This window comes from Lathyrus oleraceus, chromosome 3, assembly GCF_024323335.1.
Source record: "Lathyrus oleraceus cultivar Zhongwan6 chromosome 3, CAAS_Psat_ZW6_1.0, whole genome shotgun sequence".
Lineage (NCBI taxonomy): Eukaryota > Viridiplantae > Streptophyta > Magnoliopsida > Fabales > Fabaceae > Lathyrus > Lathyrus oleraceus.
Genome location: NC_066581.1, coordinates 162,086,689 through 162,158,777, shown reverse-complemented (window position 1 = coordinate 162,158,777; position 72,089 = coordinate 162,086,689). Strand labels below are relative to the sequence as shown.

Sequence of the window (72,089 nt, the reverse complement as noted above, 5' to 3'; positions counted from 1 at the left end):
CGGGGAGCACAACCTTCATGCCATAAACAAGAGAGAAAGGGGTTGCCCCTGTTGAAGTGCGGACAAATGTACGATATCCATGTAAAGCAAATGGTAGAATCTCATGCCAATCTTTATACGTGACAACCATCTTCTGTATAATTTTCTTGATATTCTTATTAGCAGCTTCAACAGCCCCATTCATCTTGGGTCTGTAAGGAGAAGAATTATGATGTGCAATCTTGAACTCACTACACAGATCTTTCATCATCTTGTTGTTCAGGTTAGATCCATTATCAGTAATGATCTTATCTGGCACACCATATCGGCATATGAGTTGATTCTTGATAAACTTCACAACCACCTGCCTGGTCACATTTGCATATGATGCCGCTTCAACCCACTTAGTGAAGTAATCAAAAACTACGAGAATAAATCTGTGTCCATTGGACGCTTTCGGCTCTATCATTCCAATCATGTCGATTCCCCACATGGAGAAGGGCCATGGTGACGAAATCACATTCAGAAGTGTCAGAGGAATATGAATCTTATCTGCATAAATCTGACACTTATAGCATTTCTTCACATATTTGCAGCAGTCAGACTCCATTGTCAGCCAATAGTAGCCTGCTCTCAACATCTTTCTAGCTATGGCATGTCCATTGGAATGAGTACCAAATGAACCCTCATGGACCTCAGTCATCAACAGGTCTGCTTCGTGTCTATCCACACATCTGAGCAACACCATGTCAAAATTTCTCTTATAAAGCACATCAACATTGAGGTAGAAACTTCCTGATAATCTCCTCAGAGTCTTTCTATCTTTCACAGATGCCCCAGGTGGGTAAATTTGGTTCTGAAGGAAACACTTGATGTCATAATACCATGGCTTATTATCTTTTACTTCTTCTACTGCAAATACATGAGCTGGTCTGTCCAATCGCATCACACTGATATTGGGAACTTCATTCCAAAATCTTACCACAATCATTGAAGCAAGTGTAGCAAGAGCATCTGCCATCCGATTCTCATCTCGAGGAATATGATGGAAATCAACCTCATTAAAGAATGTTGAAATCCTCCTCGCATAATCCCTATATGGAATGAGGCCAGGCTGATTCGTTTCCCATTCACCCTTAATCTGATTAACAACGAGGGTCGAATCACCATAAACATCGAGATGTTTGATCCTAAGATAAATACACTCCTCCAATCCCATAATACAAGCTTCATACTCAGCCATATTGACTCATCAACCCATAATATTCTCAAGAGAAACTCGTCTATGTGCAGTATCGTGTAATAACTGTTATCAAGTCTACACTTTAACAGTCTTCGTACTACATCCTAAATAGGCCAAGTTGGGTTAAATGTTCTACGGTCCTCAACTTCTCAGACCCGAAATCAGAGAAAGTAATGGGTCTCAAGCCAACTTGTTAAGGACTACTCCACACAAGTCGAACATGACTATACCATATTACTATCTTAATTTCACTCAAGTTTGGGTTAGAACTTATCTTGCGACTCAGAGACACCAAGCACAACAAGCCGATTATATCACACATACAAATATACAAACATCAAATATACAATTATATACACATAAAAAAGTAGGCTAAACCCACTGAGGACTACTCCCCAGCAGAGTCACCACCTAATTTCTGTAGTGGTAAATTCATGACCATTAAGTTATGGATAAACTTAACGTCAATAAAACCAGAGTCGCCACCGCGCTTTTATTGCTTCCAAAGGAAAAGGGAAAAGTACGAACAAAACCCAAAGATAAGAAGTTTTCAAATCAAAACTAATAAAAAGCCAGAGATTACAAGTAAGGGGGTTGGTTACACAGAGGGAAGATGTTAGCACCCAAAGTGTCCTAGGTACTCCTAGGGAGCCCTTTTTTATGTGTCTATGTGTCTTTGGTATAAAAGATGTTTGTAATGAATAGAGTGTGGGGTTGAGAATTGAATTCATTAATTATATTTTTGTGTTTGACAAGACCTTCAGACTTGTGCCTACGTACCAACATAAAAATGAGGGATCAAAACCTCGTAGTTCGTGGTATCAATTTCCAAATAAGTGGATCGCTTTTAATAAAGTTTAAATTTAAAAAAGGCACAAATGGCCTAAAAGAGTTTGAATGAGTGTTAGTTCTTTTTGTCTTTTGAAATTTTAAGTCAATATGATTATATTCATTTACAAGTTTGATTTATGAAAAAGTTTAAAAAATGCAATGGCATAAGGCGAAACTTTCAAATTTGCGATAAAGTCTAAGTTTTGAAATTACAAGCAAAGAAGATTTTGAAAAGGGGGAGAGATTTTGAGATTTAAGAGAATGGGAGGAGATGAAGAGACTAATCCTAAGCAAAATTTTTAAAAGTTAAGAGTTGAAAAGATCTGACCAATGGGATGCAATCCAATAGACTAGAATGTCATATAAAAACCCACTTTTCCTTTGGACTTTAAATTAAGAAATATCAATAAGCAAGTAGCAATATGAAGAGCAAGGCATCAAATAAAGATAGCCACGTCCAAGTAATCAACTTCACAGTCTTCTTCTTAATCTTCCCATGTATTAGATGCAATACTCCTTGATTGGCTCAGAATAAGGCATTAGACACAGGTTCAAAATAACATTTGCATCAAGACCGTATAGCATATGAATTCATGTGGATCCCAATACTTGCATCAGATGGAAGCTCAAATCACAATAACTTGGTCTCATAAATGTTGGCATTGGCCATGTCCCTTTTTGCATAGGGAATGCTGTCTAATTCTAAGTCCAAAGTTCATATCAAATCCAACAGTCCACACAAACATTTTTAGGTTTTTTGTTGTTTATTAAGTATTTTTAAGGTCCTAAGACCACAAACACAAACAAAATGTACAAACAAATATATACAATTACAATATATGACTCAAGTGAGCAAAGTGAAAACGGTAATAAACATAAACAAATTACATGATATGTAAATGGCAAATGAAATGGTAAATGACTTGAATTTAAATGACATAAGGTAAATGACTTGAAATTAAAAGCAATAATAATACAAGTTAGTCAAATGTTAGTTGATTAGATGTTAGTGATGTCTTGCTTTTCAATTGATTAAGTCATTCTTTGGAGAACACTCAACCCTTTATTCACAAGCATGGATCCTTGAACAAAGACATCTTCCAAAGGAAGGAAAAGAAGCCAAATTTCCACACAATACCATGAAAGGAGGGAGACTTACAGTCTCACTTACAGTCTCACTTACTAGAATGTTATGCCTTTGGGTCAAAATTTAGCGTTGTGTTAAACAATCGTAATTGGACTTATGTAGAAGTCACAACTATCTAAGGTTGGGAAATAGAAATTTTGGTGTTAATGCATGTTAGAGATATGGTATAATGAACCATACTCCTAAAACATACCACACTCAAAAAGAAAAAAGGATCAAAGAATGGACCTAATCTCATCCATGCTTGTATTGGTTCATCTAACACAAAGTTATTGATGAACCAATTAGCCTTAGGATATTGAGACTTTATTGGTCAATGAAAGAATTGGGATAGAATGGGATTGAATATGAAGAGGGTGGGGAGATGAGAGAAACACAAATTGGTCATGGAAGGAATTTTATCAAATTAAAATCATTCATTCATTTTGGGAGATGAAACATACATTTCATCAATCCCCTAAATCCAATGATTTTAATCCAACAAAAGTAAAATCAACCTTGACCAAGGCCCAAACACATAGTCAAACTTCACAAGTCAATAAAAATGGCTCAACATAATTTCTACACAATTAGTCAATTAAAAATAAAATAAAAATGCATTTAAATTAAATAATGTTTGATCAAAAACCTAAAACCTCTTCAAAACACCAAATAAATGGCCAAGAGATTCATCCTAGGTTAAACAAAGTCAAATGACCTTAGACAAAAAAATTCATAATTTTTGAAAAGTCAGAAGTATTTTTAAACAATTAAAAATATGCACAAAAACAATTAAATTATGAAAAATATCAAAATTAATCCAAAAATAATTTTAATTCAGAAAATGAAAGAGGAAAATATTTGAAATTTTTTGGATTAAAAATGAAATTAATATGAATTAATCAAAATAAAAGGATTAAATGGAAAATCGGGAAAATCAAAAAAACAAGGGCCATATGATCTCCCTCATTAATTGAGGTGGCAAATCAGATGGCCAGAATAGTGCACTCCACATGTACATGAGTCAACTGCGCTGCATGCATGGCAATCATAATGGACGCGTGAGATTAGAACCTGAGACTCAGATCAGATGGTCCTGGACCTTCTAGCACACCACCGGAGCCCTAACTCCGGTCATCTTCTCTGGTGAGCACCATCGGTCTGGTCCAAGCTCAACTGAATGGAAAATAAAAAGTGAATACACTAATTTGAAGGAAAAATGCTCAGGAGCACGAATCCGACCTCAATTTTCTCAAATTCCAAGTATATAAAAAGATACATGCATTTGAATTTTGAGGATCATGAACTGAGTTGCTTCGATTTGACCTCAAAGCAACTCAATCTTCTTGCCTACATTGAAAGGACTTCATACAACCAAAAATCACAAATAATAGTGAAGAATTGAGGGAGAATCGAAGAGATGAAAATTCTAAAAATTCACCTTCAATGGAGCTTCAGATTGGCACGATCTTGCTTTCAATTATGCTTGGCCTTGCTTCAGATACTTGCTGGAAGTGATTAGGATCAATGAAAGGTATGGACTCTTGGAGTTTCAATCTCAAAACAATTGGAGAATTGAAACTTGATTTTCAAAGAATATCTTCAAGCTTATCCTTCAATGGTGACGGTTTGGGCTTGCAGGTTCAAAGCTTGGGCATGAGGTCCTCAATTATGAGTAATGAGGGTCTTATTTATAAGCCATGAGATAGGCCCATCAAAGCTTGGCAAAAATTGAAAATTCTCTTTGCATGCTTGCGTGGCGTGTGATAGGCCCATCAAGTGATGAAATTAGGTCCATAATTGAATGTGAATGATGTTGAAACCATGTTACAAATCCATGCAATCGTGTATGAAAACTGGAAGTGGAAATCATCCAAATGGTTTTTCAATTTGCACCCATGCACAAGTCCTTCAATATTTATCCAAATGAGATGATTTTGGACTTTTTGGAAAGGTGAGATCAAGGGGAACAACTTTCATGTTGAAAACTTTTCCATTTAAATCTTGGATCATGATGAATTTTGAGGTGGAAGTTTGGGAAATCAAACATATTTGAAAATTTTCTAATTCCTAAAACAAATGTTCACTTCTTCCACCTTAAATAACTTTTGCTATGGACTTCAAATGAGAAACGTTTCTTCATCAAAGTTGTAGCTATTTAAAACCTCTTAAATTTGGTCATAAATGTGACTTCATTTGCATTTGGCATGAAGGAGTTATGCATTTTAGAAGTTGAGGAAAATCACTTGTTCAATGGTAATGGCCCAAAATGACCTGTAATGTTTCCTCTTGGCACATGCACTTGAAAATTGAATTTGAACTTCCTCCAAAAACAAAAGTTGAAGTAGACATCTTGAATTTTAAAATTCAATTTGAATGGCTTTCATCTCATAAAAAATGAGCAAGTTATGGTCTTGGGAAGTTGACCTCCAAACTAGGGTTCAGAGAAAATGACCTATAATCTTTCACCATAAAAAATGACTTTCCAAGAAAAACTAGCTTTTGACTTCAACATGAAATTTATTTTTAATGTCATTTTGACTAACGTTTCTCTTGGAATCATTTTGATATGACAAACATTGTAGGAGATAGGGTCTAGGGAACCCCAGTTTTGACCAGTTGACTTTCTCTGGTCAACCACCATGAACCATCTTTCTAGCTTGACATTCTCTTGACTTTTGGGACTCATGGATGATCTTATACGTGTAGGATGATATAATTGAAGTATCCCTTGGAATATTTGATCAATTGTTAAAGAAACTTATTGAATAAGTCACACAAGATACCTAGATGAATTAGGGTTTCCAAGGCAAACAAACTCCAAAATCTTGATGATTTCTTGATCAAAATAACATGTGAAGATCATGGGGGTCCATATATGATTATTAGAGCCAATTTGAACCATTTATTGATTGTGCTCCTTGCGTTAAGGGTCTTAAACCCTAGATATCAGCTTGACAGAGCATAGGTGAGCATGCACACTACCTACAAAAGCAACAAACTATACATTGACATATTTTTGGTATTTTGGTTAGTGAATAATAATAATAAAAAGTGAAGTATGATACAATCAAATGTACTTGGTGATCTCTCCCAATGCAAACCCAATGAATGAGGGGTAAGGAGGATGCCAATGTGTGATCCCAATGCTAATGCATATAATGAGATAACATGAGGGATCTTAGGGTCAAAATTGGGGTCTTACACATACTTGTATTGGTTCCTCTAACGCAAAGTCATTGGTGAACCAATTAGCCTTGGGATATTGAGATTTCATTGGTCAATGAAAGGGATGGGAAATAATGGGAATGAAGATGAAGAGAGAGGGGAGATGAGAGAAACACAAATTAGTCATGGAAGGAATTTTATCAAATTAAAATTATTCATTCATTTTGGGAGATGAAATGTACATTTTATCTTTCCCCTAAATCCAATGATTTTAATCTAACAAAAGTCAAATCAACATTTACCAAGGCCCAAATGAATAGTCAAACATCACAAGTCAATAAAAAATGGCTCAACATATTTTTTACATAATTAATCAATTAAAAATCAAATTAAAAATGCATTTAAATTCAATTTAGTTTGGTCAAAATCTAAAACATCTTCAAAACACCAAATAAATGGGCAAGAGATTTATCCTAGATCAAACAAGGTCAAATGACTTAGACAAAAAATTTCAGGATTTTTGAAAAGTCAGAAGTATTTTTAAACAATTAAAAATATGCATTAAAACAATTAATTCGTGAAAAATATCAAAGTTAATCCAAAAAATAATTTTAATTTAGAAAATGAAAGAGAAAAATATTTAAAGATTTTTGGTGAAAGTCTCATGTTTTTTGGATTAAAAATGAAATTATTATGAATTAAACAAAAGAAAGTAATTAAATGAAAAATTAGAAAATAGAAAAAAAAAAGAGTCATCAGATCTCCCTCATTAATTGAGGTGGCAGATCTGATGGACAACATGCGTGCTCCATCATGTTCCCAAGTCAATGTGTGTACACACATGATAATCAGAAGCGAAGGTCAGGATTAAAACACTTTAAACAGATCTGGTGGTTGAGAGGCGTGACTACACACCACCGGAGCTAGGACTCCGGTCTTCTTCTCCGGTGGACCTCACCGGACTGGTCCACCATCAACCATCACCAAAATAAAAAACAAAGGCATGGATTCAAATAAAAAATGCCCGGGAGCACAAATTTGGCCTCAATTTTCTCCAATTCCATGTAAATAAAAATATACAAGGATTTAAATTTTGAGGATCATGAACTGAGTTGCTTCGATTTAACCTCAAAATAACTCAATCTTGTTGCCTATATTGGTAGGACTTCATCCAACCAAAAATCACCAAGAATGGTGAAGAATTGAGAGAGAATCGAAGTGATGAAGTTTCTGAAAAATCACCTTCGAGTTGCTTCAAATTCATTTGATCTTGATCTAGATTTGCTTGCTTTCTCTTCCTCTTGCTTGCAGAAACCAATTCGGGTGAAAAGGACAATGACTTCTTGAAGTTTGAACTTCCAAACAGAAGATGAAGTTCAAGCTCGATTTCAAATGAAATCTTCAAGAATTCTATGAAATGGAGGGTTTGGATTGTTCTGGAAAAGCTTGGGCAAGGTGTTGATGAAGTTCTGATCACATTGCTCCTCTATTTATAGCCAATGCATATGCTTTTCACACCCTTCCATTTGAATGTCCAAAATTAGCACCATTCTTCATGAGCTAGCATGGGCGTGTGCAATGCCCAAATAATCATTTGAAAAGGTCCAAAATTGTGCATAGGTCATACTGAAAGAATTTCGTTAAGCCACGCAATGTTGAAATGAGTTTGATCATGAAATCCTTCCAAATGGTATCATGCATTGCACCCATGCATAAGTCCTTCAATATTTATCCAAATGAGATGATTTTGGACTTTTTTGGAAAGGTGTAATCAAAGGGAACAACTTTCATGTTGAAAACGTTTCAATTTAAATCTTGGATCATGGTGAATTTTGAGGTGGAAGTTTGGGAAATCAAACATGTTTGATAATTTTCTAAGTACCAAGTTAAATGTTCACTTCTTCCACCTTAAATAACTTTTGCTATGGACTTCAAATGGAAAATGTTCCTTCATCAAAATTGTATCTCTTTCAAACCTCTTCAATTTTTTAACCAATTTGACCTCATTTGAATTTGTCATGAAAGAGTTAACCATTTTAGAAGTTGAGGAAAATCACTTGTTCAATGGTAATGGCCCAAAATGACCTATAATGTTTCCTCTCGACACATGCATTTGCAGGTTGAGTTTGAACTTCCTCCAAACATAAAAGTTGAATTAGACATTTTGAATTTGATCATGTAATTTTAATGGCTTTAATATCATAAAAATTGAGTAAGTTATGGTCTTGGGAAGTTGGCCTCCTAACTAGGGTTCAAACAAAATGACTTAGAATCTTTCACCATAAAAATGACTTTAAAAGCAAAACTAGCTCTTGACTTCAACATGAAAGTTGTTTGGAATGTCATGAGAAGTAAAGTTTATATTGGAATCATTTTCATATGACAAAAATTGTAGGATATAGGGTCTAGGGAACCCCGGTTTTGACTAGTTGACTTTCTCTGGTCAACCACCATGAACCATCTTGCTAGCTTGATATTCTCTTGACTTTTAGGACTCATGGATGATCATATATGTGTAAAATGATGAAATATTAAGTATCCCTTTAAATATTTGATCAATTGGTGAAGAACCTTGTTTAGGAAGTCACAAAAGATACCTAGATGAATTAGGGTTTCCAAGGCAAACAATCTTCAAACTCTTGATGAATTCTTGATCAAAATGATATGTGAAGACCATGGGAATCAATATATGATGTATATAGCTAATATGAACCGTTTCTTGATTGGTCTCCTTGCATTGAGGTTCTCAAACCCTAGATATGATCTTGGTGGAGCATAGGTGAGCACACACACACTACCTACAAAAGAGTTAAATTGTACATTGACACATTTTTGGTATTTTGGTTAGTAAAATAATGAAAAACAAAGTATGATACAATAAAAATTACTTGGTGATCTCTCCCAATGCAAATCCAATGAATGAGGGGTAAGGAGGATGCCAATGTGTGATCCCAAAGCCAATGCATATGATGAGATAGAATGAAGGATCTTAGGGTCAAAATTGTGGTCTTACAGTTGGCACATGACCTTTTCAGGTCGACACATACTGCAATTTTTTGTCTAAAAAATAGTTTTTAATCATCCATGAACTACCTCATGTGTCAAAAACTTATGTTACGAAAGCCTATCAATATAGGTCTAATTTCTTATTGTTATAACTTCCTAAATCATTATTTACTCCATGGGTTTATGAATCAACATCATATCGCAACAACATCATCTTGTTCATCATCTCTAAAGCACCATAACACAATCAAGGTCAAAACTTCCAATCATCAATCAATGGTATAATATCATAAACAACATCAACACAAAATATATGCATACATAGGGTACACGAATTTCACACTAATTTTACCATACAATCACAATTATAACACAAACATCATAATTGAGATTTAAAACCCTCAATCCTAAAAAGGTTAAGGATTCCTCCATTCTACCCTACCATCACACCTTATTATTGAAACAATTTCCCACCCTTACCTGATTTCCAAAAAAGCACTTTGATCCTTAGAGTTCTTCTTCAAGCTAAAGCCTTTACTCTCCCTCTTTGCCTATTTTTACCTAACTCTCCAAAATACGTATTGACACTTTCAGGTTCTCCACCCTATTTTATTCCAAGACCTATTTCCTTCCAAATAGATTATTCCTCTTTTCCCCTCAAACTTGTCCTTTTATCCCTTTTGTATCCTCCATATTTTCCTTAATTCCAACACTATCCTCAATTCCTCTACACATCTTATTTCCTTATTATAATTAAATAAATCAAAAGAACTATTATTATTTAAATATTGAAAATACTAATATTTTAGATTTAATCTAGTTTTCTCCCTACACTCCATGATATTAACCATACACCGTCCATCACATATTTATTTAGTTAAACCATAATAACTAAATAAATGTCCAAAATTATACTTAAATAAAACACCCAAAATCATCATAAATCATGACTAATTGGAAATAAAACAATTAATAAAATTTGGTTGTTGCAATATACACCCAAGTCTTGAGAAAAAATATAAGATATGATGATGATTATTGTATAGTGTTGGCCTGTGCGACGTATGTCTCGTGAGGTTATAAGGAAAACCTAACTTAGAGTAGATCCTCTTGAGGGTATTATTTTTTGGAAAACTTTGTGAACTTAGAAACTTTCCAACATTTGGTAAGTTCAATCTGCAGCTGATAACAGTCTGTCATTGCATGAATTCGGACGAAGAAACAAATCAAAACAACTTAAAGAGGAGCAAAAAAAAAGAAGAAAGACCGAAGAATGAGGAAAAATAGATAAGTGTGAAGATATATAACTTAGTAAAAAATAAGGTGTAAAAAGGGATCAAAAGCGTGCAGCTACAAGAATAACCATACACAACATTGTGTGTGCAATAGAGATGTTCAGCTGCATCGCGCATGCGGTGCAAGCCATCACACGCAAGATGACCCCTTTTTTGGGGCTTTGCTGATGTGTTCTGGTCTATTCTGAAGGCTTTTTAAGGGGATGTTGTGCACTTTTTCAAGGGGACGAAATTTGGCATAGTAAGTATAATTTTTACAGCATCAACAGTGATTTTGAGAGCATTTTGAAGCCATTGGAGGTCAATCCTTCAAGGGGTCTCATATGAAATTCTTCTTAATTACTTTTGGATTTGTATTTTGAATTATGAGTAGCTAAACTCCTCTAACTTATGTTGTGTTTGATGAACCTATTTCAATATTGTTGGGAAATATGTTGATTTGACTTTACATTAATTCTTTGATCTATTATTATATTTAATTGCTTCTTGTTCCAAATGTTTTTCATGTGAGATACATTTTTAATACAATTTTGGGCACATAGGTAATACTGACCATTAGTATTTATGTTGGACCTATGGCAATTGTCATGCTTACGCTAGTTGACTAGGGATAGAAAACCCCGAGTAGTGGCTAATGAATTAACGATCTGTTGCATCGCCTAATTCCACTTACGCTAATGGACTAGGAATAGGAAACTCCGAGTAGTGATTAGTGTGCTATATCGTAAGGGATTGGTTATATCGATTTTGTTAATTTGTCATGGGATTATAGTAATAAGATTATTCATGTAAGGCATCAAACATCAACAATATAGAAATAAGGGATTTTATACATAACCTGACAACTTTCATAATTCTTTCTGAACACTTTATTTTATTTTCACATATGAACTTTCCCCCTCCCCCTACATTACTACTTTCTACGCATTGCACACTTTTTGTCTTGTTAAAAATTAGTCCACATGGATTCAATATTTTATTACTGCAACACTATCGGTATAGTTACCGAGAAGTCATCAAGTTTTTGGTGTTGTTGCCAAGGATTGTTGATATTTCAACAAGGTAACGTTTGTGCAACATTTTATTTTAATTTTTTTTTCTTGCTAATCATAGTGCTTTTGAGGGATTTTCTCTTTGTGTATGCGCAGCTCAGGATCACGTTGACACTATTTGATCCAAAAATCAAAAGAAACACATGTGATATCAAGAGAGCAGTTAGAGGGGAATCAAAAGGATCTTAGTAGAAGATCAAACACAAATTTCTTCGGACACGGAAGAGGAGATTATTATGCCAGTCATGCCACCACCCCCTATGGGGGATTACTGCAAAAGAACCGATGAAGGACAAGTTTCTAGGGTGTTTGTACCGACAAACCCATATAAGTTTGATATTAAGAATTTTGTGCTTTCAGGTTTAGCAGACAATCTGTTTGACAGGAACACGATTAAATACACTTGGGTACATCTTGCACGCTTCTACGAAACAACTTTGATGTGCAGACCAGTTGACGTCACGGAAGACCAAGTCAAGCTAAGGTTGTTTGGGTTCTTGCTGATTGGAAGGGCTAAAGATTGGTTACTTTGTATTCCAAATGGAACTATTCAAACATGAAAAGAGATGGAAGACAAGTTCTTAGAGAGATTTTCCACCACCACTCAGTTTTCTGAGCGAAGAGCAGAAATAACAAATTTCGAGCAACATGGAACTAAATCGATGTATGACTCATGGGAAAGGTTCAAACTTTTATTACACAGGTGCCCCAATCATAATATGAATAATATGGATCAAATGATATTTTTTATCAAAGGTCTCAAGAGTTAGGCACACATGATGTTAGATGCCTCAGTGGGAGGCACGTTCAGATAAATGACCGAACCACAAGTGAAAAACCTTATTGAAAAGATATGCATGAATGAATATCGTTCAAAGAGCGAAAGATCGGTAGAAATTGAAACTTTTTACATACCCAAAGTTATGTTAGTTGTTGATACTCATATTGTATTTTTTTTCAAATTGAATTATTAAACAAAAATCTTGTTGAAAGCAACTTGGGTAAGGCTGACATGAATTAGGTACAAGCACTTAGGTGTGATTTCTGTGGTGAGGGACATGAAAATGGGAGATGCTTTTTGAAAGGATCCGGTGAAAAGGATAAATTTTCTAATTTCTAGAGAAATAACCCTTATTTCAACATCGAAAATCCCAGATTGAACGATCATCCAAATTTCAGATGGAGTAATAACCCGAACTCGGGTGCAACTCAAGGGATTCAGCAAAGTCAGCAAGCTCATATCCAAAGGAAACTGTCTCAACTGGAAGAGACCCTACAAAACTTCATCAAGCAACTCAAACTAGCTTTGCTCAGGTAAACAAACAGCATGAAACAATGAGCAAGAACCGTGATGCATCCATAAAAAATTTGTAGGTGCAAATTGGTTAGTTATCCAGACAAATAGCTACCCTACATGGCTCAAGTGGAGGATTTACAAGTAATAAGGTAGTTAATCCTAATAATAAGTCTTGTAAAGCTGTAGAGACAGGTTTTTAGGCGAACACTGACAAGGGTGAAAATGGAATAATGGGAGAAGATTTGATGGAAAAGGAAGAAGTGAGGTTTGAAAGAGAAGAGACTAAAAATAAGGGTGGCCAGCTAAAAGAGGATTCATCATTGAACAATTAATAGATAAAAACTCCTCTTGGAGAAGGATGAAGAAGCATATCCTAAATGATCGAAATCCAAAACTACCTGATTACATCAAACCACCGTATCCAATAATTAAGAAGAAACCAATACATGAGGATGAGGAATGAATGTTTGCAAAGTTTAAAGAAATGTGGATGACACTTCAGGTAAGTATTTCATTCCATGAGGGTTTAAAACTAATTCCCAAGTTTTCTAAATTTATGAAGGCATTATTAAAAGAGACGAAGTAGAAAGTGGTCAAGGAGAAAGTACACATGACTAAGAAGGATGAGAGAGCAGTGCCTCAAACATTTCCACCCAAGCTAAAGGACCCAAGTAAGTTTTCTATATCTTGTAATATTGGTGGAGTAAAGATCCCACATGCTTTATGTGATTTAGGATCTAGTATAAATGTTATGCCGTTGAATAAAGTTAAAGAATTTAACTTAGAAGAGATCATACCGAGTAATATGATTGTTACTTTAGCTAATTCAGTTGTTACTCATATGCTTGGTATCTTACAAGATGTGTTAGTACATGTCGATGGTTTAGTGTTTCCTGCAAATTTTGTGGTACTTGATAGAAAGGAGATTCAGGAGTGTCGGTTATTCTCGGATTCCAATTCTTGGCAACCGAAAAGGCTTCAATAGATGTGTAAACTAGTTAACTTGTCTTAAAGTTTAACAAAGAAAAAGTGGTTTTCAATGTGTATGACTAGACACCGTATGTGGAGGACTTGGATACTTGCTCCCTTATGGAGGAAAAAGGTAGCAAGGTTGAAAAGGGAATGAAAGAAAGTGAATTGACTCGCGTGAGAGTATCCCTTGCGCCTGACGTGCCTTAGGCATGGAACGTCAAGCTAATGACAAAAAAGAAGCATCGGTTACATTATGTTATTTGAGACCTTCAATAAGAAGAATTAGCCACTCGACCATGCCCTTCCATTATTATCTATGTTTTATGTAATGAACAAGTTTGTAGCTGTGTTTTTTTATTCAAATTTATAAGTTTATCACTTTAGCATTGAACAAATGAACAAAGAGGAACTTGATCATCAAGAAAGAAAATTACAACTTAAAGGAAAAGGATGAGAAAAGAATCAAAGGACTTATACTCAACCTTCAGATACCTCAACTAGTAAGGTTTGAGCAAAATAAATTCTATCGTTCATTATTCTCTCTTATTGAGTGTATCCATGCATTATTATTTTATCTAGTTTAAACTATTTCTGATTAAATTGGTCTTGATTGATTAACACACACTGAGGCAGTTGTTTATTTATAACTTTGAGCCTTTTAGCCACTCTATCGTAATAGGTGTATCCATTTCTAACCACTTTGACCTTAGCCTTTCTTTTGGTGACTTAGCCTTAATTTTTAGCCGTGTGACTTAAAAGATCTTATCTTTCCACCCTGTCTTTGGAGTTAGGTAGAATTGTAGTTCTTAAGTTGTATGAAAATTATTAAGTTTGGGCCTACTCTTGGAAGTGAGCAAAGTTTTAAGTTTGGGGTTGGGGTACTAGAGAAAATTGGTTAAAAATTCAAATATTGTGAGAAAATAAGAAGTGGAAACAAACACTTATTCAAAAAAATGGTAAAAGAATGCCAAGCATAATAAGTACCAAAATAGAAAAAATCTTTAGTACCATCAAGAAGTAACAAAAGGGGTATGATAATAGAAGGAGAACTAGGCACCTAACTCCAAAGGTTTAAATCTACTTTCCCAAAATATCCTACCTGAACATAAGACAAGATACAACCTAAAAAATCCTCAAATGTATGTGTTTTGATTTCTTTGATGAATTATATTAGAACATGATCAAGCTAAGGATAACCGATTTGGCATGTTTATTGAGAGATTACCTTATTCATTGAGTGAGTCAAGGAGAGATGAGAGACAGGTTGAGTACTCGTCAAAGTTTGAGGATATTTTACGAATTTTTCGGATGGAAGTTGGAAGCTAGAACGATGTTCAGGTAAAGAAAAATATTATATGGTGATGTCCAATTGTTATTGTGCAACTTGTTTCTGTTGAAATATGTAGTTGCAGGCGATTTACTTGAGGACAAGCAAGAATTCAGTTTGGGTTTGTGATAACAGTTTGTCATTGCATGAATTTGGCCGAAGAAACGGATCAAACAAGTTAAAAAGGAGCAAAAATGGAGAAGAAAGACCAAAGAATGAGGAAAAAATAGCTAAGTGTGAAGAAATAGGACTTAGTGAAAAATCAGGTGAAATAGGGAGCAAAAGGGTGCAGCTACTGGAATAATCATGTGCAGCATCACGCGTGCGATAGAGATGTATCAGTTGCATCGCGGATGTGATGCAAGTTATCATGCGTATGATGCCCCCTTTTCTGGGCTTTTCTGATGCGTTCTGGTCCATTCTGAAAGCTTTTTAAGGGGATGTTTTATACTTTTTCAAGGGGACGAAATTTGGCATAACAAGCATGATTTTTACAGTATCATAGGTGATTTTGAGGGCATTTTGAAGCCATTATAGGCCAATCCTTCAAGGGATCTCATATGAAATTATTAATTGTTTTTGGTATTGTATTTTGAATTATGAGTAGCTAAACTTCTCTAGGTTAGGTTGTGTTTGATGAACATGTTTTAATATTGTTGGTAATATGTTGATTTGAATTTGCATGAATTCTTTGATCTATAATTCTATTCAATTGCTTTTTGTTCATAATGGTTTTTATGTGAGATATTCTTTTAATCTAATTTTGGGCAGATAGGGAATACTGACCATTAGTCTATGTGTTGTACCTAGGGCAATTGTCATGCTTACACTAGTTGACTAAGAATAGAAATCCCCGAGTAGTGGCTAGTGAATTAGCGCTATGTTGTATCGCATAATTTTGCTTACGCTAGTTGACTAGGGATAGGAAAATTCGAGTAATGATTAGTGAACTATATCGCAAGGGATTGGTTATAGAGGTTTTGTTAATTCACCCTAGGATTATAGTGATAAGATTATTCATGTAAGGCATCAAACATCAACAATAGAAAAATAATGGATTTTATACACAACCTGACCGCCTTCATAATTTTGTCTTAACACTTTGTTTTTATTTTCACATTTGAGCTTGACACGCCCCCCCCCCCCCCCCCACACACACACACACACACACCATTTACTATTTTCTACCCATTGCGCACTTTTTATCTTGTTAAAAAGCAGTCCCTGTGGATTCAATCTTTTATTACTATAACACTATAGGTACACTTTTCGAGAAGTCATCAGCAACACATACTCCGACAATGGAGAGACGTAATTTGGGCTATATAGGCGAAAGTTAAATCCATTTTGGGACAAAATTTGTTCGACCATATTAGTTATATTATTTTACCCCCAAATTTTATTTTTGTTGGACAATCCTAACTACTTGGTTTGCATCCTGGTTTCTAAGAATCAACACTACCTTAGGGCCATTTTGGCATGCATTGCCTTCGATTAGCCTGAGTATGGGTGGTTTGAATGGTATCGCCTACTTTGGTATTTGGTTATTAGGCACCCAATGAATAAGTGCTTGAGGAGAACCAAAGAAGTTATAAATTAGACCCATTTAGTGTGCCAATTACTGGTAACTATGATCAGTGTTCTGAATCAGAGGATTAAACATTGTTCATATTTGTTGTATGAGCATCTTAACCATTTCATGATTACTCTCATCCATTTATTGCCTCACCAACTAGAGAGAACCAGTGGTTAAGGATGGCATACCTGGAGGAATATATCCTAACCCATATTGTGGTTGTGCTATTCGACCAGGATTGCTAATAGCGGGTCCTTATGCCATGTATGGATTAATAGGGGATGCAACAACCATTGTATTATCAACATACTAGTTCGCAGGCTTGTCATCATTACAGTCGGCATGTCATAAGGATGTCCTCTACTACTTGGAGATAACATAAAGTTTAAAGGAAAAAGAGGAATTTGGTCTCTTATATTTTGTGTAACCCTGAGGATAGTCAAAACACTAGACACTTGTGATGGTGAAACCACCACTTCTGGTGATATAGTTGAAGTTTCCACTTGATTTATGACAATAGGATTTCCTCCAACAGAAGTTGAAGTTCCTGCATTACAAACCATCGATCCGATTAGTTTTTCTTTAAGGTTTAGAGCATGATTCTGGGGAGGTTTTTTTGTAGGGCGAGTCATTTCAGGAAGAGATTTACCACTCCTCATACGCACATACACTCGACAAATGAAGACATATCATACATAAAGTAGAAAAATGGACTGTAAAACACAATAATGTTCCTGCAAAGTTTAAAACTTTTTTACATAAAAGGGTCCTCATGGGCATGCCAATTTGTTTATTAATAAATTTAGTAAACAATCACGAGTTTGGTTCATTTAAGAGATTAAACTCGAAAAATCTCGAGGACAATTTTTGTAGAAAGAATTACAAATAAAAAGTGTAATTGAAATTTTAATGCGTGAATGCTAACGAACTAAAAATAGATGCTAATTTCAATAGGCGTTGGATAAAGAAAATAAACAAAAACACAAGAAATATTATGAAATAATTGTTGTAATTGAAAATACTTAAAAAAGATGCTACGCATATTCATACATATTTCTCTCAAACTCTTTTCTCTTTGTAACTCAGGTACTTTAAGTTCTATCGGAATTTCTGATAAGAATTGTGGACCCATAATTCTACACTTAGTCTGTTTATATAATAATACATTGGTAACCGATGACAGCGGTCACTGCTTCAACGCTCGACACGTACCCTAATATGTGTGTTCCAATCTTCTGGTGTGTTTCCACGTGTCTTGGTCTTCAAAGATAAAAACTGCTGAAAGCCAAACATAAGTTTAATAATTGTGTTGATAACTACTTTGAACCTCTTAAATGCCTTTGTCGAGAGTCTTTGATCGACCCCTATGGTGTTGTTCAAACATATTCACATCATATAGTGTTTAGACATAAGAATACCTTAAGTCTCTAACATCTAGTAAACGTATCGACCTCGACACTTGTCTAAGAGCTAATTTGTGAAACCCTTTTTGAGATTTTGAACATGTTTTGAAGAGTGAGTGATCCTAATCTTGTGGATCTGTTCCTGAGACTCCTTTAATCCATTCTTTGTCTCGACTCATATAACAGGTTAGTCAAATCATCTTAGTCAACATACTTAGTATGTTGAAGCCTTTGGTTGAGGCTCTTGATACTTAGCATTTTCCAACGTAGTAATGACCATTCTTTATTGACTTTCCTCAACTAAAATTTCCAGGCTAACAATAACTAAACTAAACAAACCATCTATTATGCCTTATGATATGAATTAAGCAATATCACTCAAGCTCGTGGTCTTCAAGGCATGGAAATAGTCTTTATATATAACAATCCATAATTGTGATTTTCTCCTTGGATTTTGGCATTGATCTCTCCTAGATATAATGGAGATTCAATTAGGTTTTTTCCCCTCCAAAACAGCTCCACAAAAGATTTGGTTGATTTAAATTCAAATTTAAATCTCTTAGATTTAAATTTAATTTAATTAAATAATTAAACAAATCAGATTGCTAAAAGATATAAACAACTCTTGTTGCACAAGTAACAAAAAATAAGCTATAGAAAATTAGAAAACAAGCGCATACAACAAAAACCTTGTCCTACAGACATGGGCCACATGTTGGAACATCTGTTCTCACATGTGACTTTCTTCATAAAAGAAATTGGGAACAAATCTGTCACATCAGCTAGAACATCATGTCTAACATGTGTCCATACCATATTGTTTTGCATAATGTAGTCAACCCAAAAGTGAACAATAGGAATGAAGAAGATTAAACAAGATTCTCAGCAAAGCCAACCAAGAAGTCACCCTTAAAGTCTCTAATGATACCACCACAAACCGCATTGGAAGAAAGGAAAAAGTCGTCAGTTTTACATTTCATCCACCCCTTATAAGGAGGTTGCCAAAGAACTTCAATGCTATTAGGAGAAATAGGAGAATGAATGCTAATTCTGAATTTTTTGATCATTGAGAAATCACGAATAGAAGAGTTGGAAATTTTCTTAGACAAGGAAGTAATTAGGGCCACTTTAGTCATGATTTTATCAATATCTTTGTTCCAAAGAATATTTTTGTTATCAAATCTACTAGAATTACTGGAAGACCATATGCAGTAGATAATGGTTACTATCTTAGCTTGGATAACCACTCTACGTGGAGGTCACCAACTTCTATCACAGACTTTCAGGGCCTAAAGAAGAGAGGTACATGTCTTATTCAAATCTATGGTTGAGGAAAACCATTTCCAATGTCTGCAAGAAAAAGATCAATTGAAGAATAGATGGGGAGAGGATTCCTTCTATGAATTACAAAGACTACACATTGATGGCAAGCGACAACCTCTGGAAGCAAAGGTCTCATCTGTAGGCATCTTGTTATGCTAAAGTCTCCAAAACAAAACAAAATCGATGGTGGTATGCCAATGTTCCAAATGTGTTTTTCCTAAGAGATGATGGGAGTAGAGGTATCATTTAAGATCATAAGCATATTTCATGGTTAGATGACCAAAAGTTTTGTGGTTCCAAACTCTAGAATCCTCACAATTGTCCAAAGGGATGATTACTTGTTTAGCAAGCAAAGGCAGATCAGGAATCTGATTTAGGATTGAGTCAAGGAGTTGTTAGGTACCAGCAATGATGAAGTTTACCACTTTAGAATTGATGTTGATATGGTCCTACAAGTGGATAGCATTGTTCATATGAGGACCACACCAAGGGTCTAACCAAAATCAAGTATCCTGACCATTGTCAATCAGAATATTAGAGTTAGAAAAATTAGAATTAAACTCCTTCTTTATGTTGCAGCATATGGAGGAGACATTGTGGTAGTGGTAGAGAGAACCATGATTGATATCTCTAGCTTTCAAAAGCAAAGCCCATTCTTCTTGGGAGTTGACCACATCCCAGTATAAATTAAGGTTATAGGGCACATTCAAAGTGATTAAAGACCTTAGACCAAGATCGTCTTGAGAAACAGGTCTACAAACCTACTTCCAAGAAACAATCACCAACTTGGATTATTAAATTGACCAGACCAAGAGAAGTTTTTAAAGCTTCTTTACATGCTCTTGATCAAGGAGACACGTCAATCATACACTTAGAAGTTGTGACTCAACATAGTGTGAATGGTTAATTTAACCAATGGAACCCTACTGTTACCACAAGAAATTGATAGGGCATGTTGAAGGCGTAATCAATGAAAGGGTCTTATGGATTTAAGGATTATGCCCCACTAAGGGGAGGTTTGAAAGCCCAAGATAAACAAGAGCTGAGAAAACCACAAGTTACTAGAAGATGCAACCGATAGAAGAATCGTATTTGGTCGAAATCCATTATGTCGACTGAACTGGAGATTGAGACTTAAGAAATTCTTGGTTGTGTCAAACACATAGGAGATGGTGTCGACCTAAATACCTGAGCGGGAGAAGTTTGAAATTCAAAATGACTAGCAGTTACAGGGAGAATAAGCGCCAGAATATGGAACAGTTTGTAGATCGTGTGGAACCACGTCTGTTATTTTTTTAGAAGTTTTGCTTGTAGGCAGTTTCTCTAGTTTATTATAAATAGGGGATCCCACAGAGGACTCGGGGTGTTCACTTTGTACCAAAATCACTTGTAAAAACTTCACATTCCCAGCGCGAGGAAGCGAAAGTTTTTAAGAGTGCTATGTACATGAATCACCATATCTATTTCAATGCAACTTCCTTATTTTTCAATTGTTCCCGTTGAACACTTTATTTTAATTTCATTTACGTTTGAGTTATCATTTTACGTTGTCGTCTACGCTGTCGACACTGATTCTATTACGATAATAGAATTCACAAAAAGTGTGTTCGTCGTGTACGTCTTTTGAATGTTGTAGTGTTGCCGGTCACGAGTCACCCATAGGCTATAGCATCATTATCATTTCGTTTGGAAAAAACCTGTGCTTGTTCAATACTTTGTCAGAAGCTGTTTCTCACAAAGTTAATAGTCTGTCGAATTGAATAAGTCACCCTATTACACTAGCACATGTCTTAGGATCAACTGGTCGATCCTGCAAGTAACCCTTAGTTTTAAGGCTTAGGGAGGACCAGCGGTTGTTTACCAATTTCCACAGTAAACAAAATGGCAAGCCCAATGGGACAAGTGCTAGGGTAATTACGCAATTGCATGAAACTTAGAAGTGGCAAACTATATAGTAGGCCACAAGAAACTATGAAAATGTCAAACTCCAATACAGATGAAGTGCCACAAGGGACTTTATCCACTACGGAAACAGTAATCTCACAGGTTGCAACTTTTCCTCCGATGACAAGTGCAACCTCAACGATGTCGACTACGGGTGCGGTTGGAGCATCAATTCCTTTACCTCCACCGGGGGGTTCAGGATCAACGATAACGACGTTCAGACCTTATGTGCCTCACTTTGGCACCACAAATCCTCTTTATGGAAAGCCGTATTCCTTAATGCCAGGATATCAGTCGACATCAAGTGCAACATTGTTTTCAGACAACGCTCAAAATATGAATCCCTCCTTACCAGGATCAGCGCAAGGGGGCAATGCTCAGAATAGGATTAATACCAGAATAGAACCATGTCGCTGTCGAACACTTCAATAGCGGTGTTGAGGCAGCAAATGGATGATAGTAACCATGAGTTGGTTAATATGTTAACTAATCAAATGGGTACAGTTTTTAATCCTGTGATACAGGAATCTGCTGAAACAAATAGGCAGGTGGCTAATCAACTGACACGCTTGTGTAACTTCCTGGGGGCACCGGCTCAACAGATGGAACAAGTGGTCAGGCAAACAATTCCTGTTCAAGTGGAGATAGGGGCAACAGAAGATGAGACAGTCCATGAGGGACAAATCCTTAGACCCCAACAAAATCAGGGCGTTAAATCAGGAGTAGCAGGACGTAACCAGATGGTGTTGGTTAACCGACACCAGGATGCTGATCAAATTGTCGATCAACATCGATAAGAAGACTTAGCAATAGAAAATAATTTGACAACTATTGTCGAAAGGATTATGGCTAGGAATGGTATGAGTGCCACATTGCAAAGGCCATTATATGCTTCCCCGTTGGCTGAATTTATTCTCCAAACCGAGGCACCTAGAGGAATGAAAGTGCCTAAATACACTAAGTTTGGGGGAGAATCTGGTGAGTCGACAATAGAACATATTGCCAGATATTTAACAAAGTCAGGAGATTTGGCTCATAATGAGTGTTTGAGAGTAAAAAACTTTTCTTCCTCTCTGACTAAGGTTGCCTTCACATGGTTCACTTCTTTGGCCCCAAGTTCGATTGATTCGTGGGCCAAGTTAGAAAAGAAGTTCCATGAACAGTTTTACGAAGGACACTCCAAAATTAGTTTGGCAGAATTGTCTAGCATTAAGAGAAGGTTTGTTGAGAGTATTGATGATTATCTGAATAGGTTTAGATCATTAAAGGCCATGTGCTTTACGCAAGTACCAGAACATGAACTTGTTCAAATGGTTGTTGGGGGTTAGATTATTCCATTAGGAAGAAAATAGACCCAACCTTTGTAAAGAGTATGTTACAATTGGCTGATAGAGTTCGACATCTCGAACGGATAACGTTAGAAAAGGTTAGACACAATAAGGCTAAGAAAGAAAAAGTAGCGTTCGTCGACTAGCACACGACAGATCCAATATATGAGGCTGATTATGCCTCATCGACCGAATTAGAAATTGACGTGGCTGAATTAAAGTCGGGATCTGCTTATGAGTGTCGATCATTACTTCCTGCATAAGGGAAAAATCCTTTCGAAAACAATCCAAAATTCCCTTCGAAAACTTATACATTTGATGTGACAAAGCGTGAGGAAATTTTTTATTTGTTAGTTAAAGATGGTCAAATGGTGGTGCCACCTGGTACTAAAATACCACCATTAGAACAAAGATAAAAAAGAGGATTTTGTAAGTATTATAATTATCTTGGTCATAATACCTCTAATTGTTATCTTTTCAGGGATCTGGTTCAGAAAGAAATTCAAGAAGGCAGGCTGAAATTTGTTGGCTGCAAAATGAAGATCGACGCTGACCCTCTCCACCAGGAGGAAGCTCTATTCGTTGAGCCAGTTGAGATCAACATGGTCGAGATCACTGAATATGATGAGGCCGACATGCTAGAGAAAACTGGTGAAAGCCCAGATGTCGACATAGCTGAAGTCTACCCAAGGGCTGATGAAGATTTGGTAGATTTCCTGTATCGCTGCAAGAATAAGGGTTCCCAAGCCTGCTTATGCCCTAGATGTGGTGCTGTCACCGACAAAGTTGCTGCTGAAAATTTCCAGAAGATGCAATTAGGCAAAAGCAAAAGAAGTGGGCTGACCAGAGCACACTAGAATGAAAGAATCCCAAAGAAGGCTGTGGAAAACGCTCAGGCGAGGCCTAGGAGCTTCGTACCATCGACAAGTGCTCCTAGAGGCACCTAGATCAAGCCTCAGGGAAAACAGGAAACCCCACAAGGTGTTGCTGCTGCCAGAGGAGGTTTAGCAATCAACTACAGGCGTGAGTTCAAGTCTGAGAAAATGACTCATGTCTCTGAAAATTATTTGGGGAAGAACCCCATGTCGAGAATTCAATGGAGACGTTTTCAGCGGCGCAAGTAGGCTGAAAGAGAGGCTGCTAGAGGAATAGATGGAAAAGGCATGGCTAGTGGGGAGAATGCTGGAAAGAAAGTTGTTGTGAAGGTCGACACGGCAGCAAAAGAACGGATCAGGGAGTATGTCCGTCGACCAACTGAAAAATGTTCTGATGAGGTTACTGATGACTTCAATTTAGAATCGGAAGCAAGTTTGGACATCTTAGTCAACGTGGTGTCAATTCTACCACAAGAATATAATTGTGTGACTGAGGTGGAGGAGTCGGTAGGTGATGTCGACGCTGAAGAGATGGCGTTACACAAGCCAAGATGTTACTTTGTGTTGAATGATGGTTCTGCTAAGAGCCAAGAAGCAATTTTTAAGAGGCACACAATGACTATGAAAAGTCATTTGAAACCTTTGTTGATTAGGGCCAAAGTGGAAGGTGTGACTATTAACAAAGTGTTGGTAGATTGTGGCGCCACTGTGCCACACCATATTCTGAGGAAGATTGGCAAGTATGATACTGATATTAGATCCAACAACGTGGTCTTGTCTGATTATGGGGGCAAGACAAAACGCACCATGGGTGTGATCATGGTGAATATCATTGTTGGTTCAATAACTAGGCCGACACTGTTTATGGTAATAGATGCGAAGCCAAGTTACAATTTGCTAGTCGGCAGAGAATGGCTCCATGGTGTCGGAGTTGTACCATCTTCAGCACATCAAAAATTGGTGATTTGGAGAGAAGATGGAGTGGTCGAAAATATCGAAGCTGATCAAGGTTACTTCATGGCTGACGTGAACAATGTCGGCGAGAAGGAACTCGAGAGAAAGCTGGCTAACATTTCTCCTTGTTTACCAGCTGAGGATGTGTATGCTAATCTGAGTGAAGCTTTTGTTTCTCTAACTTTACACGAGACTCATGGCTTCATTTGGGATGTGGAACGTTTAGATGATCCACCCTATGCAGATATCCGACCGACAGGCTGGGGGGATGTCACTGATGATGACTGAGGTAGAAGCTCTAAAAAGGATTTCGGCATACGTTGCCGAGAACAAAATAAAATCGGCCCTAGAGGCTGAAGAAAACATGGCTGACGAAGCCTATGTGTAAAGAAATGTCAACATGCAGCGTTTGGACTGCATTTATGACGATGAACCTTTAGGGTTTGAAAAAGATCCAAAGGCGCCAGAAAAGATGCGACCAAAAGACCCCTTAGAAGAAGTCGACCTTGGAGAAAATGGCGACACAAGGTCAACATACATCAGTGCCAACATCGACAAAGAGTTAAAATCTGAGGTAATATCTCTACTTAAAGAATTTAAGGATTGATTTGCTTGGGATTATAACGAAATTCCTGGTTAAGTAGGGATTTGGTAGAGCTAAAACTGCCAATAAAAGCTAGAAGAAAGCCAGTAAAGCAGACGCTTAGGCGTTTCGCACCAGAGATCATGGCAAAGATAAAAGCTGAGATAGAAAGGCTCCTCAAAAGCAAGTTTACACAAACTGCAAGGTATGTTGAATGGTTGGCTAATATTGTGCCAGTAATTAAAAAAATGGATCTTTAAGAGTATGTATTGACTTTAGAGATCTAAATGCTGCTACCCTCAAAGATGAGTATGCCATGCCCATAGCAGTAATGTTGGTCGATTATGCCGCTGGTTTTGAATATTTAAGTATGTTAGATGGTTATTCTGGATGTAACCAAATTTTTATTGCAGAGGAAGATGTGTCAAAGACGGCATTTTGATGCCTAGGAGCCTTAGGTACATATGAGTGGGTTGTCATGCCATTCGGCCTGAAAAATGCCGAAGCGACATATCAGAGGGTAATGAACTCAATGTTCCATGATTTTATTGAAGATTTCATTCAAGCATACATTGATGATATTGTGATAAAATCAAATGGTCGACTTACTCATGTCGAACATCTCCGAAAGGCCTTTTTAAGGATGAGAAAATATGGATTGAAAATGAATCCAATAAAGTGTGCTTTTTGTGTGCAGGCGGGTGATTTCCTTGGATTTGTGGTGCATAAAAAAGGTATTGAAGCAAACCAAAGCAAAACAAAAGCCATTATGGATGTCAAACCTCTGTCGACCAAAAAGAACTGCAATCTTTGTTGGGCAAAATAAATTTTCTTAGGAGATTTATATCAAATTTAAGTGGTAAAACTAAATCCTTTTCACCACTCCTTTAACTGAAGAATGAGGATTTTAAGTGGCAAGAAGAGCACCAAGAGGCTTTCGACAAAATTAAAGAATATTTGACTAAGCCTCCAGGACTGGCCCCTCCTGTTAGGAATAGGCCAATGAGGTTGTATATTGCAGCTTCGGAATCGACTATAGGAAGTATGTTAGTCCAAAAGGATGAAAAATATGTCGAAAGACATGTGTATTACCTTATTCTAATGCATAATGATCTGGAAACTAGGTATAGTGATATAGAAAAACTATGTCTATGCCTGTATTTTTCTTGTATGAAACTAAAGCAATATATTAAGCTTGTTGATGTGTATGTATCTTATCACTTTGATATTATTAGGCACATGTTGTCTAAACCAATTTTGCATAGTCAAATTGGTAAATGGGCTTTAGCGTTAACTGAGTATTCTCTGACGTGCGTGCCTTTAAAAGCGATGAAAGGGAAAGTGGTGATAGATTTCCTTGTCGACCATTCAATGGTCGAAATGGCTTAAAATTATGTAGACATAGTGCCATGGAGATTGTACTTCGATGGTTCAAGGCATAAGAACGGATCTGGGATGGGGGGAGTCATAATTTCACCAGATGGAATTCCAGCAGAGTTCAAATACATAATTGAAGGAGTATGGACAAATAATGAAGCAGAATATGAATCGTTGATCACATGACTTGAACTTCTGCTGGAATTGGGGTCAAGGAATGTCGAAATTATGGGAGATTCTGAGTTAGTAATTAAACAGGTATCAAAAGAATACAGGTGTGTCAAAGAAAATTTAATCATGTATTTTGTGATTACCATCAGATTACTCAAGAGGTTTGAGCAAGTAAGCCTCCATCATATACCACGGAAAGAGAACCAGAGAGCAAACGATTTGGCGCAGGAAGCTTCAGGGTATAAAGCGTCGAAAGACCAGGATGAAGAAGAGGTCCAAGTAAGAGAGAAGGTACGAGCGATATTGTTATCACCATCAGATTTGTCGATTATAAAGTTAGGAGTTGTAGATAGATATCATTTTGAAATTCTGACCGTCGACGACATGGGAGAAAATGATTGGCGTAAACTGTTAGTCGATTATTTACGTAATCCTATAGGGTCGACAGATCGAAAGGCAAAATATAGGGCCCTCAGCTATGTCCTGGTGAATGATGAATTGTTCAAAAAGACAGCTGAAGGAGTTTTGCTAAAATGCCTGGGAGAAAGTGAGGCATATGTGGTTGTGTCAAGTGTACATAGTGGAGCGTGTGGGGCGCATCAAGCGGGACTGATGATGAAATGGCTTTTGATGCGCTCAGGAGTTTATTGGCCTTCAATGTTGAAAGATTGCATTGAATTTGCTAAAAGTTATCAAGAATGCCAATTGCATGGGGGCATACAGCATGTGCTTGCAAGCGAGTTGCATACAATTGTGAAGCCCTGGCCTTTTCAAGGGTGGGCATTGGATGTGATTGGAGAAATAAAACCAGCTTCGTCGAAACAACAAAGGTATGTTTTGGTCGGTATCGACTATTTCACAAAATGGGTCGAAGTCGTAGCATTGACAAATGTGGATCAAGAGGTTGTGATAGACTTTGTCCAAAGTCGCATCATATGCATATTTGGTATCCCATAAACCATTGCAACCAACCAAGGGTCAATTTTTACTGGTCAAAAAGTGCAAGATTTTACAAAAGAGATAGGAATCAAATTATTGACTTCTACCCCTTATTACGCACAGGAAAATGGCCAAGTCGAAGCGGCCAATAAAGTGATAATTATCCTAATAAAGAAACATGTAGGCAAGAAGCCAAGAAATTGGCATAAGACGTTAGATCAAGCTTTGTGGGCATGTTGAACGTCGCCAAAAGAAGCAACCAGAACAACTCCATTTCGACTAGTATATGGGCACGACGCAGTGTTGCCAGTAGAGATTCAGGTTCATGCAGTTAGAATCCAGAGGCAACATGAAATACCTTCTGAAGACTATTGGAGCATGATGGCAGACGAACTTGTCGAGTTAGATGAGGAAAGAATGTTAGCCTTGGATACATTACAAAGGCAGAAAGAAAAAGTCGCCAGAGCCTACAATAAGAAGGTGAAGGGAAAAATGTTTGCTGTCGACGATTTAGTGTGGAGAGTGATCTTGCCTATGGATAGAAATGATAGAGTTTTGGGCAAATGGTCCCCAAATTGGGAAGGACCATTTAAGGTTTTGCAGGTTTTATCTAATAACGCCTACGAGGTCGAAGAGTTGGCACCAGATAAGCGAATCTTGAGGGTAAATGGAAAATATTGAAAATTGTATAGGCCTCTCCTTCAAGAGGTCAAGATTTTGACAGGCTAAATGGCTGTCGAATAAACCAGGTTGGAGAAAACTATGTTTAAAACCAGCTATAGAAGCACAGCAAGTTAAATATACACAGTACTGGAAAATAAAATATTGGCATAAAAATTGGCAAAAATCCATTGTTCAAATATTACATAAAAAATAAAATCGGTTAAAGTTAACCGAATCTAGATTGAAATGATTGAAGCTCAAGGTTGTAGTGCAGAGACTTAGGTTCCAAGTTGTCGGACTTGACTTTAAGTTGTTCAAGCTTCTTTTCAACGTTGGAAAGTTCTTCAGCTACAACCAAGGCATCGTTGGTGGTTTGCTCCACGATATCTTAGGTCGGCTTTATAACCTTGTCTACAATACACGATTCCTCCTCAGTAATTGACTCCAACTCACTGTCCAAAGAAGCAATTTGATGCTGAAGGTCATCAATTTGCTGGCGTATCTCAGCAGCTCTTGTTTGTTTGGAGGCCAATTCCTTTTTCTTCTCCTCAATCGTTCCCATCATTTTGGTGACCTCTTCGTCGGCCTTCATCACCAACTCATATTTATCCTTCACAAAGGCCTCTGTAGTTACAATCTAATGTTCATTTTCCCTAACATTGTCGAGATGACGCATCATGGGAACCAGAAGTTTTTCTAAAGCGGCCATTGCACACTTAGCATACTCAGACAGTTGAAGCTCTTTGAGTTGGGCAAGCACATGCAAGAGTTCTGGGCCGATAGCAGGTTCACTCATAAGCACATGGGGGAGATCTGGATTCGAGGCATGAAAACGAACCTTGTCCATTAGAGCTTTGACCTTTGCCGCTTCAAAACCCATCTTACCAGAATGGTGAAACTGCTCAGAATCTGAAGAAGCATCACGTGATCTTACTAGGCTACGAAGCCTAACAATTGCTTTTAGAGCAGAAGGCTTTATTGCCAGCCCCTGGGAAGATGAAGAGGAAGTAGCTGATAGAGGAATAGTTTGAGAAGGCTGATTTTTTACGATGCCAACATCCACTGGTCCCCTTGAATCCTGCAAAGGCAAGGAATCTGAAGAAAGACTAGAGTCAAAACTAATCGAACTGGAATATGTGTGTGTTGTAGGGCTAGTGACTGAATCAGAGTCACTATCACTAATCTGGATAGGGAAGCCAATGAACTCACCAGCAGTGTCGATAGAGGGTGCTTGGTGAGATGGAGAAGAAGTCGGGAACGAGGGAGTATAGTCTACAACATGGTGAGATGGCTCATCAGAAGCATCAGCCTGTTGTAAGAGAAAAAAATGTTTGTAAGAAAAGTCCAGTAATTCAAGGAAAAAGATAGTAAAATAAGTGATTACCTGTGTCGGTGTAGGGAGAACGACATCTGGATTTTCTTCCTCCAAGACAGCAGCAGCAGGGGCGCCTGCGACTTCAAAGTCCCCACAGCTGGATCAGGGACTTTATTAAGGATAGACGTGTCGACCACAATAGTGTCGGCGTCTAGAGAAGGAGCCTCTCGAGTAAGCACTTTGTGGTGTTTTTTCTTCTTGGCTTCACCACTCCTAGAGGGAGAATCATGCTTCTTCTTTTTATGGCCTTGGAGGCCTTTGGATTTGTGGGAGTGTTGAGAAGATGGCTGAGTCGGTTGTGGAGTCGGATGAAGACATGAAGAGAGATTATAAGCAGATATTCTAGTCAGAAGATCAGACAAGCCGACAAGAAATACCTCAGGTCCTGTGGCAGCAGAATGTTTATGTTTTTTGGATTTCCTGGATTAAGAAGAGACAGGTGGATCTGTCGAATGTGGTTGACCCTGCACATAAGTAAGAAGTTAGAGACCACGTATTGTTTTCCTTAGAGAAATCACAGGGTCGAGTGAGATTTCTACATATAGGTGCATACCGAAGAACTGGGTTTTTTCAAAACTTGGGCAATGGGGCGTTCATCATCATCAGAGGACTTCTCAGGAGCAGCCTGCAAAAGTGGAAATGACAGTTAAGAATAAATACCAAAGTAAAAGAAAACGAAAATATCAGCCAGAGTTGAACCCGAGTCTCTTGTGTCGAAAGGATAGGTTCATTGGCAGAAATGTGATCCATAAGGTCTAGGGGGAATGCTGTAAAGAAACATAGAAAAATCAAGTAAGCGACAAAATCCAAATAAAAGGAGGTGTTAGCTTTCCAGAAAAGTGTTACCAATTTGTGTGGAATCGAGCACTCTAACATATTGAGGATCAATATGAAGTGGCCATGAGTAATAGGGCAGATAATGCTTCGTCGGTACCATTCTGTTGGCCTTTTTCTTATAAGCATTTTGCACGTCTGAAAAGGGACAATAATACCAATCTGGAATTGAATTGCCAATGGGCTAGATGGCAAAGGAGGGAATTTGATGTTTCCAAAAATGAAGGGCGTAAAGATACTTGTCTTTCGCATAACTAGGGATTTTAAGTTTTGGGAGCCTGTCGGTTACCTTCTCCTTTAATTCGGACGCGGCCTCAAAGATGGTCCGACGAAGATTATCAGGTCGATACACAACTCGGAAATAGTTCTGAAAAGCTTGAATTTGTTTGGCATGAAGAGTCTTACACTTGGTTGATTTCGCCTGCAAATAAACAAGAGCCTGAGTTGGTTCAGATAATTTGGCCTTAGGAGCACCAACGTAAGCAGCAAGATATGTCTGCCACCAATCATCAAATTCCTTGGTGCAGAAGAAGGCTGGTTGAAATGGTATGGAATGGAGCCTTGGTCGGTTTTCCCAAAGGGCCTCAATATCTTCTTGGATCATACTCCAGGGTTGGTCACAAAGGATGTTTGTGAGTATGTCGGGAGAAGAATACAGGGACTTGGGGACAAACTGACAAAGTCCAAATTGTCTGGCTACCAAGTTGGGTTGGTAAGCAACTATGCCAGGGTTGGTATCGGAGGTTACAGCCGACAGAAATTCGGGGACCAGAAAACGTCTCCAGATAACGAAGGTTTCATTTTTATGCTCATCTTCAGTCGAAGGAAAAGCCCTGGTGAGCCATTCAGGACCTTCAGCCCGACTACTGAAAGGAGCCATGGAAGGGTGAAAGTCGGCGCGAGTCAACATGATGGTAAACAAGAGGGGAAACACCTTGACATCGGGAAAGGTTTTTTCGATGGGCGACAAAGAGATCAGTCGCTGCCAAAAAAGGTGTCGTTCTTCTGGGGGACTGTCGCATCCGCGAAAAATAACCGGCTGGAAAAACAAAACAAACAGAGCCGCCACCGTGCGTTATTTATCCCAAAAGAGGGAAAGGAAACGCTCGAAGTAAACCTGGAAAAGACATGGTCTCGCGACCAAAGAGAGATGGGATCGGGAGTCGGTTACGCAAGAGGAAGGTATTAGCACCCCTCACGTCCGTCGTACTCGACGGGATCCACGCTCAAAAGAATAGAAGAAAGGTTACTAAACACTGCTCAAAAGAATGCACACACACACTAGAACAAGACACAGATGGAAGAAGAGGGGAATGGGCTCGCTAGGATATCGCATCCTATGCCTACGTATCTCATCTGGAATGAGAATCAGAGCTACCGTAGTTCGGCTCACGCACGCCGAAACAAAACACACACACACAAGAAACCGACTGCCAATCGCTGGGCTTACGTCAGACTCCGAACCAACAAACACACACAGGAAACCAATTGTCAATCGCTGGACTTACGTCAGACTCCACACAAACAAACACCAATAGGATACGGAATGCCAATCGTTGGTCTTACATCCATCTCCTAAAACACACAAGAAGGTTAACAAACAGACAAGTTAATAGGGAGTCTGGAACTCGAGCCTAATAACTGTCAAGCAAACACACACAAAAAAGAAGAAAAAAAAAGGTGCCCGGAGAGATCTTGTACGATCTCCTGCCTACGTACCTCATCTGGTAAGAGGATCAGGGCAACGTAGTTCCCCTTAACAGGGGAGAAACTTTCTAACCTAACCAGATACAGGGAAATGACAAACTAGAAGGGAGCTTGACTCGAGCCTAATAGTTATCATGTAATCCATAATGGTCCTAGGTTGAGGTTTCTATCTAACTTGCACAGGCAGCAAGCTATCCTAAACAACACAAGCAAACACATACAAACACAAAAGGCAAGCACACACACTATATGCACACAATTGGGCTCATACAAGGTTATGCTGTGAAACACAAGCCAACTGGAATCGGGTGTAGTTAGCTCTTAACCCTAACATTGAGAGTTAGGGTGAAGCAGATGAAATGGGGAGTGAGGGTAAGACCTCACAGCTCTTATCCCTGGCCTGGGAGAGCTTCAAACAAATGAAAGTGTGGGAGTTCAAAAAGTAGGAACTCTTCTCCACATATGACTGACACAACAAAGATCTTGGGTTAATATCCACAATGCATCAACACAAGGTGTGAGCAAAGTGGATGACACACTGAATAGCAGGAGATGGATTACACATCTCTTTTATCTACCAATTGCCTCATAAGAGGACTTTTCCTGCTTAGCACAAAAATAAACATTCACAAGCATTGCCTCTTAAGGAGGGCTTCAGACAGGTGCCTGCCCAAATAACAGGACAGGTCTTCCAGACTACATGAAGTCAAGAGAGTTATACCTCACTGGTTAAGCAACCAAGCAAAGCAAAGTTCAAAGTGAACTTAAAGCAACTAATGTACCTGTGAAAACATCAAACAAATCAGTACAAAGTTCAGACCACCAAACAACAGTCAATCACACAATCAGACAGATAAGGCATTAAGCAACAATGTGCAAGCCATAAGCCAATAGGCACAACACAAATGACTTGGCATCAACCTACAAAACAACTCAAGGTTAGTCAACATCTAGAGCAAACATCAATGCTCAAGTGAGGAAGCATCATCAACTATGGACTTGGATGTGTAAACCTGAAATCAAAGATCAATTGTGAGTCACAAACCACTAGGTCAAGGCCTAGGGTCAAAGATGGAGAAAAAATTCAAAACAGAACATGAAATTTGACATGAATCATCCTCATTCAATCAAGAACACAATCCAAAAGGTCCCATATCAATATCATTAACCAAAATCACTTCATGAACCAAACATGGCAAGGTATGCAAATTGTGACCACATTGTGACATCAGAAGAAACAAATGCACATTAAATCAAAAATGATTCAAATAATCTTGGAAAAATTCATGAGTAAACAGGACATAAAACATGATCATCATACAAAAAGTTAGAGGCATTGGACATCATTAGGCATGGCAATCACATAGCATAGGTCAAGACAAGCATAACAAGCACATGTGTGACACAAATTGTCACACCAAGTTAGCATAGGCATAAAACAGAGATGGATTATGGTAAAGACCTCAAACCAAAGCCAAAACAACACTCAACATGTCTAGAAATAGTGTGCAAAAGTTCACATTCATTGGATAAAGAACAAACATTTCATGATCAAATGAAGTTCAAGGCAATTTAAAAGCTCAAATGTGACCATCCAGAATGAAAAATCTCAATTAAATCAGAAATGATCCCTAAAATTCCAACAAAAATCATTAGCAATCACAACATCTATAGCATGCATCATACAAAAAATCAAGGCAATTGGATATCATTTGGCATGGCAAACTCATCAATCAAGTTGAACATCACAAGGTGTGACACAAATTGTCACACCTAACTTAACATGATCATAAAACAGAAATGACACATGATAAAAATACCAAATTAACACCAAAATGTCAAGCAAGATGTCTAGTTATAGCATGCAAAATTTCAGAAGCATTGGATTAAAAATGAGCATTTCACAAATGATATAGCAAGGCAAGGTCAAGATATGATACATGTCCAAATGTCCTAGCACAAAACAAAATCCAGCCAAGCACAATTTGTGAAAATATGATGATAAAAAACTAGAGAGAATCAGGATCATAATGCAAAAAATTGGAGGTCATTTGGTGCATTTTTCAAATTATGGTGAATTTTTGAAGTTGATGAAAAGTTGAAATGAAAACATGAAGCCAAACATGAAATAAGGAGGAAAAGGCAAGGCAAATGGAAAATGTCCTAGCCAGGTATCGAACCAAAGCCAATTTTGAAATATCCTGCGCGCCTAATTCAAAACGACCGCGTTTTGACTAAAACCCTAATGCATGGAAATTCCAGAATCCGCAGGTAATCACATGAACGTCCTAGCAAAATCCGTAGCAAACACCCTAGCTAATCTGGAAAATGAAGAACACCATGCATGAACGATGAAGATCATGAAGATCTTCATCTGGAAATTTCTAGAAAACGAAAATGTGTCCAGAAATCAATAAATTCCATACCAATCAACTCGTCATGCTATGTACATTCACGATCCATAATCATTTCAACATAAAACAACATAACAAAATCAAATCGAAGAGATTAAAAGTTCATCATCAAAACTTCAAACTATCGCATCTCACTCAAAACAACACCAAAATTCATGAATCAAAGCTCAAATTCATCAGCATGCAAAGATCTTCAACAATATAATAATGAATTTCAAAAATAAGAGAATCAAATTGTGAACTCTTGAAGTGCAGAACTGGATTTGGCGTGCTACAGGCCATGGCAATGCTTTACAGTTCCTCTACAATGATTATGGAAGTGATTGGAAGGAAGATTGAAGCTCAATTGTGCTTGCATTCACCAAAATCTAAAATCACCATTGACATCCAAAGCTTCGAGCATGCTTCCATACAACACCAATCCTCTTGCTTCCACGTGCAAAACTTCTCAGGAACACTCAGGAACCAGGATCAAGCAATGGAAATGGTTTGTGTTTGAAGAAATTTCCAGAAAAATTGAGAGAAAAAGTTTGAGAAAATTTCTAGATCTGAAAATTGTGATTGTTCTTAGTGAAAAGCAGTTAGGGTTTCTATTATATACCTCCTACTAATCATGCTCCTAATCATGTTTAAGCAAATGGTAAGTGAATTAGCAAGAATGTGGTGTATGTGCAAAATTGTGATTTTCACCCTATGCATGAAATGCATGGTGAACAGTGCACGGGTTTGGATTCAAATTCACTCAAAATGTCATTTTGGAGCTAAATGCAATGGTAGAATGCTTAAACAATGCACCAATTTTAAACTTTAATTTTTCCCTCCAAAAATCAAGTGAAATGCAAATGATTATGTGATGACAATTGGTGTAATGCAATGTTTGTTTTGGAAACTAGAGGTTAAAAGAAGAATTTATCAAAAAGAACCACTTGAATTGGAGTTTTGGTTTGAAAGTTATGCTCATTTGAAGCTCCATGTACACTTTGTCAATTTTTGATCATATCTCCTTAACCATACATGAGAAATTGACGATCATGGACTTTTTGGAAATGGGAGAGAAAGATCTACAACTTTCATGTTCAACAAAATTTCATTTGAAGCTTTCTTGATGATATAATCTTGAGTTGAAAACCTCTCCATTTTTGGCAAATTCAAATTACAGGTCACTTTCTATTTTTGGAAAGTTTTGACCTGACTTTAAATTCTTCAAAGTTGATGTTTGAAATGTCAAATGAGACTTGTTTGAACATGAATGAAGTATTTCTACTCACTTCCCACCTCCAAATCTAACAATTGACTTGGTAGTTGACAGATGCAGTTGATAGATGACTTGGTCATGCACAGTAAAATGGCTCCAACATGAAACCCTAGCTTATAAGCCTCAACCACTTGATGAAATGGCTCCAACATGAAACCCTAGCTTATACAAGCCCAATAAAATCATATGATGATCTCCATCTTAATAAAGACCTCATCTCCCTGAAAATCCCTGATTGGCATAATGCAACTGATTAGGGTTGACCAGAGGTCAAAACCCTAATCCCAAGGTGTCGCAACCCGAAAAATACGGTATGCGAAAAAACAACCGGCGAAGAAGAAAAGACAGAAGAGTCGCCACCGTGCGTTATTTATCCCAAAGGAGGGAAAGGAAACGCTCGAAGTAAACCTGGGGATAGGAAAGGAAAAGACAAGGTCTCGCAACCAAATCTTGGGTTCGGGAGTCGATTATGCGAAGGGAAGGTATTAGCACCCCTACGCATCCGTAGTACTCTACGGGATCCACTCTTGTTGTTTCTTGTCTAAAGGGTGTGTGTTATATCTAATGTACTATTTACTAAAAGGGTCAAGAGAAAAATGACTCGCACAGATATCGCATCCACTGCATACGTATCTCATCTGGAATGAGAATCAGAGTCTTCGTAGCTCGGCTACCTATGGATTAAGGATAAGTGTGCTCGCTAAGACATTGCGTCTTATGCCTACGTATCTCATCGGGAATGAGAATCAGAGCAAAACGTAGTTCAGCTAACTACGGGAATAAGGGTCTCGATTGCAACTAGGGCAAGAGAAAGGGAAAGTCTCGATCGCAACGAGGGCGAGAGAAAGGATCGCAACGAGGGCGGAAGCAAACAAGGATTACTTGTTAGTCGTCAGTCAAACTCGGCAAGACATCGCATCTTGTGCCTACGTATCTCATCTGAACATGAGAATCAGAGTTGCCATAGTTCGGCTACACGCACACAAACAAACACAGGCAAAGGCAAACGTGGAGCCTGACTGCCAATCACTGGACTTACATCAGCATCCGAACCAAAACACACACACTGGAACCCGAATGCCATTCGATGGACTAACATCAGCTTCCAAGCACACAACAAGAACAACAAACAACAGATTGCCAAGGAGTCGGGAACTCGACCCTAGCAATTGTCAAACAAACACACACAAAAAAGGAAAAAAGGTGCCCGGAGTGGTCTCGCACGACCACCTGCCTACATACCTCGTCTGGAACAAGGATCAGGGCGATGTAGTTCCCCTGGAGGGGAGAGGATGAACACACAAACTAATAGGGAGTCTGGAACTCGAACCTAATAGTTGTCAAGCAAAACACACGCAAAAAAGGAAAAGGGTGCCCGGAGAGATCTCGTACGATCTCCTGCCTACGTACCTCATCTGGTATGAGAATCAGGGCGACGTAGTTCCCCTACATAGGGGAAAGAAGAACATGCAAACTAGTAGGGAGTCGGGAACTCGAGCCTACAAGTCATCAAGCAAGCCAGAAGAGACGCTGAGACGTCAGAAGAAACGGCACACGCAGACTAACAGGGAGTCGGGAACTCGAGCCTGATAGCTGCCAGACAAAACACACGCAAAAAAGAAAAGGGTGCCCGGAGAGACCTCGCACGGTCTCCTGCCTACATACCTCGTCTGGAACAAGGATCAGGGCGATGTAGTTCCCCTACATAGGGGTTGCCATCTGAACATGGACTTACAAAGGAGGACACCAGTTGTGTCTAAGGAGAGCGGGCAATGTGTTCACGTCCTAGCAGTAGGTGTCGCAGCTCGCTGAATCGAGTCTTAGGCAGTTACCTCTTTGCAATAGAACGGACTACATGCCACAAGATCGAAGACGCTCGGAAAGGTCTAGAAGTGGGGAAGCTCTGCCCTAGAGTTGTCATGCAATATGTACTTAGGTGTTAGGATTTACAAATGGGAACATCTACCTATGTTAGCATGCAGAGAAAATGGGGATTCTAGCTATGTTATCATACAAAAGGATATGGGAATCCTACCTATGTTATCATGCAAAAGGATATGGGAATCCTACCTATGTTATCATGCAAAGGGTTCTATCTAATGGGTGCTACCTAATCGGAACAAGAATCAACGAATGGAGCAAGGAGAAGTGTTAGGGATAAAGGTAGATGGCGATGCATGAAGCAATCGACTTACAAAAGGGTGGATGAATACGTGCTGGTTCTGTTAGGTTTTGAAAAAATGATTACTCGACGTTGGATCGAGGTTTTGGTCTTGTTTTGAAATGGTTATCGGGTGTTCATTTTATTTCTTGTATTAACAGATGAATAAAGAATGAAAGAATATTATACATTTCATGGGAGAGGGATACATTTGTTATGAATGGGGGTTGTCATGGCAATCAAAACAATACAAATATATGCCTCATACACCATACAAGTAGGCCACAGTTAATCAAACAAGTAAGGTATAAACAAATATATAATCGAATCAAATAATCAAAGAATGAAATAATGAAACAATAAACAATGTATGAGTGTAAGTGCGAGGGAACCGGCTCATTGTAAGAAAGCCCAAGGGTAAGCTATGTGAGGTTGATGGCGATGCTTAAAAAGCAATCGACTTACAAGGGTGTAAAAATGGGCTCGATATTAAATCGAGAAAAGTGTGATTTTTATAATTTTAAAATGGTTTTGAATGAATGATGAAGTTAAAAGAAAACAAGTTTGCATTATTAACAAATGAAACTATAATTATAATACAACATAAACATGAAAAAAATGAATGCTAAAGAAAAGAAATGTTATATATGGGTATCGAACCCACTACATAAGGGGAAATGGGACTCCTTCCCATCCACCCAGCCACAGGTGGTTAACTATTACTTTAACAGCGACTAGAACATATAGACACGAATAACAAACAATAATAATAAAAACTAACTAAAAGAAATGAAATGGGCCGTTGGAACTAATGGGTAACTAAAGCCCACGAGCTTGAATTCCAGACTTGGATAAGTGGAGGTTTATTCTGGAATAACCCCCACATGAACATGGAATGGAATCCCAAGGGTCATCCTAGTTGCATGGTTATTGGGTGACGGAAAAAGGAAATAATGACACTTAATTGCTGAGAGCGCAATGAAGGGACAACAAAGATAATGAAAAGCCATCAGCAGTAGCCAGTTTCCGAGACGCGACCCCTTTTACCAACAAAAGAATATTTTAAATTGTTTCAAACATCAATAAAACAAAAGGGGACATTAACGTTGTTTATCAGTAAACAAACAAAGCAATGGAGAAGCACAAAAACAAAATCCAAACATAACCAATATGAAGGATACTGATGAAGCGCAAACCCAAAAGAAAAAGCAAAAAGATCGAACCCAAAGAGAAACCGATATTTACCTGATCACAAAGGGATCGACGGTGATTGAAATGCCGGTGTTGGATCCTCTGTCACAAACGGATCCAAATTGAGGTTGAGAAAGTAACGCCTGAGTTTGTCTTCCAAACACCCTCTTAATGGTCGGTTCGCGCTCCCCCTTCACCTCCAATACGAGCTTCGTCCGACGGCAGTAAAAGGTATAGAGTTCTTCAGACTTTTCCTCCTTCACCTTCGTTGATTAGGGTTTTTTCTTTTTCTCGCCGCTATCTCCTCTTTCTCCATTCTAGGGTTTCATGAATAGTAACCCCTTTTTATACAGGACCCCCCTCTTTCCTCTGCTGCGTTTTCTGCTGTGTAGTGGAGCCTTCGTACGGAGGATGTTAGGGAAATTTTGTCCTCTTTCAGCAGGTGGTCCCTCCTTTAATTTCTCTTAGGCTCCTCAACCTTTACCGTGAGTAACAGGCAAGTCACTACTGTAATTTTTTGACACACTTGAAACAAATGGGACGTGACGCTTCTGGATTATTGGAACGGGATTGTATCAATCTGTAACTGTTATTGTTGATACTTGCAGGAAATAAAGATATAACAGACGTGACAACAGGAACTGGTTTGGTTATGCATGAGAACACTGCCGCATTGGTGTGAACATTTGTCTGGGCTTCAACTCCGGAATTTGTCACATGATTTGCTCCATCATTTTTCAAGGTTTCCCCCAAGGTTGGTGTTTCAATTTATTTAGTATTTTGATTCAAAAAAAAGCAGCTTCTTATAGTTAACAGATGCATTGGCAGTTATTGGATTGTTTGCTGCAAGTGTAACGACGACATCAGAACTATGACTGGGATTCTGGATGTCGATTTCCATTTGATTTTGCTTAGGTACTTTAAGGGTCTTCAATATATTTGAATGTGTACCATTTGAAGTGACACCATCAATTTCACCAGCAGTCCCTTTCCTGCTACTAAGAGCATGAGCAGATGGGTGAAGAGGGTTTCGCCGTTGACGAGGAACAAGAGAGGGTTATTAACAAACAGGCTCGCCAAGTATGTTCAGGTAAAAAGAGTAAAACTTCAATGAAAAGGTATTAATCATTCTCTGAATAGAAAGAACATAGTGATGCCACAATAACTTTTTCTCTGTTGACAGTTTTGTATCCATGTCACGTGCTGCTTGATTTCCCAAAGAGCTCGACAGCATGTGCGGAGGAGGCACGAGTCTGGCAGTCAACAACCACCAGTGTATGTGGTGTTGGATGCTGCAATGGTTCCACTTGGGGAAGATATGGGAACACGTCCAGATGCAATAGCAGGTAACACTGGTGCGTAAGGTTATACTGTGACTTTGAACATACTTTTAGTGAAACAATGAAAGTGTCATTAATGAGTTTATCCTTGTTTGTAGCACATTTCTCACCAGAAACAACAATGGGCGCACTCTCTATAGTTAATGATGAATTGGAATTTTCTACAGAGCATTCTGAAATCTTTTCCTGGTATATGAGAATTCGAGTCCCTTTCCATGTGAATTAAGCTTGGATTATCTGAAAGAGATTTATCATTTTGAGATTGTCCACGCCATCTTTGCACCGTAGGTGAACTATGGTCATTCTCTACATCTTTAGGAGACGGAGTCTCTTCAACAGATTGAGCGATTCCGGACTGTCTCACCCCGAAATGATTGACTGAAGCTAAACTACAAGGTATACTTATTTTGGAGTAAACACTCACTTCCACAGCCAACAATGATGCTTTTGATGTTTGAACGTGGAAGAAAAAATTTACAGGTGGAGCTTTTAGCTCAGAAGTCGCTGAAGGTTTTGAAGTAATGAAATTTTCAACTCGGCTTTTGCTTAAGTATAGATCCACTAACATGTTTGAGTTGGTAAGAGTACTCAAAATCCTATGATCTGTTACGAAAACTCGAATCTGAGACGATGAAACTTTGCTCGGCTGAAGAAATGCTTTCCAAGTGTCTCCTCTCTCATGATAGGAAAAAAAAAAAAAACCACCAAAGATCCAGAACATGAAATTAAGAGAGAAGAGATGAACAAGAGGAAGAAAAAAAAAAGCTTCCATGGTAATATTTTGTTGTTGTTAATTGTTCATGCTTGATAATCAAAATGTATTGCAATGAATGATCTTTACTTAATATGCAGGGTTTTTGTTTGGCTAATGTGCAGGATGATCTAGTTCTAGAGAGAAAATGACTGCAAGTAATCCATTTGTATACTGCCATTGAATTTGCACCGAGGAAGGATCTTCAACCTTGCGATTGCTGAACTCACCTATCAGTCCTTTTATAGCCTCTTGAAAGAAAAGAACAGTGATAAGTATGCCAAATAAATCCCCTGCAAATCTTGTAAATCTAGTGATAATATCGCAAGTATTAAAATCTGCAAGCAAAATTAACATGAACGCCGTCCAAAAACAAACCCAACCAGCCCAAGCTAGAAAGAGCTCAGCCCCCAAATCAGGTGTATTTTTGCAGAAATTGTAGAGATGAGTATACATTATAACAGCAGGTTCCGCAACTCCTAAAATCAACAAAGGCTGGCCACCTATAATTGAGTAGATAACTCCACAAATAGCAGTAGACGCTAATGTTTCTACCGCGCTCAAGCTTCCATTTTTTCTGCAGCAGTAAACTCAGTTCCTCTAACTGTCTGTGGTTTGTTTCGACTGGTTTTGCAGGCTGTTGCTGCTGCTTGGTGGTAAAGTCATGTTTGCTTAATCTTGAAATTGTTCCTCTTCTGGTTTACAGACGACTCAACCATCGAAGTTGAATTAACGGGTAAGGCTGAACTAACTTCATTCGAAGCAGTAGCAATGCCAGTAGATACATTAACATAAGCCACTGTGTGATTCTCAACTTGTGGGGCAGTTGAGGTTGTAGAAACATTCAAAGTCTTCTCTAGAGAAAGATTACGTTTATGTTTATGATGTTTTGCTGTCCATTTTTCTGTTTCTTCAGGTCTGCAGGATGCCACTCGGTTGTCTGGTATGGGATGAGTAATCATAAAAAAAATCAGACCCTGATTCTGCTGTTGATGAGCCACTGCGTCGCTCCTTTAATGATTGTAACTGAAAGGAGTCAAAATTGTGCCGTTCATTGGACGCCCTGGTGATTTGCCTCACAAAAGTTCCCTCCGCATTTACGTACAAGCTTCATGATATTATGATCATTCCATGGACCCTTGTTAGTCCTAAGACACCCACCATCACGGGAACATGTACACGAACCACCTAGAAAATCCGGCAACTGACTAGAGTCGATGACTTCCTGTAATTTATATAGAGACTTAGATTCAAGAATCTGTATCTTTGCAGTAGTTTTGGGATCAAGAAATTTCTGTGCAGCAGGCCAAAGCATCCTCTTAAAGCCAGTACCAGCATTCACAATGTGCATTTGATGTAATGTCTCAGGATAGTAGCAACTATCTATTTTAGCTATGGAAGACAAGAGATTTGTTGCAGTATGTGCCTTTTTTAGAGTCAAAATGAACTAGTAACTCAAAAAGGAGTATACCTAGGCGGTAAATGTTTGATGATGTAATGTAATGCTTATTATATGTAATAAGAATACACAAAATTTGGATCCTTGATGTAACTTGGAACAATTGTAGTAATGGATTATGCAGACTTCTGACAGGAATATGAACAACCCTTGAATGTTATTGCTTGTGTTGTTCAGGTTTGCAAATGATGCTGGTAGAGGTCCTGATATATGATCGGGAGAAAGCCAAGCTCATCTGGCGGTGAACCTGTTAATAGATTTCCATTTAATAGCAGGAGGACTAGAGATTTGATATTGCCAATTTCCTTTGGAATACTCCCAATTATTTTGTTCCACATGAAGTTCAATCTTTCCAGCTAAGCTGCCAATTTCTGGTACCAAATATCTGGACAAGCTCAAATTCATTAGTTGCAATTCTTGAACGTGTAAATAGCCATCAATTAATATTTTCATTGAAACATAAAACTCCTGTCCAGCGAGATGTACATGGGTCTCCGCGTATCCAATTGCTCAAATTTCCATTAGGATCAATCAACCTTTCTTTTATGACTTTTAATGCTTCAACTTCGGTATGGTCAGTGATATTATCCTGTGCAGCAATAAGCACTAAATAGAAACAAAACCAAAAACTGAAAACAACTTGATGCTTGTGACCTTCTGAAAGAAACATCCTTGAAATATATAGAAATCACAACAACACGGCCCTTGAATTAGCACAATGCTCAATGTATAACATCCGGTCTTTAGCTGTTCCAAATGCTTTCTCTCTGCCGATACCAACCTTTCCTAACTTTTCTGCAGTTAATTCCTGGAACCTGGAAACAATTCTTACACTTGTTGCTATGGCAATCAATTCCAACTCAACACCACCAACCCACCTAACAGCTGGCAAGTTCCTATGCATCAAGAGATGATTTGCTTCATCATCAAAACCCCTTTGGCAAATAACAAGGGTTGCGCCTACATCCTTGCATTGTTGAACCATGTCATCAAAATATTTCTGCTCTTGCTTCCTTAAAGTCTGAAACTTCTCCACTGTGTCAATATCAACCTTATGCTTGTTTTTTTTTTTTGGCTTTGGTCCGTGCAGGTTAAGCGTGCTAAACAAAAGTGAAAACATAAAAAATTCAGGACCAAAATCGGGGTATGACACAAGGAACCTGATCAGAAATAATGAATCATGATGATGATGATGTACCATTTCAACCAAGATAATACTCGACCTCCTTGAGGAACCAAAAAACCCTAATTGAAGCACAAACCTCAGATGATTAGTGATCAATTCATGAGACCCTTAAGCTTGAATCTTTTAACCTCTCTATCCTCTGATAAAGACCTAGGAGGATGACTTGCTTATTTCACATGATATGCAAAGATGTAATGCCTAATGTCCTAAAAATGAGATGCAATATGCTAAGCTAGTCCCAAGAGAGGAGGGCAAATTTTGAGGTGTTACAGCTGCCCCTATTCAATCCACTATGAACCTGTCGATATGAACAGCCCCGGCTTTCAGATGATCAGGATGAAGAGTGATTGAATACCAAGAACAGACGAACAATTTGCACTCTGATGGGAAAATAATTAATAATGCCTATCAAAATCGGCAAAGAAGCAATCTTGAAAAGAAGAATCCGTCTGGTACGGAGAAAAGTCGGCCTGAATACCGCACAAAAATTTGGCTTGTATACCAAAATAAATGGTAACACAGGAATAACCATGGCCTGAATGCCGCTCATCAGTCTGAATACTGAGCATCGGAACACGAGAGTATTGATATCGGTCTGAATACCGGGAGATTGGCCTGAATGCCCAACAACTGGCCTGAACGCCACTTCGATTTGAATACCGGAAAGCTGGCCTGAGTGCCGCAAGCTGCATCGATCTGAACTTCGGAAGCTTCTTCGATCTGAATATCGGAAATTGGCCTGAGTGCCACAAGTACTTCGACCTGAACGTCGGAAACTTCTTCGATCTGAAAATCGGAAACCGGTCTGAATACCACAAGTACTTCGACCTGATCGTCAGAAACTTCTTCGATCTGAAAATCGGAAACTGGTCTGAATACCACAAGTACTTCGACCTGAACGTCGGAAACTTCTTCGATCTGAAAATCGGAAACTGGCCTGAGTGCCACAAGTACTTCGACCTGAACGTCGGAAACTTCTTCGATCTGAAAATCGGAAACTGGTCTGAATACCACAAGTACTTCGACCTGAACGTCGGAAACTTCTTCGATCTGAAAATCGGAAACTGGTCTGAATACCACAAGTACTTCGACCTGAACGTCGGAAACTTCTTCGATCTGAAAATCGGAAACTGGTCTGAATACCACAAGTACTTCGACCTGAACGTCGGAAACTTCTTTGATTTGAAAATCGGAAACTGGTCTGAATACCACCTCGCTCCATGTTGGGGATAACAAACCATGAGCATGCTATCCTCTATTCAAACCTAGCAAACGAACATATTGCGCTCAACTGGGGATTATCTCTTTCTCTTTTCTTTACTTTTTGGACCCCGAAACTCCTTGGATTATCTTTTCCGTCCCCGCCCGACAGAAACCCTTCCTCCAATATCGCACTACTGGGGAATATTATTGATTAAAACCATGATGCCAACTCCTCGGAGCAACATCTTCACCTTCTGGCGAAACCACCTCTCAAACAATAACCACGGCTTGAGACTAGCTTATGCTTGCAATGCTTATGCATGATGATTTTTTAGCGTAATGCTCCACAATCATGGAAATGCTACGCAATTAATTATGCAATATGCTATGCTTATCTACATGATGAATGCATAAAAAGTATCCCCCTCAAGGGACTCTCCTGGGGAGCTCGAGGCACTCTGCTGAGGAATTCGTCAACACCCCAATCTCCACCCTGCTGGGGAATAGCATTGCTGCTGAGAAATGGGCCACCCACACCAGGGATAATCTCCACTGAACCCGACCCATTTGGGGACTTCGCTGGGGAAGAAACCAACAACGCACTCTGTGGGGAAAACAATAATCTCCAACTTGCTGGGGAATTTACAAGCTCCACCATGCCAGGGGAAATAGCTACCCACAGACACTTATGCTGGGAAAAAGAAACCTTCAGGCCTGGTTGCTGGGGGAAACACCGATCTCAAACCTGCTGAGGAGATAACCATCCCGACCCTGCTAGGGAAGACTCAGACCCTGAATCTGCTGGGGAGATAACAGTTCCGCCTCTGTTAGGGGAAACAAGGAAATTCTGGCACAGAACACTCGTCGACTCGCCGAGCCCTGGTTTTCAACATCCAAATCCAGTGTCAGCTTTCCACTTTTGAGAGCTCCCAGACTCGTCTGGACTTTTCTGATTCATCACCTTGTATTCCCGACTTCTCCGTACTCCACGGATATCGAACCCCTCAAATTGGTATCAACTTTCCAGTTCTTCCGACTTTGAAGAGTCTTCTTGATTAATTCTCAAGGATCGTCGTACGTTTTTCGCCGTCTTTTCACCATTCTTTGATCCCTTGTCCCTGACTGAACTCCACGGGGATCTTTTGCCAAAAGCTTCAAATCACAACCTGCAAGTGAGTGAAAATATCTAACAGCACCTGCAACAGAGATCGTTAGATAAAAACGTGCCCCAAGCGTGCCACGATTTCAACACCTGGGTCACTCAACCTTCCGAATAAGATTTTAAGTTTTCAATCTTATAAACATGCATTGGAAGGGATCTCCATGTCGCAAAATGCAAAGATTCTTTATCACAAATAATTGGATGTTTTTGCGATCAAAGCGGTAATGAAAACAAAAACAAAATTATTTGACTGAATATGCATTTTATTGATTGAAAAAGTGTGGCTCATAACTGAGCAATACAAAGGAAGCAATCCCTGAAAAGAGGTAATTGCGCACAAAAGGAAAAATTTATCCTAATGGCAATGTGAAACCGTGATCTCATCGAGTTCCAACTCAGTTACACCCCATATGTCCTCAGACTCTCCGTGCTTTCCGCCTTCTGAACAAGACGTTTCCGACCGATCCCTACCGGGGATTATCCATGTCATATCCAAAGTACAAGCGATCATGCCAGACGCAGTTGTTCGTTTCAATCCCTCTTTTGCCTGGACCGCCCTTTCGGGTTTTCAGTCCACCGGGATACCCTTTTTTGCCCAAGCCGCCTTTTCAGGTTTTCGACTTGCCGGGTGTACATTTTTTCTTTTTATCCCTAATTTTTGCCCGAACCTTTTCATCATTTTTTTTGGTTCGCAGGGATGCCCATTTTTTCCTGGACTATTTTATTCTTTTCGTCCAGCGGGTCTCTTTATACGAAGTATTTTTTTAACTGCGTCCGCATTCACAGGGGATGGAAAATCCTCACCATTCATGGTCATCAATAACAAGCCTCCACCAGAGAAAACCTTCTTGACCACGAATGGACCTTCATAATTGGGTGTCCACTTGCCCCTACGATCGTTTTGAGGAGGAAGGATCCTTTTCAGCACCATATCACCTACGTGATACACATGAGGTCGTACCTTTCGGTCAAAAGCACGCTTCATCCGCTGCTGGTACAACTGCCCATGACAAATGGCCGCCAGCCTCTTTTCCTCAATCAGGCTCAACTCCTCATACCGAGTCCTTACCCATTCAGCCTCTTGCAACTTCACGTCCATCAGGACTCTCAAAGAGGGAATTTGAACCTCAACCGGGAGCACGGCTTCCATTCCATATACCAACGAGAAAGGCGTTGCCCTAGTAGATGTACGCACCGAAGTTCGATACCCATGCAATGCAAACGGCAACATCTCATGCCAATCCTTATAGGTCACGACCATCTTCTGCACAATCTTCTTTATATTCTTATTGGCCGCCTCAACCGCCCCATTCATCTTCGAACGATAAGGAGAAGAATTGTGATGCTCGATCTTGAATTCCCGGCACAAGTCTGCCATCATCTTATTATTCAAATTAGAACCATTATCAGTAATGATTCTCTCGGGAACCCCATATCTGCAAATGATGTCTCTCTTCAAGAATCTGGCGACGACCTGCTTCGTCACGTTTGCATAAGAGGCTGCTTCCACCCACTTGGTGAAGTAATCAATAGACACTAATATGAATCGATGCCCATTCGAAGTCGTAGGCTCAATCTTCCCAATCATATCAATGCCCCACATAGCGAACGGCCACGGAGATGACATCAAGCTCAACGGATTTGGAGGCACGTGCACCTTGTCGGCATAAATCTGGCATTTATGACACTTCCGCACGAAATTGAAACATTGGGCCTCCATTGTCATCCAATAATAACCTGCCCTCAGCAGCTTCTTCACCATCGCATTCCCACTGGCATGGGTACCAAACGACCCCTTGTGAACCTCTTTCATCAATTGGCTTGCTTCTTTATCATCAACACATCTGAGCAAAACCCAATCGAAATTTCTCTTGTACAAAACCCCCATCCTTATTCAAGTAGAACACCATGGCCAACCTCTGCAGAGTCTTTCGGTCCTTCTTGGAAGCTCCCTCAGGATACTCTTGGGTCTCCAGATAGCGCTTGATATCGTAATACCACGGCTTCTCATCGTCAGGCACTGTATCAACAGCAAACACATAAGCCGGTCTATCCAGACGTCCCACCTCAACACTGGGGAACTGATTCCACCACTGCATCTTAATCAAGGCAGCCAGAGTAGCCAAAGCATCTGCTAAAGGATTCTCTTCTCTAGGCACATGATGCAAAACCACCTTGGTGAAAAACGTCAACAATCTCCTCGTATAATCCCGGTATGGAACTAAATGAGATTGATGCGTATACCATTTTTCGTTAACCTGATTCACAACCAAAGCTGAATCTCCATATATAACAAGGTTCTTGATTCTCAAATCAATCGCCTCTTCAATCCCCAGGATACAAGCTTCGTATTCAGCCACGTTGTTGGTGCACTCAAATGTTAGTCGGGCAGCAAAAGGAATGTGGGATCCTTTTGGCGTAACCAGAACAGCACCAACACCGCTACCATTCACGTTAACGGCCCCATCAAACATCAGAATCCATTCAGACTCAGGGTCAGGCCCCTCCTCCGGGATTGGTTCCTCACAATCTTTCGATTTGAGAAACATGATGTCCTCATTAGGGAATTCAAACTTCATCGGTTGATAATCCTCAATGGGTTGCTGGGCGAGATAATCAGACAATACACTCCCCTTGATTGCTTTCTGAGAGGTATACTGGATATTATATTCAGTCAAAATCATTTGCCATCTAGCAACCCGTCCGGTCAATGCTGGTTTCTTAAAAATGTACTTGATTGGATCCATCTTGGAAATCAATAAAGTGGTATGAACCAGCATATACTGCCTCAGTCGGCGAGCAGCCCAGACCAAAGCACAACAAGTTTTCTCGAGCAGTGAATATCTTGTTTCACAGTCGGTAAACTTTTTGCTAAGGTAGTATATGACATGCTCTTTTCGACCAGACTCGTCATGCTGCCCCAATACACACCCCATAGACCCCTCGAGGACCGTCAAGTACAGGATTAACGGTCGTCCCTCACAGGAGGCATCAGAATCGAAGGCTCCTGCAAATATTCTTTTATCTTTTCAAATGCCGCTTGGTAATCATTATTCCACCTGACCGTTTGATCTTTTCTCAACAACTTGAATATGGGTTCACACGTGGCTGTTAGATGAGCTATGAACCGTGAAATGTAGTTCAATCTACCTAAGAAACCACGAACCTCCTTCTCCGTTCTCGGTTCAGGCATTTCTCTTATTGCTTTTACTTTAGCAGGATCAACCTCGATTCCTTTTTCACTTACAATGAACCCCAGCAATTTACCGGACCGCACTCTGAAAGTGCACTTGTCCGGATTCAACCTCAGTCTGAACTGTCTCAACCGGTCAAACAACTTGGCCAGATCTACCAAATGCCCCTCTTCTGTCTTGGACTTTGCTATCATGTCATCAACATAGCAATCGATTTCATGATGAATCATATCATGAAACAAAGTCACCATGGCTCTCTGATAAGTAGCACCGGCGTTCTTGAGACCAAATGGCATCACCTTATAGCAAAAAGTGCCCCATGGTGTGATGAACGTTGTTTTCTCCATATCATCTGGCGACATTTTGATTTGATTATAGCCAGAAAAGCCATCCATGAAGGAAAACACCGAGAATTAAGCTGTATTATCTACCAACACATCAATGTGAGGTAATGGGAAATCATCCTTCGGGCTAGCTCTGTTCAAATCCCGGTAGTCCACACACATTCTCACCTTCCCATCCTTCTTCGGGACCGACACAATATTTGCGACCCAAGGTGGATAATTAGTGACAGCGAGGAAACCAGCATCCCACTGCTTCTGAACCTCCTCTTTAATTTTCATGGCCATCTCGGGTCGAGTTCTGCGCAACTTCTGCTTCACTGGAGGACAATCTTCTCTCAACGGTAGCTTGTGCACAACGATATCGGTATCCAACCCTGGCATATCTTGATAAGACCAGGCGAAGATATCAACATATTCTTTCAACAAGGCTACCATTCTGCTCTTGACACTCGCCTCCAAAGCAGCCCCAACTTTCACTTCTTTCCTGACCTCGTCGGTACCCAGATTCACAACCTCAACTTGCTCTTCGTGTGGCTGAATCACCTTCTCCTCTTGTTTTAACAACCTGGCTAATTCCTCTGGCAGTTCACAATCTTCTTCCCCTTCTTCTTCGGCATGATAGATCGAATTGTCGAAGTCATATGAGGGTGTAACAGGATTGTTATCAATGAGATCCGGAGAAAGATCGCATCTGCATGAATGTTGATTCATGCATTGCTTTAGAACCAGAGCGAAACAATTTTAAAAGGAAAATGAAAACAAACATTGCCATTTTTATTTTTGTTTTTATTATACTGCAAAAATAAATGAAAAACAGGGAACACCGCTTTTAATTGAAAAACATCCTTTTATTTATGATGCAAAAAATTGAAAAATGAAACATGAGATGGCCCTTATAATGAACCATTACGTTTCGGGCAAAACGTATGGCTTCCATGCAGATAAAATTGAAAACAGAAAATATTACTCTTCAAGTAGAGTGACAGTGATGATCTTCTCGGCTTTTCAGTTCTGGACCTCCATTCCTGGTACGCACGGTTTTATCCATTGATCAATCTCACAGTCACTATCAACTTCTTCACTCACCATACAGATGTGATCTGGATCCAGCATGCCAGCACTGGTGAATGTGAATGACGGACGACGTCCTCTACCTTGTCCAGACGAGCCTCGGCCCGGCTGATAACCTACTCCAAATCAGTCTTTCTTGGCGGCGATGTTCATCATCTTTCCCCAACCAGGAGGTTCCCCACTCTTCACCACCTCAGCAGCCTGTTTATACGAAGAAATGGACGGTTTCTCCTCTTCTTTGGCAAAAAGAGCATTCTCTACCTTGACGCTTTCGAATGCTTGACTTGGCGTTTCCCATATCTCACCGTCCATCTCCACGTATTTGAACGATGATAGGTGGCTGACGAAGATATCCTCCTCCCCACAAACGATGACGACCTGCCCGTCCCAGATATACTTCAATTTCTGGTGCAAAGTCGAAGTTACTGCCCCAGCAGCATGGATCCATGGGCGACCCAACAGGCAACTGTATGCCGGCTGAATATCCATGACATAAAATACCGACTTGAACACCTCGGGCCCGATCTTCACCGGGAGCTCCACTTCCCCGAACACAGCCCGCTTCGAACCATCGAAAGCTCTCACTATCAGGTCAGTGGGCGTCAAAATCAAACCTTCGCAGTCCAGCTTCGCCAAGGCTTTCTTTGGCAACACATTCAAAGAGGAGCCGGTATCAACCAATACATGTGAAAGCACAACCCCTTTACATTCCATAGCAATATGTAATGCCCTATTATGATTACGCCCATCCACAGTCAGATCAAGGTCGGTGAAACCCAGCCCATGACTGGCATTGACATTTGACACCACCGTCTCCAACTGATTGATTGTTATCTCCTAAGGAACATAGGCTCTCTTCAGAATTTTCAATAAAGCCTCCCTATGCCCCTCGGAGCTCAGCAACAATGACAAGATTGAGATCTTGGATGGGGTCTACTGCAGATGATCGACAAGCTTGTACTCTGACTTCTTGATTATTCTAAAAAATTCTTCAGCTTCATCATCAAGTTCTTTCTCCGACCCGCCAGGCGCCGGTGTCACCATTGGAGTACCTTCATTGACCACTTGTTTTCCTCTTGCCCTGGCTAAAGCCTCGACCTTATCTTTCTTTTCTTTTTCTCCTTCCCAACTCCTCAAAGCGTCCGGTGCAAACAACTTTCCACTGCGAGTGAAACCACTGGGTCCGACATTATCCACCTTTGAAACGGTGGCTTCACTTGCAGTTTGATCCTCCAACTTCTCCCCATTACAATATACTTCCCCACCATAATGCCACGACACGGCGTCATCTTTGTCATAAGAAATCGGCCCAGGTACCGTGATAGTAACTGGAGCCGCGTCTGCCAGCGTTGACAAATCGACCGGGTCGAAGTAAATGGTTATGGTGGAGACATCCTCCTTCACCAAATCAACCTTCTCAAATCGGAGGCTTCCTTCATCCATCAGCCTCTGGACAGCCTCCCTCAACAATACACACCCATCAGGAGCAACAATGCACGCAACACAACAGTTATCACAGCCCGGGATGACCCCATTCTTCAATAACTGACGCTTGACCTCAGCCAACGGAGTCTTCAACTGATCCACATTCAACAGCCCAATTCTGCCTTCTTCAGAAATTGCATTCACCCCCATTTGACCATGCGCGGGCATGGGATTAGCATTCACATTTGGAGATGGAGCAAAGTTGATTGCCTTGGAACCCACTAAGTCCTGGACCACATGCTTAAAAGCTTTGCAATTTTATATGTTGTGTCCAGGGGCACCTGAGTGAAACTCACATTTGGCGTTCTCATCAAAACTGGCTGGCCTCTTATCAGGTCTCAACGGAGCCAACGTTCTCAGCTGAACCAACCCCAAGTCCTTCAACTTCTTCAACAAGAATGAATAGGTCACAGGTGGTCTATCGAATTGACGATCATTCGTCCTCGCACCTGATACCCGGCCCTCTACGGTCTCTGTTGAAACGGTTGTCGTTGCTGTTGCGGTTGTTGCTGCTGTTGTTGTGCAGGCTGATTATCAGCAGGAATGGTTACCGCAGCAGTGTGCTGGTAGTAACGATCCCTACTCTGTCCTCTTTGGGTATATACGGCACTAGTATCACCCTCTTTTTTCCTCTGACCATTTCCAAAGGGCTTTTTCGATCCAGATGACGAAGCACTACCCTGGATTTTCCCCATCTTCAACCAACTTTCAATTCTCTCTCCGGCCACCACAATATCAGCAAAGTTAGTAACCGGGAAACCAACCATCCTTTCTGCAAATGTACCCTGAAGAGTACCCATAAACATATCTGACATCTCTCGGTCTACCAACGGTGGTTGGACTCGGGCAGCCAGCTCCCTCCACCTCTGGGCATATTCTTTAAACCCCTCATTAGGCTTCTGAGACATACCCTGCAGTTGGGTACGGCTAGGAGCCATATCAGCGTTGAACTGATACTGTTTAAAGAACGCATCTCCAAGATCTTGCCAGCTCTTGATGTCAGAAGATTTCAACTTAGTGTACCATTCCATGGACCCTCCAGACAAACTGTCCTGGAAGAAGTACATCCACAACTTCTAATCCATTGTATAAGCAGAGATCATGCGGACAAAGGCCTGAAGATGAGTTTCCGGGCAAGAACTCCCAATGTACTTGTCAAACGCAGGCGCTTTGAACTTTTGTGGGATCACAATCCCCTCGACCAACCCCATATTTGACATATTAACAAATCCCGGAGTAGCATGGCTTTCTAAGGCCCTTATCTTTTCTGCCAGCAACTGAATCTCTTTATTTGGCGGTTGGACACCATACTGACCAAATGGCTCATTCAACATAGAGAATTGATCTGCTTATCTGTCTTCCTCTCTATCCTCTTCAGCCCCAAAGAAAGGAGGAAACAGACTGTCCTTCAAATTATTGCCCATCGGACCTGGTCTACCGCTTGTGGCAGCACCGAAACCACCCCCATTGTTGATCACTACGCCAGCAGTTGTCTTCTTTCCGAGATCTCCTCCATCCCTGGAACCACCAAGGCCATGGTTGGAGACACCCTCCAAATTGACACCACTGTTAGCAGCTGAAGCCCGCTCGAGCTTCTCCACTTTATCAGCAAGTGTTTTCTGCCCGACGGCAAACCCTTGCTTGACGTTGATTAGTTCATTCATATTCTCCTTCAGCTCGAGAAAATCTGTATTGGGTAGATCCATCAGCCTTGGCGTGTTGCGTCTGGTAAAGTATCGGTGCGGACGGGTTGTGTGCAAGGGAATGACTCTACGCGCACGAGCAATGATTTCTGAAACAACCAAGCACGTTAGAAACGAACACCTGCAAAATAGAAGACAAGTTATTATGATTATGCATGAATGCAATGTCTATCCATATGAGGAACACTCTGTCTTTCGATCCTGGTTTCATCGAGACAGATAATAATCCGACAGCAACATTCTGACATCAATCGAATGAATTCACCATACAGATCAGAGATATATGATTTAGCAAAGATACCCCCCACCCACGTGTGTGCGATGTGAGAGCATACAGGAAAGCAAATAAAGCTTGAATATTAATCACTGAATGAAAATAACCATTGTATACCCAAAAGGGCACCATATGTGCGAGAGTCATACATCAAGCTGATACAAATCACATACAATTCTCCAGAATCAGAAAGAAAATACAAGCAAGTGAATTCCGTCAACAGGCCTGATGGTAATCCAACACAAATGAGAAAGGTCTACACTGATGAAGGTCTCACAGACGGCTCTGCATCATCAACCATCTTGGTAAACTTCGCGGCAAACCTGAGCTTGGTATTCTCCTGCTGCAATCTCCCTATCTCCTTCTGGTGAATCTTCATCTGTCTGAAGTAAAGATCCCTCTCCGCAAGATAATGATCTCTCTCAGCAACGATCTTCGCTCTCTCAGCTTCCCATTCTGTAGCAAGGACTTTGGCTCTGGAATCTCTCTGATCCCTCACAAGGATTTGTCTCCTCTTCTCATCTTCAATGACCTGCGAAGCTCTAGCCAACCTCTCCTTGGTGATGTCGTGCTCCTTTGTGGATGACTCCAACGCTTGGCTAATCTTGCGATAATAGGCAGTGTCTATCTCAAAGCGCTTCACTTCCATGGCATGTCTCCTATCCTGGTCTTCTATTCTCCCTTTGATTTCCTGATTAGCCATCTGAATCCTAGCAACACTCATCTCCAACTCAGTCTTCTCTGCTTGCAGCTGATCTCTGGCTTTCTTCATCTCAAGGAACTCTTCCATGCTGATAGAAGAACGTGTCCCCTCAATCAAAGGACACCAAGGATCACCTCCAGAAAATGGTAGATGTGTGAGCTCAATCCTTTTCCTAAGCCAATCATCAAATGGAGGAAAAGACCTGTTGTTGACCTTACCAAAAGGAACCTTGCCCTTCCTCTGAATGTCACGCCACTGATCCGACACTTGCCTCAACTTTGTCTGATTGCCCTCAATTGGGAAGTATAAAGACTCCTGAATCTCTCGCCCGAGAGGAGGACCCTCCACGGAAAATCCCATCTGTCTCCTAAGAAGCACCGGATTGTAATTAATGCAACCTTGAACTCCTATAAGCGGCACATTGGGAAGACTCCCACAACTGTAAATAAAATCTCGTCCAGCCATACCATTATGAGTCCAAGCTATGTCATTGGCTCGCAAACCCATCAACCTGACTGACCACTTGACGGTAGGATCAAGACAGGCAAAGGCACCCCTGGAAGGCAAATACCCCATAAACCACTTGTACAGCAGCTGAGCACAACATCTGATCAATCCCCCACGCCGCTTCTCATTCCGATTATGGACCGAGTAATATACATCTCCAACCAGGGTAGGAATGGGATTCCTCTGCATAAACAACCTGATGGCATTAACATCCACGAAGTTCTTCTGATTAGGAAACAGGATGGTCCCATAGATGCTCACAGCAATCAAGGCACAAACGGCCCTCCAATTACCCACAACAGCATGCTCCTTGGCCTTAGCCTCCAAGAAACTCAGATGAAGACCAGGTAATTTTCCCTTCTCCTTCAAACCCCCCTTTGTCACCTCTAGGCTCAAATAAAGAGCACGAGAAATCTCAATAATATCAGATTCCCCCTTAGTGACAACGAAAGGAATCTGATCTCGGATCTGAATACCCAGGATGCTGGCATAGTCTTCCATCAAAGGCCCCAACAGGTAATCCGGGAACACGAAACATCTCAAGCCCGGGTCATAGAACTGGAGAAGAGTATGAATGGCACTCCTATCACTATTTGTGAGCCTGAAAACCAACTTCAGAATACCACCGTATGCCTCACGGAATAACCCCACATGGTCAGGGGTAATCAATGCCATCATATCTCTCAGCACACCAATCTCTGGATCGAAGAAACTGTGGACAACATCGTCCTTCAAGCCGGTCCTCATGTCTGGAACAAAGAAGTCTCTCAACCAGGATCTCAATCAAGAATGTCCCCTGCATATGGATAAACATGAGTTAGATGCAGATAGATGCAAAATGTGAATGATGCTGATGTATGAATGCAATGCACAGTGCCATCCTCCCAGTCATCTAAACAACCACTGCACTGAGTTACGACCTCTGAACTGATCACAACCATCTGAGGTACTGAGCAACCACAAATCCGACTTGGGAGTTCCGAAATAAATGGAACCGGAGGATACATCATCATCATCACCAGAAATCCTCTGAACAGATAACCACAAGACCCTCTGAACCAGCCCAGGGAATCCTGAAATAAACGGATCCCCACTGATAAATACCACGGACAGAACTCCGGCGTCTCAGAAATAAATCCATAAATCTGACTTATAAATAGGACTCTGATCAACAACGGAACCATTAGTCACCATCACAGTCACCATCAGCATCTGTAAGAATCAACCCTCCCCTCACAGGTGAATTCTAATCAGGTCATCCTAAGGCGGATAATGGTCTCGACAATCGGGAAAAGATACTCAACGGGTTTGCCCTTTCGGGTGTGCCGTTGTAGCTCTCTTAAGATCGTCTAAACCAAAGATCCGGGAAAGATCGGTCACTGAAGTCAACAACTCAGATGAAGTGACTCAACCAAAGTGGATACTCCACAAAGGAAGAGCTCCCTCAAAAGAACCTCGTCCGACTTGTGGTATGTCACGTCGCCAAAAACATGTTGACCTAACATGAGAGGCAACATGAGACCACACTAATCCTAGGTGTATACTCGAGCCTGGGTTTTAGCCCCACTCAGAACACCCACCCCAAATCAGAGGAACCAACCTGTACAGAAGACAGCACACTGATAGTATGATGCATGCAAACCTTTATGCAAATATATACAAAACAATAATCATAAATGCAATAAACAGAACAACACAAGCAACCTAAACTATCCTAGAGAACGCTAGGAGTGACTCGCTTAGGGAAGATGGACCAGCCAGAGGTCAACTTCTTTGTATCCCCAGCAGAGTCGCTAGCTGTCGCATCCGCGAAAAACAACCGGCGGGAAAAACAAAACAAACAGAGCCGCCACCGTGCGTTATTTATCCCAAAAGATGGAAAGGAAACGCTCGAAGTAAACCTGGAAAAGACATGGTCTCGCAACCAAAGAGAGATGGGATCGGGAGTCGGTTACGCAAGAGGAAGGTATTAGCACCCCTCACGTCCGTCGTACTCGACGGGATCCACGCTCAAAAGAATAGAAGAAAGGTTGCTAAACACTGTTCAAAAGAATGCACACACACACTAGAATAAGACACAGATTGAAGAAGAGGGGAATGGGCTCGCTAGGATATCGCATCCTATGCCTACGTATCTCATCTGGAATGAGAATCAGAGCTACCGTAGTTTGGCTCACGCACGCCGAAATAAAACACACACACACAAGAAACCGACTGCCAATCGCTGGGCTTACGTCAGACTCCGAACCAATAAACACACACAGGAAACCAACTGCCAATCGCTGGACTTACGTCAGACTTCACACAAACAAACACCAATAGGATACGGAATGCCAATTGCTGGTCTTACATCCATCTCCTAACACACACAAGAAGGTTAACAAACAGACAAGTTAATAGGGAGTCTGGAACTCGAGCCTAATAACTGTCAAGCAAACACACACAAAAAAGAAGAAGAAAAAAAGGTTCCCAGAGAGATCTCGTACGGTCTCCTGCCTACGTACCTCATCTGGTATGAGGATCAGGGCAACGTAGTTCCCCTTAACAAGGGAGAAACTTTCTAACCTAACCAGATACAGGGAAATGACAAACTAGAAGGGAGCCTGACTCGAGCCTAATAGTTATCATGTAATCCACAATGGTCCTAGGTTGAGGTTTCTATCTAACTTGCACAGGCAGCAAGCTATCCTAAACAACACAAGCAAACACATACAAACACAAAAGGCAAGCACACACACTATATGCACACAATTGGGCTCATACAAGGTTATGCTGTGAAACACAAGCCAACTGGAATCGGGTGTAGTTAGCTCTTAACCCTAACATTGAGAGTTAGGGTGAAGCAGATGAAATGGGGAGTGAGGGTAAGACCTCACAGCTCTTATCCCTGGCCTGGGAGAGCTTCAGACAAATGAAAGTGTGGGAGTTCAGAATGTAGGAACTCTTCTCCACATATGACTGACACAACAAAGATCTTGGGTTAATATCCACAATGCATCAACACAAGGTGTAAGCAAAGTGGATGACACACTGAATAGCAGGAGATGGATTACACATCTCTTTTATCTGCCAATTGCCTCATAAGAGGACTTTTCCTGCTTGGCACAAAAATAAACATTCACAAGCATTGCCTCTTAAGGAGGGCTTCAGACAGGTGCCTGCCCACATAACAGGACAGGTCTTCCAGACTACATGAAGTCAAGAGAGTTATACCTCACTGGTTAAGCAACCAAGCAAAGCAAAGTTCAAAGTGAACTTAAAGCAACTAATGTACCTGTGAAAACATCAAACAAATCAGTACAAAGTTCAGACCACCAAACAACAGTCAATCACACAATCAGACAGATAAGGCATTAAGCAACAATGTGCAAGCCATAAGCCAATAGGCACAACACAAATGACTTGGCATCAACCTACAAAACAACTCAAGGTTAGTCAACATCTAGAGCAAACATCAATGCTCAAGTGAGGAAGCATCATCAACTATGGACTTGGATGTGTAAACCTAAAATCAAAGCTCAATTGTGAGTCACAAACCACAAGGTCAAGGCCTAGGGTCAAAGATGGAGAAAAAATTCAAAACAGAACATGAAATTTGACATGAATCATCCTCATTCAATCAAGAACACAATCCAAAAGGTCTCATATCAATATCATTAACCAAAATCACTTCATGAACCAAACATGGCAAGGTGTGCAAATTGTGACCACATTGTGACATCAAAAGAAACAAATGCACATTAAATCAAAAATGATTCAAATAATCTTGGCAAAATTCATGAGTAAACAAGACATACAACATGATCATCACACAAAAAATTAGAGGCATTGGACATCATTAGGCATGGCAAACACATAGCATAGGTCAAGACAAGCATAACAAGCACATGTGTGACACAAATTGTCACACCAAGTTAGCATAGGCATAAAACAGATATGGATTATGGTAAAGACCTCAAACCAAAGCCAAAACAACACTCAACATGTCTAGAAATAGTGTGCAAAATTTCACATTTATTGGATAAAGAACAAATATTTCATGATCAAATGAAGTTCAAGGCAATTTAAAAGCTCAAATGTGACCATCCAGAATGAAAAATCTCAATTAAATCAGAAATGATCCCTAAAATTCCAACAAAAGTCATGAGAAATCACAACATTTATAGCATGCATCATACAAAAAATCAAGGCAATTGGATATCATTTGGCATGGCAAACTCATCAATCAAGTTGAACATCACAAGGTGTGACACAAATTGTCACACCTAAATTAACATGATCATAAAACAGAAATGACACATGATAAAAATACCAAATTAACACCAAAATGTCAAGCAAGATGTCTAGTTATAGCATGCAAAATTTCAGAAGCATTGGATTAAAAATGAGCATTTCACAAATGATATAGCAAGGCAACTTCAAGATATGATACATGTCCAAATGTCCTAGCACAAAACAAAATCCACCCAAGCACAATTTGTGAAAATATGATGATAAAAAACTAGAGAGAATCAGGATCATAATGCAAAAAATTGGAGGTCATTTGGTGCATTTTTCAAATTATGGTGAATTTTTGAAGTTGATGGAAAGTTGAAATGAAAACATGAAGCCAAACATGAAATAAGGAGGAAAAGGCAAGGCAAATGGAAAATGTCCTAGCCAGGTATCGAACCAAAGCCAATTTTGAAATATCCTGCGCGCCTAATTCAAAACGACTGCGTTTTGACTAAAACCCTAATGCATGGAAATTCCAGAATCCGCAGGTAATCACATGAACGCCATAGCAAAATCCGCAGCAAAAACCCTAGCTAATCTGGAAAATGAAGAACACCCTGCATGAACGATGAAGATCATGAAGATCTTCATCTGGAAATTTCCAGAAAACGAAAATGTGTCCAGAAATCAATAAATTCCATACCTATCAACTTGTCATGCTATGTACATTCACGATCCATAATCATTTCAACATAAAAAAACATAACAAAATCAAATCGAAGAGATTAAAAGTTCATCATCAAAACTTCAAACTATCGCATCTCACTCAAAACAGCACCAAAATTCATGAATCAAAGCTCAAATTCATCAACATGCAAAGATCTTCAACAATATCATAATGAATTTCAAAAATAAGAGAATCGAATTGTGACCTCTTGAAGTGCAGAACTGGATTTCGCGTGCTACAGGCCTTGGCAATGCTTTATAGTTCCTCTACAATGATTATGGAAGTGATTGGAAGGAAGATTGAAGCTCAATTGTGCTTGCATTCACCAAAATCTGAAATCACCATTGACATCCAAAGCTTCGAGCATGCTTCCATACAGCACCAATCCTCTTGCTTCCACGTGCAAAACTTCTCAGGAACACTTCAGGAACCAGGATCAAGCAATGGAAATGGTTTGTGTTTGAAGAAATTTCCAGAAAAATTGAGAGAAAAAGTTTGAGAAAATTTCTAGATCTGAAAATTGTGATTGTTCTTAGTGAAAAGCAGTTAGGGTTTCTATTATATACCTCCTACTAATCATGCTCTTAATCATGTTTAAGCAAATAGTAAGTGAATTAACAAGAATGTGGTGTATGTGCAAAATTGTGATTTTCACCCTATGCATGAAATGCATGGTGAACAGTGCACGGGTTTGGATTCAAATTCACTCAAAATGTCATTTTGGAGCTAAATGCAATGGTAGAATGCTTAAACAATGCACCAATTTTAAACTTTAATTTTTCCCTCCAAAAATCAAGTGAAATGCAAATGATTATGTGATGACAATTGGTGTAATGCAATGTATGTTTTGGAAACTAGAGGTTAAAAGGAGAATTTAGCAAAAATAACCACTTGAATTGGAGTTTTGGTTTGAAAGTTATGCTCATTTGAAGCTCCATGTACACTTTGTCAATTTTTGATCATGTCTCCTTAACCATACATGAGAAATTGATGATCTTGGACTTTTTGGAAATGGGAGAGAAAGATCTACAACTTTAATGTTCAACAAAATTTCATTTAAACCTTTCTTGATGATGTAATCTTGAGTTGAAAACCTTTCCATTTTTGGCAAATTCAAATTACAGGTCACTTTCTATTTTTGGAAAGTTTTGACCTGACTTTAAATTCTTCAAAGTTGATGTTTGAAATGTCAAATGAGACTTGTTTGAACATGAATAAAGTATTTCTACTCACTTCCCACCTCCAAATCCAACAGTTGACTTGGCAGTTGACAGATGCAGTTGATATATGACTTGGTCATGAACAGATGATTTTGAGCCTCAACCACTTGATGAAATAGCTCCAACATGAAACCCTAGCTTATACAAGCCCAATAAAATCATATGATGATCTCCATCTTAATAAAGACCTCATCTCCCTGAAAATCCCTGATTGGCATAATGCAACTGATTAGGGTTGACCAGAGGTCAAAACCCTAATCCCAAGGAACCTGATCAGAAATAATGAATCATGATGATGATGATGTACCATTTCAACCAAGATAATACTCAACCTCCTTGAGGAACCAAAAAACCCTAATTGAAGCACAAACCTCAGATGATTAGTGATCAATTCATGAGATCCTTAAGCTTGAATCTTTTAACCTCTCTATCCTCTGATAAAGACCTAGGAGGATGACTTGCTTATTTCACATGATATGCAAAGATGTAATGCCTAATGTCCTAAAAATGAGATGCAATATGCTAAGCTAGTCCCAAGAGAGGAGGGCAAATTTTGAGGTGTTACAGCTGCCTCTATTCAATCCACTATGAACCTGTCGATATGAACAGCCCCGACTTTCAGATGATCAGGATGAAGAGTGATTGAATACCAAGAACAGACGAACAATTTGCACTCTGACGGGAAAATAATTAACAATGCCTGTCAAAATCGGCAAAGAAGCAATCTTGAAAAGAAGAATCCGTCTAGTACGGAGAAAAGTCAGCCTGAATACCGCACAAAAATTTGACCTGTATAGCAAAATAAATGGTAACACAGGAATAACCATGGCCTGAACGCCGCTCATCAGTCTGAATACTGAGCATCGGAACACGAGAGTATTGATATTGGTCTGAATACCGGGAGATTGGCCTGAATGCCCAACAACTGGCCTGAATGCCACTTCGGTTTGAATACCGGAAAGCTGGCCTGAGTGCCACAAGTTGCATCGATCTGAACTTCGGAAGCTTCTTCGATCTGAATATCGGAAATTGGCCTGAGTGCCACAAGTACTTCGACCTGAACGTCGGAAACTTCTTCGATCTGAAAATCGGAAACCGGTCTGAATACCACAAGTACTTCGACCTGATCGTCGGAAACTTCTTCGATCTGAAAATCGGAAACTGGTCTGAATACCACAAGTACTTCGACCTGAACGTCGGAAACTTCTTCGATCTGAAAATCGGAATCTGGTCTGAATACCACAAGTACTTCGACCTGAATGTCAGAAACTTCTTTGATCTGAAAATCGGAAACTGGCCTGAGTGCCACAAGTACTTCGACCTAAACGTCGGAAACTTCTTCGATCTGAAAATCGGAAACTGGTCTGAATACCACAAGTACTTCGACCTGAACATCGGAAACTTCTTCGATCTGAAAATCGGAAACTGGTCTGAATACCACCTCGGTCCATGTTGGGGATAACAAACCATGAGCATGCTATCCTCTATTCAAACCTAGCAAACGAACATATTGCGCTCAGCTGGGATTATCTCTTTCTCTCTTCTTTACTTTTTGGACCCCGAAACTCCTTGGATTATCTTTTCCGTCCCCGCCCGACAGAAACCCTTCCTCCAATATCGCACTACTGGGGAATACTATTGATTAAAATCATGATGCCAACTCCTCGGAGCAACATCTTCACCTTCTGGCGAAACCACCTCTCAAACAATAACCACGGCTTGAGACTAGCTTATGCTTGCAATGCTTATGCATGATGATTTTTTAGCATAAAGCTCCACAATCATGGAAATGCTACGCAATTAATTATGCATATGCTATGCTTATCTACATGATGAGTGCATAAAAAGTATCCCCCTCAAGGGACTCTCCTGGGGAGCTCGAGGCACTCTGCTGAGGAACTCCTCAACACCCCAATCTCCACCCTGCTGGGGAATAGCACTGCTGCTGGGAAATGGGCCACCCACACCAGGGATAACCTCCACTGAACCCGACCCATTTGGGGACTTCGCTGGGGAAGAAACCAACAACGCACTCTGTGGGGAAAACAATAATCTCCGACTCGCTGGGGAATTTACAAGCTCCACCATGCCAGGGGAAATAGCTACCCACAGACACTTATGCTGGGAAATAGTAACCTTCAGGCCTGGTTGTTGGGGGAAACACCAATCTCAAACCTGCTGAGGAGATAACCATCCCGACCCTGCTAGGGAAGACTCGGACCTTGAATCTGCTGGGGAGATAACAGTTCCGCCTCTGTTAGGGGAAACAAGGAAATTCTGGCACAGAACACTCGTCGACTCGCCGAACCCTGGTTTTCAACATCCAAATCCAGTGTCAGCTTTCCACTTTTGAGAGCTCCCAGACTCGTCTGGACTTTTCTGATTCATCACCTTGTATTCACGACTTCTCCGTACTCCACGGATATCGAACCCCTCAAATTGGTATCAACTTTCCAGTTCTTCCGACTTTGAAGAGTCTTCTTGATTAATTCTCAAGGATTGTCGTACGTTTTTCGCCGTCTTTTCACCATTCTTTGATCCCTTGTCCCTGACTGAACTCCACGGGGATCTTTTGCCAAAAGCTCCAAATCACAACCTGCAAGTGAGTGAAAATATCTAACAGCACCTGCAACAGAGATCGTTAGATAAAAACGTGCCCCAAGCGTGCCACGATTTCAACACCTGGGTCACTCAACCTTCCGAATAAGATTTTAAGTTTTCAATCTTATAAACATTCATTGGAAGGGATCTCCATGTCGCAAAATGCAAAGATTCTTTACCACAAATAATTGGATGTTTTTGCGATCAAAGCGGTAATGAAAACAAAAACAAAATTATTTGACTGAATATGCATTTTATTGATTGAAAAAGTGTGGCTTGTAACACCCTTCTAAAATACCCCAAATATTTAGTTAAAATAACAATATATCAGTCAGAGTAAATATGCAGTCAAGGGTGTCACACAATCACTTCACACCATTCACCAAAATAACTGTCATGCTCTTTATTTAATCAAAATAAACATTGCATAATTCGCAGCGGATAGAAATCAAATCAATCAGGCAAAACATGTAACATATTACATGTAAAACGGTTCACAACCAACAATAAAACATTTAAAACATCCCATCCCGATGTTACATCTACCAGAGCATGACCACCTAAGGAACTACACTAGACTCCAAGCACTAGCTCCTACTCAATCACTGCTCGTTACCTGAAAAATAGTTGTAAGGGTGAGTTCCTCAATCGATATAATAAGCATTATAAAACATCATGTAATGCTAAGTAATTTAACACATATCATCACCCTAATCAGATCACACATTCAGCAAACAGCAATATCAACTCATAATCAAAATCAATACTCCACACCAACACAAAACAACACGTATAATATTGGAATACATCCATTCATATTATACGCCATGCATACATACATTATGCAATGAGACTCCATGCATGCGGTACCGACTATTTGTGAACATATAGTTCAACCTCACCGACCAAATCCAGGTACGGCTACCAAGCTCACTAGTCCCACTCATTTGAGACCTAGTGACTCACATCACTAATTCCTCACCATGGGAATTAGCTACCACCCCAAGGGCCATGCTATGCACGCTAATCACCTAGCATGCAAACATCAACAACAGTCCAAATTGACTAACATCACTAATTCCTCACCATGGGAATTAGCTACCACCCCCAAAGGGCCACAATATGCATGCTAAATCACCTAGCAATGTCAAATAATCAACAATAATCCACAATGGACATATGCTCACACTCTAAGCCATAAATAGTCCATTCACAATAGCATACATAACATATACATTCACAACATTATGCATACCATCATACAATCTCAACACATGTATCAAAACATCATATCATGTCAAATAATTAATCACAGTATTAGCACACTCTACTAATACCTACACTGCTCACAACAATGGGAAATGATCCCTACTACATCGTACCTCAGCTAAATCACGTCACTCAGCTGCAACGACCAAAACTGCACAACAACAGCTCAGGAAAACCAAAATTCTGCCCATACGCGTATGCCCCATGTCCATACGCGTATGGCCCAATTCCTGGCCAAGCCCATACGTGTATCACCTCCTCATACGCGTATGCTACGCGTAACACCTCCCCCATACGCGTACCAACAGAGACTAAATCACGTTCAAAACATCATCTTCTTCAGCCATACGCGTATGGCCTCACCCCATACGCGTACCACTCACAGGCTACGCGTAATGCACGCGTATGGCGCGTATCAGCGCCAGATCCTTTCCCTCCAAGCCATCCCATACGCGTATTGCCTAGTGCCATACGCGTACCAGCCCATCTCATACGCGTATTGCCTAGTGCCATACGCGTATGACCAGAAACCCAATTTTTCCAGATCTGCCATGGTTTCTCTGCTACGAAATTCTCAGATCTAACCTTCCACAGTCCAATTTTCACACATAATTCCTTCCTATCGTCTAACACGAAACATATCCTATTCAACTTCACAAAGTCTACCATTATCACATCTAATTCCTACGAATTTCCTCAACTATAAATCAAATTTTCGTTCATACAAAAGTTCACAACTTCATCATGCATCATCCTAATCAGAGTCAATTCTACGGTTTAATCACTACCCATTACATGCTAATTCATAATACCCATTAAACGATGATAAACCCCCCTTACCTGAGTTAATCCGGCGAATCTTTAAGCTTCAAGCTTTTCCGTTCTTCAACCTCTGTTCTCTGGCTCTTTGCCTTTTTGCCCTTTCTGTCTCTTTTCCCTTTTCACGTGAAAAATAGCCTTTTTACTAATTGGGACCTTTTCTAAATCCAACTCTTATATTCCAATAATAATAATAATAATCCAATAATAATAATTCCAAATAAAAATCCAAATTATTTAATTAAATTAATAAATATATTATTAACTTAATTTAAATAATTATCTTATTTTTATCGGGGTGTTACAACTCTCCCCCACTAAAAGAGTTTTCGTCCTCGAAAACATACCTCAAGCGAACAACTCCGGATAAGACTCCTTCATTTGACTCTCAAGTTCCCAAGTCACATTGCCACCTGCTGGTCCTCCCCAAGCTACCTTCACCAAAGCAATCTCTTTACCCCGCAACTGCTTCAACTCTCGATCCTCGATCCTCATAGGTGATGTTTCAACAGTCAGGTTATCTCTCACCTGTACATCATCTACTTGGACTACATGCGATGGATCAGGAATGTACCTCCTCAACTGAGACACATGAAAAACTTCATGCAAATTCGCAAGTGACGGCGGTAAAGCGATACGATAGGCTACCTCCCCTATCCTCTTCAAAATCTGATAAGGACCAATAAATCGAGGTGTCAACTTCTTTGACTTCAAAGCTCGACCAATCCCAGTTATCGGAGTAACACGAAGAAACACATGATCTCCCTCTTGGAACTCAAGTGACTTCCTCCTCTTATCATGATAGCTCTTCTGACGACTCTGAGCAATTCTCATCTTCTCCTGAATCATCTTAATCTTTTCCGTAGTTTGTTGAACAATCTCCGGTCCAACCACAACACTCTCACCGGACTCATACCAACATAAAGGTGTCCGACATCTCCTACCATACAAAGCTTCAAACGGTGCCATACCAATGCTCGAATGAAAACTACTGTTGTAGGTAAACTCAATCAAAGGAAAATAACAATCCCAAGCACCTCCCTTTTCCAAAACACAAGCCCTCAAAAGGTCCTCTAGTGACTGAATCGTCCTCTCAGTCTGACCATCAGTCTGCGGATGATATGCAGAACTCAATCTCAGCTTAGTTCCCAAAGCCCTCTGCAAACCTTCCCAGAACTTCGATGTAAATCTAGGATCTCTGTCCGAAACAATACTCGACGGAATACCATGCAAACTTACAATTTTCTCAATATACAACTCGGCTAATCTCTCTAACGAATAATCCATTCTGATCGGAATGAAATGAGCCGATTTTGTCAATCTGTCAACAATCACCCAAATAGCTTCAAAATTCTTACTTGTCCTCGGTAAACTAGAAACAAAATCCATACTGATACTATCCCACTTCCACTCTGGAATAGCCAACGGTTGCATTAGCCCAGACGGCTTCTGATGCTCAATCTTTGACTTCTGACAAGTCAAACAAGAATAAACAAAACTCGCAATTTCTCTTTTCATACCCGGCCACCAAAATAGCCTCTTCAAATCATGATACATCTTCGTAGCTCCAGGATGAATACTCAGGCCACTCCGATGTCCTTCCTCAAGAATATTCTTCTTAAGTTCGGTGACATCCGGAATACACACCCGATTACCAAATTTCAAAACACCATTCTCATCAACTCTGAATTCACCACCTTGGCCTTGATTCACTAGAGTCAACTTATCAACCAAAAGCATATCGGATTTCTGACTCTCTCTAATCTCATCCAGAATATTACTCGTCAATTTCAACATTCCCAATTTAACACTATTGTGAGTACTCTCACACACCAAACTCAAGTCTCTAAACTGCTCAATTAAATCCAATTCCTTAACCATTAGCATAGACATATGCAATGATTTCCGACTCAATGCATCAGCCACTACGTTTGCTTTACCCGGATGGTAATTCAAACCAAAGTCATAATCCTTCAGAAACTCTAACCATCTCCTCTGTCTCATATTCAGCTCTTTCTGATCAAACAAATACTTTAAACTCTTATGGTCGCTGAAAACCTCAAATCTTGACCCGTACAAGAAATGCCTCCATAACTTCAGAACAAATACCACAGCTGCCAACTCTAAATCGTGTGTCGGATAGTTCCTCTCATGGACCCTCAGTTGTCTCGAAGCATAAGCTATAACCCGCTTATTCTGCATCAATACACCACCCAAACCCAACAATGAAGCATCACAGTAAACCTCAAATGGTTCCAACGGACTCGGTAATATCAGAATAGGAGCAGTAGTTAACCTTCTCTTTAACTCTTGAAAACCTTCTTCACATTTTGAGTCCCAAACAAACGCTTGCCCCTTTCTAGTCAACATCGTCAACGGTAACGCCAACTTAGAAAATCCCTCAATAAACTTCCTATAATAACATGCAAGTCCAAGAAAACTCCTTATCTCAGAAACTGACTTCGGAGCTTCCCACTTAGACACCGCTTCTATCTTAGAAGGATCAACAGCAACACCACCTCTTGAAATCACATGACCAAGAAAACTAACCTCTTCTAACCAAAATTCACACTTAGACAGTTTAGCAAATAACTTCTTTTCTCGTAGAACTCCTAAAACCACTCTCAAATGTTCAGCATGCTCCTCTTCAGATTTCGAATACACCAAAATATCGTCAATAAACACCACAACAAACTTGTCTAGGTACGGATGGAAAATCCTATTCATATACTCCATAAATACTCCAGGCGCATTAGTCACACCGAAAGGCATCACGGAATACTCATAATGTCCATACCTTGTTCTGAAAGCAGTCTTCTGAATATCCTCAGTTTTCACACGTATCTGATGATACCCCGATCTCAAATCTATTTTGCTGAACACACTCGCACCAACCAACTGATCCATCAAATCATCAATCCTCGGCAAAGGATACCGATTCTTGATCGTCACTTTATTCAGTTGCCTGTAGTCCACGCACAACCTCATAGTACCTTCTTTCTTTTTAACCAAAAACTTTGGTGCACCCCACGGTGACACACTCGGACGAATAAATTTCTTATCCAACAGATCTTCCAACTGACTCTTCAATTCAGTTAACTCAACAGCAGACATACGGTACGGAGCCATCGATATCGGTCTAGTACCAGGTACCAAATCAATCGAGAACTCAACTTCACGCTCTGGCGGCAATTCATTCACCTCTTCCGGAAACACATCAGGAAAATCACACACCACGGCTAGATCGCCAATCACTAGTTTATCTTTAGCCTCCAAAGTCGCTAACAGCATAAACAACTCTGCCCCATCTGCTACTGCCTCATTCACCTGCCTTGCTGATAGAAACAAACTCTTCCCCTCCTCAATCTCAGGAAAGATCACAGTCTTATCAAAGCAGTTGATATAAACTCGGTTAGACACCAACCAGTTCATACCCAGAATAACATCAATTTGCACTAGTGGAAGACACACTAGGTCCATCCCAAAGTCTCTACCAAAAATACTCAAAGGATAATTTAAACAAACTGAAGTAGTAGTTACTGAACCCTTCGCAGGAGTATCAATCACCATACTACCATGCATCTCAGATATCTCTAATTCAAGTTTCACAGCACAATCCAAAGATATAAAGGAATGAGTCGCTCCTGTGTCAATAATAGCCACAAGAGGAAAGCCATTAATATAACACGTACCTCAGATCAAACGATCATCTGCAGAAGTCTCAGAACCCGATAAAGCAAAAACCTTGCCTCCCGACTGGTTGTCTTTCTTTGGCTTAGGACACTGTGGACTGATATGACCCACTTCTCCACAGTTGAAACAAGTCACAGTCTTCAACCGGCATTCTGCAGCCAAATGACCACCTTTTCCACACTTGAAACACTTCTTCTCAATACTGGTACACTCATGGAAACGATGTCCAGCCTGACCACATCTGTAACACTTAGCAGGGGCACTGGAGTCTCCCCCACTAGGCCTTTTCATCCCACTCTGTCTCTGGAAACCCTTGCCAGCTGCATACGGTTTCCCACGATCATTATGATTCTTGCCTTTCCTATCAACCCTCTGCTGATAGCTCTCTGCTCTAGCCTTGGTATCCTGTTCAAAAATCCTGCAACAGTCTACCAAATCAGAAAACACTCTAATCCGCTGATATCCAATAGCCTGCTTGATCTCGGGACGTAACCCGTTCTCAAACTTCACACACTTTGAAAATTCCCCAGTAGCCTCGTTATAGGGAGTGTAATACTTCGACAACTCTGTGAACTTAGCAGCATACTCAGTAACAGACCGGTTGCCCTGCTTCAATTCCAAAAACTCTATCTCTTTCTTTCCTCTGACATCCTCTGGAAAGTACTTCCTCAGGAATCTCTCTCTGAACACAACCCAAGTGATCTCAGCATTCCCAGCAGCTTCCAACTCAGAGCGGGTAGCAACCCACCAATCATCTGCTTCCTCTGACAGCATATGCGTACCAAACCTGACCTTCTGGTTATCGGCACACTCAGTCACTCGGAAGATCCTCTCGATCTCCTTCAACCACTTCTGAGCACCATCTGGATCGTATGCTCCCTTGAACATTGGAGGATTGTTCCTCTGGAACTCACTCAGTTGACGAGCAGCTCCCGTTCCCACAACATTCGGATTTCCTCCAAGTACTCCAGCTAGCATACCCAGAGCCTCAGCAATCGCAGCATCGTCTCTACCTCTTCCAGCCATCTCTATTCTGAAAACCCAACAAGCTAAAACAATAAGTACTGATAGGGTTACACAACACCTATCCCGTACAGGGAAACAGAATAATTACGACTCGACTCGACCGACTATGCTCTGATACCACTAATGTAACACCCTTCTAAAATACCCCAAATATTTAATTAAAATAACAATATATCAGTCAGAGTAAATATGCAGTCAAGGGTGTCACACAATCACTTCACACCATTCACCAAAATAACTGTCATGCTCTTTATTTAATCAAAATAAACATTGCATAATTCGCAGCGGATAGAAATCAAATCAATCAGGCAAAACATGTAACATATTACATGTAAAACGGTTCACAACCAACAATAAAACATTTAAAACATCCCATCCCGATGTTACATCTACCAGAGCATGACCACCTAAGGAACTACACTAGACTCCAAGCACTAGCTCCTACTCAATCACTGCTCGTTACCTGAAAAATAGTTGTAAGGGTGAGTTCCTCAATCGATATAATAAGCATTATAAAACATCATGTAATGCTAAGTAATTTAACACATATCATCACCCTAATCAGATCACACATTCAGCAAACAGCAATATCAACTCATAATCAAAATCAATACTCCACACCAACACAAAACAACACGTATAATATTGGAATACATCCATTCATATTATACGCCATGCATACATACATTATGCAATGAGACTCCATGCATGCGGTACCGACTATTTGTGAACATATAGTTCAACCTCACCGACCAAATCCAGGTACGG

General features: G+C 40.0%; 2 protein-coding genes and 1 long non-coding RNA gene across 4 annotated transcripts; all 3 read left to right on the top strand.

Annotated features, from left to right (window-relative positions):
• The first annotated feature begins 13,607 nt into the window (after positions 1–13,607).
• Positions 13,608–13,982, top strand: LOC127130214 (uncharacterized). The gene has a single exon (XM_051059266.1). The coding sequence runs from the start codon at positions 13,608–13,610 to the stop codon at positions 13,980–13,982; it is 375 nt and encodes a 124-aa protein (XP_050915223.1).
• Positions 13,983–40,244: 26,262 nt separating this feature from the next.
• On the top strand, positions 40,245–40,935 carry LOC127130213 (uncharacterized). Its single transcript, XM_051059265.1, has 3 exons — positions 40,245–40,459; positions 40,553–40,715; positions 40,808–40,935. Exons 1-3 carry the CDS (start codon positions 40,376–40,378, stop codon positions 40,933–40,935), a joined length of 375 nt encoding a protein of 124 aa, XP_050915222.1. The 5' UTR covers positions 40,245–40,375.
• A 59-nt stretch (positions 40,936–40,994) lies between these two features.
• On the top strand, positions 40,995–42,370 carry LOC127125999 (uncharacterized). Of its 2 annotated transcripts, XR_007804866.1 has the most exons (4): positions 40,995–41,105; positions 41,190–41,482; positions 41,586–41,735; positions 42,097–42,370. It is a non-coding gene; the product is annotated as an uncharacterized LOC127125999 (long non-coding RNA). The 2 variants fall into 2 exon arrangements; XR_007804867.1 differs by lacking the exon at positions 40,995–41,105 and having other exon boundaries at positions 41,117–41,482; positions 41,562–41,735.
• Positions 42,371–72,089: the final 29,719 nt, after the last annotated feature.

Excerpts from the sequence above, each read along its gene's own strand:
- LOC127130214 (XM_051059266.1), top strand. The coding sequence starts at position 13,608 with ATGACTAAGAAGGATGAGAGAGCAGTGCCTCAAACATTTCCACCCAAG.
- LOC127130213 (XM_051059265.1), top strand. The coding sequence starts at position 40,376 with ATGAGCAGATGGGTGAAGAGGGTTTCGCCGTTGACGAGGAACAAGAGA. Across the intron at positions 40,460-40,552 it reads GGCTCGCCAAGTATGTTCAG|TTTTGTATCCATGTCACGTG; the intron begins GTAAAAAGAGTA and ends CTCTGTTGACAG. Across the intron at positions 40,716-40,807 it reads ACGTCCAGATGCAATAGCAG|CACATTTCTCACCAGAAACA; the intron begins GTAACACTGGTG and ends CCTTGTTTGTAG.